The 65,220-nt window shown below is 42.1% G+C and overlaps 3 protein-coding genes across 6 annotated transcripts in view; 2 read left to right on the top strand and 1 right to left on the bottom strand.

The window, feature by feature from the left end:
• Positions 1 to 22,109: 22,109 nt before the first annotated feature.
• ndufa9a (NADH:ubiquinone oxidoreductase subunit A9a) lies at positions 22,110 to 36,722 on the top strand. Its single transcript, XM_062546669.1, has 11 exons — positions 22,110 to 22,251; positions 22,802 to 22,972; positions 23,231 to 23,328; positions 27,485 to 27,576; positions 30,425 to 30,566; positions 31,811 to 31,913; positions 32,226 to 32,296; positions 33,042 to 33,118; positions 33,201 to 33,296; positions 36,239 to 36,305; positions 36,444 to 36,722. The coding sequence occupies exons 1-11, from the start codon at positions 22,200 to 22,202 to the stop codon at positions 36,612 to 36,614; spliced, it is 1,140 nt and encodes a 379-aa protein (XP_062402653.1). The 5' UTR covers positions 22,110 to 22,199; the 3' UTR covers positions 36,615 to 36,722.
• A 1,763-nt stretch (positions 36,723 to 38,485) lies between these two features.
• ribc2 (RIB43A domain with coiled-coils 2) lies at positions 38,486 to 52,860 on the top strand. 4 transcript variants are annotated; one of them, XM_062546665.1, is made up of 8 exons: positions 38,486 to 38,586; positions 38,697 to 38,813; positions 47,020 to 47,101; positions 47,872 to 48,183; positions 48,286 to 48,404; positions 51,843 to 52,022; positions 52,147 to 52,313; positions 52,724 to 52,860. In XM_062546665.1, exons 1-8 carry the CDS (start codon positions 38,524 to 38,526, stop codon positions 52,800 to 52,802), a joined length of 1,119 nt encoding a protein of 372 aa, XP_062402649.1. In that variant the 5' UTR covers positions 38,486 to 38,523; the 3' UTR covers positions 52,803 to 52,860. The 4 variants fall into 4 exon arrangements, with proteins under 4 accessions (XP_062402649.1, XP_062402648.1, XP_062402650.1 ...); XM_062546664.1 differs by having other exon boundaries at positions 51,843 to 52,070; XM_062546666.1 differs by lacking the exon at positions 38,486 to 38,586 and adding an exon at positions 38,588 to 38,606 and having other exon boundaries at positions 51,843 to 52,070.
• Positions 52,861 to 56,710: 3,850 nt separating this feature from the next.
• Positions 56,711 to 65,220, bottom strand: part of ada2a (adenosine deaminase 2a) — a 26,238-nt gene continuing 17,728 nt past the window's right edge. The window contains exons 9-10 of the mRNA XM_062546663.1: positions 65,043 to 65,220; positions 56,711 to 59,637 (exon numbers count right to left, since the gene is read on the bottom strand). The exon at positions 65,043 to 65,220 is cut by the window's right edge and continues 25 nt beyond it. Of these exons, the coding sequence (XP_062402647.1) occupies positions 59,547 to 59,637; positions 65,043 to 65,220 (269 nt within the window). The 3' untranslated portion in view covers positions 56,711 to 59,546. The remainder of the gene's footprint in view (positions 59,638 to 65,042) is intronic.

Here is a 65,220-nt window from a genome sequence, read left to right as displayed (position 1 = left end):
CAATTAGAACCACTCTTCCAGTGATAGCTTAGCCTACTGTGCAGCCTCAAACTGAGCTTGACGACGTAGATGGGACGTGAGCAACCTGTCTGAAATTTGTAACTCTTCTGGTAGCTGCATCGAGAGAAATCTGAATGAAGTGTCTGTAAATAAATAAACTGTGAATATAGCTCGTTACCCCTACTTCATTATTTAATTTTGTTGTGGATAAAAGTTCATATGAGTTCAGTTGACACATTCTGAAGTACTGCCAATCCATCAAAACGTTGCTCAAACATTGTGTTCCAATGCTTTCAAGGACTCTTTATGGGCTTCTCCCTTGACTGTATGCCTCCATATCCCCCCACATACTTCCCCCGATTCACTGCGAGCTTCTTCTGGCTATACAAACATTTCTCTACGACAGAAAGTTGCAAAGACATGACATAATTGTTAGCTTCCGTTGATAGCTTACTATACTGTGCAGCCTCAAACTGAGCTTGACGACGAAGATGGGATGTGAGCAACCTGTCTGAAATGTGTAACTCTTCTTGTAGCCGCACCGAGAGAAATCTGTAGATCTGTAAATAAATAAACTGATTGAAATTTTTTCATTGCCTGTATAATTAGCCCCCCCCCCCCCCCCCCCCCCTGTGAATATAGTAAGTAAGTAAGTTTAATTTGTATAGCACATTTCATGCCAAAGTGCTTCACAGGTAAAAATACACAGATTAACACAATTCAACATATATTTGTTATACCTCGTTACCCCTACTTTATTATTTAACTACATGATGTATATGTTTCTTAAAATATCCTAGTTGTTTGTGGATAAATGTTCATATGAATTCACTGTGTCACGATCTGGCCCAGGATCTTTAGATCCTGGCCATGTGTTGGACTTGTGCTGGACTTGTGTTCTGTAGTATTTGTGTTTTGCCATGCCAGAGCCCCTTTAGGGAGAGCCGGTCCACTTCCTATTAACTCCATTGTACCGGATTGTTCATGCAATCTGTTGAAATTCCGCTAGGGGCGTTGCCGAGCAAGTGATAAATGAATTGTGGTCTATGGGGCTAAGCGGCTAGAACTCGTTTTTTTCACAGTTGACAACTTCATTTCTTAATGTACATTGTCGTAGTAGCTACCTGAGTATAGGTTTTCCACTGGAAATGAAATAAAAAGTCACTCATGTCCTTTCTGCTTTTCATAGGATGGGCCGTTTTCCCTGTAACATGCTAGCATTTAGCTCATGGATGCTCGCGACAATCGCGACCGATTACGACCGTCGTGAAGCTGAACCTTCTTTTAGGTCTATGGCCGTAAAGTGGTTCGCTTGTGTCACGTGACATGAAAACTTTGAACGGGTTTTTAGGAATAACAACACATATTGAAAATTGTATTGGTCAGCTGATTGTCAAGTCAAGTTATCCTGCATCGCATGCATTAATGCAATTTTAGGAGAAAAAATTATATAACGAGAAATGTGGTACTGGGGGGTTCAGCTCCATTGCTACCCATTCATTCATCACTTGCTCGCGATCGCCCTCTAGCTGCAGTACCATGCGGAAGTATTTCGCTAGTGGTCCTTCTCCCCTTATTAGACATTCTCTGGCCATGCTTTCACATGTCTCCTTTTGTGCTTTGATTTACTTCCTGTGTCATGTAACATGTAATAATAATAATAATATAATAATATCTTGGATTTATATAGCGCCTTTCATAATACCCAAGGTCGCTTAACAAATGAGAGGGGGGGGGGGGGGGGGGTGTTAGGGGTCAAAGGACTTTGTGAAGAGAAATGTTTTGAGGTGCTTTTTGAACATGGACAGGGACGGGGCAGAGCGGACATGGAGTGGTAGGGTATTCCAGAGTGTGGGAGCATTGACAGAAAAAGCCCTGTCCCCAAAAGTGGGAATGGCCAGCAGGTCCTTGTCAGAGGACCGCAGGGAGCGTGACTGAGTGTAGGGGTGGAGGAGATCAGTGAGGTATTGAGGTGAGAGTCCATGGAGAGATTTGTAGGTGAGCAGGAGGATCTTGTAGGCGATGCGTGACTTAACTGGCAACCAATGAAGCTGTTGGAGAACGGGAGTGATGTGCTGCCAAGGCTTTGTGTCGGTTAAAACCCTGGCAGCTGAGTTCTGAACATACTGGAGTCTGCTAAGGGCCTTGGTGGGCAGTCCAGACAGAACACCATTGCAGTAGTCCAGGCGGGAGGTTATGAAGGCATGGATGAGTGTCTCGGTTACTGAGGGTGTGAGTGAGGACCGAAGTCGTGAGATGCTTCTGAGGTGGTAGAAAGCAGACTTGGTGACGTTGTTAATGTGAGACCGGAAGGAGAGAGTGGAGTCAAGGATAACACCCAGGTTGCGCACCTCAGATGATGGGGAAATGGAGCAGCCATCCACGACCAGGGCCAGGTCTCCAATTGTGGTCCTTTGTTTACCCTTGTCTTGTGCCCTTGTCTCCACCCCTCACCTGAGCCTTGTTCCCTAGTTATTGCTTTGTCCATTACCACCTGTGCCTTGTTAGTCTTGTTAAGTTCTGTGTATTTAAACTCTGTCTTGTGTTCTCGTCTTTGCTGAATTATTTCGTCTGTATTGTCTGTCTAGTCAAGTGCTCTGAAGCATTCCTGGGTTTTCTAGTTGAGTCTACCTTGTTAGGATTTTGTCAGGTCAGTCCGGTTCTTCTAAGCTAAGTTTTTCAAGTATCTTCATGGGATTTATGAATTGATGTCTGCATGTTCTCTTGTGGATTTTGTCAGGAGTGATTTGGATTTTGGAACCTTGCCTCTGTTTTCTTTGTTGCTGAACCTGGACTGTTTTCTGATCACTGAGTTCGCCAACTGAACTGTTGCCCGAGAATAAATTCTCAAACCTTATATCCCACTCTCATCTCTGTGTCTGCATTTGGGTCCCACTTTCATAATCTGGCCTTACTGGTCGTGACACTATGGGCTTCAGATATAAAGTAATTTGCTGTCAAAGTGACACCAAAATGAATGGGGGTAAATGGAATGCTAGTTGCAGTTGAATGCTTAGCCTCAGAGCTTTCCAGATGTTCGCTTATCCCCTTGCTTCCTGCTGGTATCCCTTTATTACGACACACTTCCTGGACTCATCTCTCGTTCGTCTCTCATCTATGAAAGACCCCCTCCCTCTCTCGTAACAACTGTACAAACTGACTTCTCCTGCGAGATCATTTGACATGGTGACCCTGTCTCACTGGAGGAAGTCGGACAGCATTTTTAACCAACATGCAATGTGTTCAACCCAGCATGCATCACATCAAGTCAGATCTGCCATAGACATAGGCTGTGTCCAGAAGTCAAGCGTGCACGCTGGATAGTACCTTCTTTCCAGTATAGCGTCTTAAGGCTGGCTTACATTGCACGATTTTGGTCTGTTTTAACAGTCGGCGACTAAATTTCCAAAATCGGGCGGAAATCTTGGGAGTTGTACTGAAATCGCAGCGCGCTCCCGTCATCTAAATCGTTTAGTGTAAGGTGCCAATCTTAGCGGTTTTAAGTCCGTCGGAGGCAGTCTTTTTCTAGTTTTGCCGTTACGACAATATCAAACATGTTTGATATTATCGGAAGTCTTTTCAGTCGTGGCTCATGCAAATAGTGACGTGAACATTAAAAACCAATAGTAACCTTGCGCGAACATGAAACAGGAAGGGGCAAAATAGGCGACAGCTGTAGCCTTTATGATTATTTGTTATTTCATTTCTTATTTATTAGTCGGTTGTTCTACGTGACAGAACAGCTCTATATCTGTTAGTGATGTCACACATCAAACAATGCTGCAGAAACGCGAAAAAAATACTTTGATATGAGTAGGCTATCATGTGATTTCCTGTGAATGATGACGTGTAGCCTATTGCACGATGGAAATAATTTGAAGGAATCTAGCAGCAGTCTTGTAAATAGTGACCCACAGTCTTTGCAAAATCCTAATCTGAGACTGGCCTGTGACTAGACTGTGACTAAAACCTCAATGAATTGTCTTTAGATGTGAGAGGGTCTGAGACTGTAGTTTTTCAAAAATCTTTTCCAAATCTTTGCAAAGTCTGGCAATGTAAGGTAGGCTTTAGTTAGCTTGCTCCTCAGTATGCGTCCCTACCTACATTTGGACAGCACTAACTAGTTGGCGTCACCTGACTCGGGGAGGGGGGTGTGTTGACGATTTGCATGACGTGTGGAGCTTGACCTGCGCTGCGCAATGGATTATGGGATATCGGAGGGCAAAAAAGATGCATCGATGCACGCTTGGAAATCACGCCAAACGAAGTACCCAACTAGTGAGAGCGCTTGACTTTCGGACAGTCTATTCTGACGTAACTTCCGGAAAATGCACACTGCCCAGCGTGCGTACTGATGTTTCAGACACAGCCATAGAACGCTAGACAGAGCAACCGACGTTCTGGCCAATAGAAGCGAACGAGACGCGAGGCCGCCATCTTGGAGTGGTGATTAATTCCACTCCGTGTAATCGCTTTGGCTGGAGAAATTAATTGTCAGACCATTTTAATAATAATGCCTCACTACATATTTTTTTGTCTTATGCAAAGCTATGCTATAAATGACACACGATTATTTGGTTTTTAGAGCAAAATGTTGCAAATTGTGTGATTAAAACCTGCGTTTTGAACCACTGTACCATACATCACTCACCTTAATATACTAAATTGCCCAAGGGATTTCACCGGGGCACCCTCTTAAATCTTAAAGAGGTACCCCTAGTCTACTAGATTCTGGAAAAAAAAAAAAAAAATTAACAGACAAAACCAGGTTCACCTAAATTATGGCATTTGGCTGCCGGACTATTATAAGGGGGGAGAGGAGAAAGAAGGGAAGGAATCCTATTGAATCCTGGTTGAGACAAATGCAGAGAGCAGATTTATTTTGGATATGGATAATAGGCTTTGTTCATTAGCTGCAATCCTTTGTTTGTTGTTTTATTATGGTTATAGTGATTTAGCAGATGCCTTTGTCCAAAGCGACATACAAATAAATAACACCACAAATTAAACAGTGAATAATTACAAAAATAGGGAGAGTAACAATATTATCAATAAAACTGTATAAAACAGTTGAAATATTATCATTCACACTACACTGTTATAGGCCTATATTCCATTCAGCTTGCCAGAAACCTATTGCAAGGTCATGCACTGCCTGGCTGTTGGATTAAACATAAAAAGGTCATAGTGAATACAGCACACCAGATTGTAATACATTTTTTTATTAAATCACCCAAACTTTCAAGGGTTTACGGTACAAATTGCTGTTACAACACTGAAAAGATTATTACACACACACACACACACAGCAGAGGAGCAGTTGGACGCTGGGACGCTGGACTGCAGCAGCAGAGGAGCAGGTGGACGCTGGACAATCAACAGCAGAGGAGCAGGTGGACGCTGGACAATCAACAGCAGAGGAGCAGGTGGACGCTGGACTGTAGAGGAGCAGGTGGAGGCTGGACTGCGGAGGAGCAGGTGGTATTAAAAAAAAAAAAAGTAAACTAAATTAAAACCCCTGAAAGAGGACTGTTTTGCACAGTTTCTTTCTTGTGCTTCCTCTTTGAAGTTCCAGAGTGGCGAGCTTTGCAACGTGGTGCAGTCTTATCCTATGAAACACAGACACCACCAATGATATCAAGTCGGAATGGTGGTTGTCTATTCCAAACTGTGTCTCCTCAATGTGCTCCCCCAGCATAAATACATCCTCTGTTCCAATTTCACCTCGGACGGTGTGTAGGACTGCTGACACCGTAGGAGCTTGAGTTTGCATTAATGAAGCTTGGCGGATCACCCTTTTTGCAGCTCTCACCACCTTACAACAACAACAATAATAATAATAATAACAATATACATTAATATGTATGTAGTGATTTACACTGTGCTTAAAGACACTACAGAACAGAGAACATAACAAAAGCAACTTCAGTATTTAAGGACTAACAGATAAATAACAAGATATTGAAATCAAACCTTCACTGTGCCTAGTGATGGAATCACTAGTCCGCCTTTGTTCTTCAGGGTGAGAAGATGGAAGTTTTTATCAAATGAAGCTGGCAAAGCATCTCTGACCAAGCTCCAACGGCACACATCACAGGACAGCATACAAAGAATCTGCCTGACAACAAATCCTGAAATGTAGACGAGAGCATTTTCCACCAGTCCACCAAACCGAGCTGTGGTCAGACACCAGGGCCGGAATGTTAGCAAATGGACATGGGTGCTCTTCAACAGTTTCAACAGAGGACATCTCCACTGCAGACAGGGACACGGTGTTATCTAGGGCTGCCACATTGCCTGTCTCACTAGGCGACACACCACAGCGAACCATGAGACGACGGAAGATGGCCTTGAACTGCCGTGCCATGGAAAACAGGCACACAGTACATACATATTCACAAGACATAACAAAGACATTCATTAGGTACACTTTAACAATGTGTTGCAATGTAAAGAACATCAACCCTACCTGACGCTCTGATCGAATTAAATAAGAGCTCCAGGTGATCCTGGCTGAACCTGTACGTTAATACATATCGCTGAACCTGGAGCAGTTCAGGAATCAACAGAATGAGTGTGTCGATGTTGATGACAAATCCTATCACTGACAAGTACCTGCAAATGTAAAAACAAAAAAAGTTATATTGTTTTGATCATGGTGAGACAAGGCAAGGTGCTTTCAGTTATTGAATTTTCCATTACATCGATCTATCAGTAATGTAATAACCTATTCTTGTAGACAATGGAACAATAACTTGGAAGAATGTTCCAACCTACCAATACCTACCATTTTTGACACCTACATGTACTTGTACGAATATATGTAGGACCTGAAACACACGGAATACAAGATAATTCCAACAGAAACAAAATTGAAGCAGTTAGGAGCATCTTAGGAACTTGATGCTTAACAGAACAACAGAGCATCTTAGGAACTCGATGCAGAAGGGACTAGAGTGCACTTAACAAACACTATTTTAATTGACCTCTTTGACCGGTAAAGGGGGGCTCCATCCTTTGTCACCAAGGTGAGCAGGTACTCCCTAGCTCTAATGAAAAATGCTTTTCGCTCCATCCAATTTAAAGCACCCAAGGGAGCTTTGTATCCTTTGGCTCGAGGATTGCGTCCATTCATTGTGTCGAACAGCCTGTCAACAATCTATAAAGACACTCGTGTAAACAATAAGGAATCAGGTATTTCTAAACTGTAAGCTCAACATGTAAGGGATAACAGCTAATTGGGTGTGCTGTTATGGAGAATGGTTGCTATTGGCCGATGGAAGCAAAATCGATGTTTTCACCTGCCGTGTCTCGCCTTAAAATAGAAAACAAGAAAAGAAACAGGTACATGGTCCTGTAATCACTAATTGTATTACCTCAATGAATTCTGCGGTTGCCTCACAGTCTTTAAACTGAGAGTAGCAAAGATCCCTCATAGTGCGGAGAGCCACTGCCACGGAGCGACTCAGTTTGTGCAGCCAGGTTCACCCTCATCTTGTGGTTCTCAAAGTAGACATGCTTGTCTGTTATTTTATTGGCAGCATGCAGTCCTGACTCTTTTTGCAAATCATTGAGACGATTGATGTACCTCCAATGGATCTGTCGTTTTTGCACCACAAAAACGTTGGCCAGCTGTCAGTAGCGCGCAGTGATAGGAATCGAGAAAAATAGTGCAGTGATAACGAGGTTTGAATTTTTCCTGGACAATGTTTTTGTGGTGCAAATATATCACTCTTTTGAACACGTATGGTTTTGAGAAGAAAAACACTTTACTTTCGTGACCCCAGAAACTTGCCAGACTACTTTCTTCAGCATCAAAAACCGGCTGGATCTCGGCTCACAGGACGCTGTCGGGGGGTAAGTCATTGCTGATGCACAACGTTGCTGACAGGGAACCCATATAACTTCGTGTCTTAAAACCCGAACTATCCCTTTAAAGTTAAATATAAAATCATCTTTTGGAAATTTATCTTAATGCCTTAAATGAAACAATGAGTAACTATTCAACCTTTAAGGACATTCATTTTCTTTTTGAATGAATAATGTATTGTAAATAAATAAATGTTTTCCTTAAAATACAGGGGGTCATAAGTATTGGAACGCCCATGTTAAATTCCCATAGGGGATTTTTATTTTTATTTTTAAAGGCCAGTGGATCCAGGACACTATGCACCCTGATAAAGTCCCCTTGGCCTTTGGAATTCAAATAACCCATGTCAACATTATACCCTTAACATACTAAGAGTAAAGCATGCTTTAATTCATTTTAATTTCAATTTAATTTCGCTTATAGAGCGCCAAAACATTACACATGTCTCATGGCGCTTTACAGAGTGTTAGACATTCAAAGAGAGCCCATGAGTAACAGGGGCAAGGAAAAACTCCCTAGAATTGGAGATACATATAGGAAGAAACCTCAGACAGATCCACGACTCAAGGGCCCAACCCATCTGCCTTGGGTCAGTTACAGTACAGTCATTTGTAGTTTGAAAGTTACAATGACAATGAAAGTTAAAATAGTCCAGTGTAGGGAATAAATTGTCCATTAGTAATCCATTAGTTATTTCGGAAAGTGATGGGTCGCTGGGATGCGTGGGCCAAAGATTCGGGCAGGGAACCACAGCAGGCGATGGTAGGGCAGTCATAGGGATGGCGAAGGCAATGGTGATGGTAGGGCAGTCAGAGGAATGTGACTTCAGGTGTGATGAGGGACAGGCACAGAGATGGTTGATGGCTGGTAATGGTTTACCTCACAGGTGAGGTATAGGGGAAAGGGAAGAGAAACAGAGTGTGTTAGTATTACTGTAAGTCATGATGGTTGGTATTAATAAGTATATCAGTGGCGGTTGCTGCTCATTGGAATAGGGGAAGCTCTGATAAAAATGGTCAACTATTCAATTAATATTATTGCTGCTATATTGTTATTTGAGGGGGAAATATATCCTAAAACAGAATAGACCAGAACAGTAGCCTAGATGAATCCGGCGCTGGATTCGTCAGATAGCCTACGTAGGGTTCTGAGACATTGCAGCTGGCTTGGTTAGATTAGAACTAAGCTTACATTTTACCAGTTCACTTTGGGGGGTTAAATATGCTATTTGGTAGCCTACTAGAGTTATAGGACGTGACTATTCTACGTTCATATGCCTTGCTGTTTTATTTGGAATCTCCCATGGTGGGGAAGGCTATCAAATAGCTTATAAAATTCAAGTAAACATTATCAATTTAGCCAAGCAACACAGTAATTATAGCGAGCTAGCCTACAACTTAGCCTAAATACACAACTGAAACAAATGCAAATCACGAACTCTGTAACTCCACATTACGGTTTTATTGATAGGATATGCTGTGTACACATGCAATAGAATTAAAAATTTGAGCCTTGCCTCTCGAGTTCACCTGCCAACCCTGTAAGGTTCCGTAACTTTCACGCATCCCTGAACTTGAAACCAGAGCCCGTCTCTGTTGAAACTTCCTGTGCAATCGCGAAATATGCTTGTCAATCAAAAAAAATGACGGTTCCTCCAATCATCATACAGAAGCTCGGCATCCGAGCCAGCCCACTGTCCCATTCACCCCCAGAGAGGCCGGGCTTCCCTGGATATGACGATTTTGCGGCGTTTATCCAATATTCATCTAGCTTTTCCTGCACTGAGACCAGCCCACTCCGTAGTGCCATCGAAGTCCAGTGAGGCCGAGCCTCTATGGGGATTTTAATGGATCGATTTAATGGATTTTAATGGATCGATTTTCCGTGATATTTTAGAGGAGGCTGAGCCTCCCCTGCACTCAATGAGCAATCGCCTCTGAAGTATATCAATGGTGATATAAATGATTATACTACAGAGGGTTTACAAAACGCTTTTACACACCTCTTTTGTGGGGACAGGTGCGTCGAAATAGGCTACCTAGTTAAACCCGAAGAGAGAATCCCGCACATCGTCCACCACGCATGCAAACATCCACCCACCCACCACGCACGCAACATCCACCCACCCACAATGCCCCCCCCCCCCAGGCGAACCCACACACCACATCTGAACCGCGCGCCCAAGCAGCATGGCCGAGCATGGCCAGCCAGAGTCCGCCCACAGGTGGCGCCACCCATCCACAAATAACCCCCCACCACCATCCGCGAGCAGAGAGAACGGGGCCCGCGCCAGCCCCACCCCATCCACAACACCGCACGAACACACACCAACGGCCCGACCTGATCCGACCCACCGCCCAGGCCCCCCGGAAGCAGCACCCCCAGAGCAAAAGTCCAAAATGCTTCATGTCTTTGGACGTGTCATCCTGTCATCCTGTTAACAGGGTAGGGAGGCGTAGGGAGGCGATGTAGCCTAATGTAATTAAAATCGTTAAAATCATTGGACATTGGTGTAATGTAATTAAAATCGTTAAAATCATTGGACTTCCACTCTAGAAACACCACCCCAAGACGGCCTGGACCGCGAGCCCAATCCAAATACAATGCCGCAACATAGCCCTCCCCTCCGCCATCCACTCCCAGCATTCCCACCTCCCCCGTCCCCCCATCCCACAAAACGCACAACCGTGCACATCTGATCAGACCGCATGCCCCAGCCAGACCGCCAATATACGCCCATGCAGAGTCACTGCCGAATGGAGCCGACACGAACCCCCCCTGCCCCCCCCCCCCCCCCCATCTACAGACGGCGATGGGAGGCCCCCCGCGGACGAGCGACGCCCCCCGCGAGCGGACCCCGACCCGCCCAGAGCACCCAGCCACACCACCCGGGCGCGCAGCCCAGACACGATGCGCAAACATTTTTGTCATTTATTAGCTGTTAGCTAATTAGCTGATTTCATTCTCATTGAGCTCAATGCAATTCAAACCAGCTAATTAGCCAACAGCTAATAACTGACATTAAAGCATGCTTTACTCTTAGTATGTTAAGGGTATAGTGTTGACATGGGGTTATTTGAATTCCATTTATTTATTTACAATACATTATTCATTCACAAAGAAAATGAATGTCCTTAAAGGTTGAATAGTTACTCATTGTTTCATTTAAGGCATTAAGATAACTTTCCAAAAGATGATTTTATATTTAACTTTAAGCATGCGTTCTAATACTTTTGGAGGGCACTGTACATATTTGACGATAAAATAGTTACATATATTCGAATGCCAATAGCCTTATGATGATACACCTGCTTTTTGGAGGTGAACAGGAAAGCTGAAAAGGGATGGAATAACTCCATCCCGTAGTCTGACAATCTGACCTGTCCTATCAAAATCAGCCTGCTTAAAGTGCTGACTACAGAGAATAGAATGAGTAGTTGCAGTGAACCCTTCTCTCCTCAACACCACTTCCCATTTCTTTTTCAAGGCGTAAAAGTGTCAGACGTAGTTTTGGTCAGTGCTGGTTACATACATTTACAGCGCCCTCCACAATTATTGGCACCCCTGGTTAAGATGTGTTCTTTAGCTTCTAATAAATTCATTTTTTTTGCTAATACAAGTGCATTTATTTAGAAGGAAAAAAATCCCACATTAAGAAATAATTATTTTACATCAAATCATGTGTGCCACAATTATTGGCACCTCTAACAATTCCTAGGAAATAAATGTAATTAAAGTATTTCTGTCATTTCTGTCATTTCTACAGTAGTTTACAAAGTCAATCGCCATCGCTTGCGGCTATATTTATTACAGTGCATGCAAATGCACTGTTCTGTTCTTCCAAAGTCTTCTGCTTCTTCTTCTTCTTCTTCTTCTTCTAACGCACGCAATTCAGCTTCAACCGCTTAACGTAGAAACTCCATTCAAACTATGTCGCGTAGGTCTTACTTACGCGATGTGGGCTTTGTATTTTTCAACTTTGTAACTTTTATACTTTTTAAACTATTAGTTAAAAACTATTAAAATTTCCCCCATAGACTTAACATTGCTCAATATGACATCACGGCAGCAATTAGAATGTTACCCCAGCTGGTCAGCCACCTGGGCACCAACTGTCAGTTTCTCTCAGGCTTTAGGCAGGGATCACATTAGCCGGCGGCAAGCGGCAGCGGCAACGCAACGCAACGCTCAGACCATAATAATCCAAAACATTCTATATGTTACTAAGTTCAATCTTTGTTGCTATGTCCTTAGATGAATCTGATTGGTTAAAATACCTAAACATTCCAAAACTGATTGTGACGAGCCGAGCGTTGTGCTTCAAAGTTGAACCAAGTTCAACTCACAGTTTGCTCAACGCTAGCGTTACGCCAGCGTTGTCACCATTCCGCTACCGAACCATAGAGAACAATAGGAAACCTGCCGCTTGCCGCTGGCTAATGTGATCCCCACCTTAAGCATACAATCTCTCTGAAGACTACACATATCCTGTTAAACTGTTTCCTCTGTCCACAACTGTTTCAAAATAAAAGTCCTCATTGCAATAATAAACTATTAAATCATTTAACCATTATAACTACTCAACTATTTAACTGTTCAACCATTCCAACTGTCAGTTATCTTCAACTACGCCTCCAGTCAACCTCCATGTACCTAGCAACCAACATAGCAACCATTCAAATTAAACGTTTATGACTGTTTCCATAGCAACCAACATGATTATACCAAAGATCCTTAAGGCGTAGCAAGATACGTCGTCGTAGTTCAGGTCTATGGGCGCAAAACGGGGATCACTTCCTCTGCATAAAGGGGGTGTGTCATGCGTGTCATTGACGTAGTCATGGGTTTCATCAGGTCCATTTCCACAGGTGTATAAAATCAAGCACTCGATTATCAATGCAATTGCTATCAGTTGCTTGATGATGTTCCAAAATAATCTTGCTGCTCTTTCAAGCCTTCTACATGTATTAATTCTAATATGGAAAATAACACACACAAAGCATGTACACTTTCAATGAATTAAAATAAAAACATCAATGGAATAATGGAAATACATGTATGTCGCTGCTCTCATTAAGTTACCCCAGCGCCATCTGATCGTCGTTAGCACAAATCAGGATTTGGTTCAGCTGGCTGGCTAATGTGTTGTCAAGGCAGAGTGTACGTAGCAACCGGCCAACATCAGCAGTAAACAAGAGGGGCACACCTGATATAAAGTCGATTTTCTCCAGACTGGAATGCTCAAAAATGCTAAAAATGTACCTGAAGTGGTCAGAAGGGGTTGAGGGTCATGAAACCGTGCCCAAAAATCACATTCCTTACTCTAGAGAATGGAGATCTTCGCATATACATTAAATTCTGATCTATGTCCATAGACTTCAATGGAACAGTTGCTGCCTCTGCTCTGCATAAAGGGGGATTTTGACCCCCCCCTCTTGCGATTCGGGTTCCAGGAAGTGGCTTCTCATGAAGTATCTTGCTCCGCCCTTAATGATCTTTGATACTGCAACTTCTTTATTCCTGATAGTGGCAACCATGGATACCTGTGAAGGAAAACATTATTATCATTGTTGTATGTGTGCTTGCAAGTTGCTGTAGACCTAAATTGACCCTTGACCGCCGACACCTAAAACTGCAGACACAGAATGTTCTTGTCTAGTTCATACCAAGAACAGTTCAGTGTGCAGATTTTAAGTTCAAAGAGGAACCAACTGCCAAAAGGTGTCTGGTAAACAACTGTTGTAACCACACTGGTTGTATAACTGATGAGCCACACTCCGCTGAATAAAAAGACTTGCGCTGTGAGGAGAAAGTCAGAGACTGCTTTGCAGAGAGGAGAATTCTCCTTTCTGGGCACTCTCTCCTCTCGGCCAAGAGTAAACGTGCTACGTGTTGTGGTTCTTGTGTCTTACTATCGGGAAGATTTTCTTGACATTACTTGGTCCTTCGAAGCCGGATGCCAACATACCCAAGACTGGGACTGATCGTCGAAAGTTGAAGACTGTGCACACAGCCTGCGGTCTAGGACTGTGGAAGAAAGCCCTGTACGGTGAATTCCGTGCTGGCCAGCCGACGACGACCAGCCCCTGGACTGGATTGACGGCATCCGAACAACAGAGCAGAACCATAACAGCGTGAGTATAGGCCTAATAGTCTGGGACTATTTCTAAAAGGGAATCGCATTAAGTTGCTGTTCTCTTATACAGCTGTTAAAGATAAACTTTCCGGAGGGCCTGAAGTCCCACCATATAGTTTATCTAAAAAAGGGGGGCCTGAAGTTCCGCCTGAGCTGGGGGGCCTGAAGTTCCGCCTTAGCTATCAGCTGTTACAGATAAACTTTCCAGGGGGTTCGAGTCCCGCCTGAGGTAAAGGGGTTAGAGGCCCGCCTGAGCTATCAAGTAGGGGGTTAGAGTCCGCCTATATTGATAAAAAAGGGAAAGAAGGAGCGTGACTGAGAAATAAGGGGGTTAGAGGCCCGCCTTAGAAAAAGGGGGTTAGAGTCCCACCTTAAAAAATAGGGGGTTAGAGGCCCGCCTGAGCTATCAAATAGGGGGTTAGAGGCCGCCTATATTGATAAAAAAGGGAAAGAAGGAGTGTGACTGAGAAATAAGGGGGTTAGAGGCCCGCCTTAGAAAAAGGGGGTTAGAGTCCCACCTTAAAAACAATAGGGGGTTAGAGGCCCGCCTGAGCTATCAAGTAGGGGGTTAGAGTCCGCCTATATTGATAAAAAAGGGAAAGAAATGTGTGTGAAGGGATTGTCTGTGAGTTAAAACGAACAATAGAGCCTGTGAGAGATAAAACACCCAGGGGAAGCCGGACTATGGTCTAGAAGCTTGCTTCCCAGGCTTGTTGTTTGCCCTAAGAGGACGACACAGAACAACCCCTTATTTGTAAACAATGGGGGTCACAGGCATTGGTCTCGTGTCTGCCCCACCAAAGATGAGAAAGAACAGAGATACGATAAGAGATCAGTATTGCCTAGTAAGTGGAGAAGGAGAAGAGCTAGAAATGTGTGAGGAATTTCTAGACTAGAGCTGATGTGTGTTTAAATGACAAACCAGAGAAAGTGATAGCCTCATATCCCCTGACAAATTAAGAATTGATTTGAGATGCAAACTTCTGCCTGGGCCAGACCCAGAATATGACAAACTAGTGCATAGATTAGAACCTACCAAAGTGACTCCAACTTATTTGTGTTGGTTGGACAGAGAATTTTTTTTTTGTCTAGCAGTTCTGCCACAGCCCGCGCAGAGACTGATGTGTTGGGAACTGAAACCCCACATGCAGCTGTCCACTAACCCAAGTGTGAAACAGTCACGTTAAACTTGGTAACACAAATACAAGCAGCAATTTTGAGTCATGGGCAGAGCCATGTCTCAACAGGAGGGATGTGTGCACTAATAGATAAACATTATACCACGTATGGATGTACAAACTACTCACAAAGTTTTTGTCACCAGTGCATCATTTGTATTAAACACAATTCACATGCGAGACTAAAAAGAGGACAATTAATTAAAACACTGTCTTCAAAAGAATGTGTAGACACGAATACTGCTCCCTCTCTTTCTGTCTCTCCACAGGATCCTAAAGTGAAGGAGACTATGGGTGCGTTTCATGCAGCGTTTATACGTCCTCCCTCGCTCCTCGATGCCTCGATCCTCACTGATCTACATAAAGAATGATGGGGGGAAACAATGGGATAGTCTATCCAGTGTTAGTTACAGATCAGTGGGAACGCCCCTCGAGGATCGAGCATCGAGGATCGAGGAGGCATAATGAGAGGCACCCTGTGTGTTCATCAAAGTCATAAAAAAAGTGCTGGGCTGACCCGCGTTGGGAAGGGCCCCACCAAGTCATCCTATCTACACCCACTGCAGTGAAGGTGGAGGGCCGGACCGCTTGGACACACCCCTCTCACTGTTCGGGACCTTCCAGCTGCGGAGTCAACTGCTGAGGAGGGGAAGTCCGACTTCAAAGGGGATTAGAGGTTTAGAATCTAATCGTCTCAACGTTGGTGAAAATGTTCCATCCTCTAAAGCTTAGTGACGATGCCTGGAGGTAACGGACTTTTAGTATTGAGGTTGGTCCTTTGGAGTGGCTATCACCCTCACCTTGCTGAGACTTTGGTTACAAGGACTGAACGGAGACTTTTTCCTGAAAAGGAGCAAATTTATCATGTGGCCCAACATCTTGTAGAAGTTTAGATTATTTGAGGACTAGCCCTCATCGCATATAGCCCATCAAAATTTAGATGTAAATTTATCCTCTTGCTTGTGTAAACAAGTGCCGCTGCTATGGCAGGGTAATGGAAGATTTTTTTTTCCTTTAACGGTTTTCTCCTCAAAATAAAATCAATCATGACTGTGAGGTTTTCCGTTAAGGTTTTCGCTTCCATCAAAAGGTTTGAAACTTGCTATTCAACTTGGTAACAATTACTACATGCTTTGATTTTATGTGTGAGGTTGGAATAAGGGTGTGTTTGGTCTGAAGACAATATATGCATGTACATGTCCACTGCTTGAATAAGGTACAATGATAAACAGGAGGGAAATGTGAAGGAAAACATTATTATCATTGTTGTATGTGTGCTTGCAAGTTGCTGTAGACCTAAATTGACCCTTGACCGCCGACACCTAAAACTGCAGACACAGAATGTTCTTGTCTAGTTCATACCAAGAACAGTTCAGTGTGCAGATTTTAAGTTCAAAGAGGAACCAACTGCCAAAAGGTGTCTGGTAAACAACTGTTGTAACCACACTGGTTGTATAACTGATGAGCCACACTCCGCTGAATAAAAAGACTTGCGCTGTGAGGAGAAAGTCAGAGACTGCTTTGCAGAGAGGAGAATTCTCCTTTCTGGGCACTCTCTCCTCTCGGCCAAGAGTAAACGTGCTACGTGTTGTGGTTCTTGTGTCTTACTATCGGGAAGATTTTCCTGACAATACCCTAGCAAAAAATGTTTCAAAATAAAAGTCCTCACTAGCAAGTTAGCTAGTTAGCATGGTTAGCATTGTTAACATAGTTAGCATTGTTAGCATAGTTAGCATTTTTAGCATAACTGCTAGAAATCATCAGCTAAGTTAGCTAATCAACCTGGTTAGCATTGTTAACATGGTTAGCAAAGTTAGCATTTCTACCATAACTGTTAGAAATCATTAGCTAAGCAAAATATTTTTCCCCATTGACTTTTCATAGACCTCTGAAGTTCGCCTAAAAAGGATCCAAACCCATATAAGGAGTTCCGGGAGTTAATTGAAGCCAACTGCCTATGGCAAGCTTTTTTGTAGGCGAACTTCAGAGGTCTATCGCACTGCACTGCTGTGACATCACATGCTGATTAAGCTGATTTGCACCTGTATCAAGAGCCAGCTGCTCAAGGCCCTATCAAGTTTAATTGACAGCCAGTTAAATTGAACCTGCATTATGCTCTCTGCTCAGCTCTCTCTGTCTACCCATTCACTCATCCACACACACACACACACACACACACACACACACCTGACTGCAGCACTTCATACAGTATATACCACACTTCTCCATGCACTCCACAACATTCTCACCTTAATCTAACTCCCCCACCCCTCCTTACATCCATTTACATCCACTCACACACACACACACACACACACGCGCACGCACACTCATGCACGCACACTCAGAGGTGGAAAAGTCAAGCTTCAGAGAGTAAAAGTCCAATCACGTATTGGTTCTATCTGTGCACTTAACACAGGTGATATCACCAATTAGCTGCTCTGCCTGGCTGAAGAGTTGTACTAATTAGAATCAGCTGGTTGGTTGGACATTTCCACCTCTGCACACACAGCTCCTTAAGCCACATACATACAACACACTGCCTTGTCCTGTCCTGCACCTTCCTCTGTCCACAACTGTTTGTAAATTAAAGTTTGTTTCACATTTTATCTTATGTCTTGCTTTTGCATGTACTGGTAATTTCCTCGAAATGACGTTTTCTAGTTATTATTATTCCCGTGGAATCCTCTTACAGGTCATGTTTGGCCTTTTTTCACCAATTTGGCTTGAAATTTGGCAGTTATATGTGGAATTAGTAACGCTACTCAGAGACAGAGCTCTGGCCATGGGTGTGGCTCAGGGACTCTATAGCGCCACCTAGCGTGTTGTCTGTTGTGGTTGACACATACATTCACGGAAATGGCCCAGATTTGGTGGGCATATGTGTTGTATGAATCTATACAAGTTTTACATTTAAACAATATAGTAAATCTTAGAAGAATTTGAGATATGATTATGATTATGATTTTTGCACATCATGTATTTTGAAACACTTCTCCTAGACGGTTTATCAAAATCATGTCATTTCAGCAGTAAAATGATCTTGAGGGGTTGCCCAAGAGGAATTGCGACCAGATTTTTGAATTTCAAAAGTATATTGAAATGGCGAAGGTTTGAATTATGGCGACTTATTGAAGAAACAGGAAGTTCGTGTTATAGGCAGAAAAAAGGTAATAATTTGGATGTAATTTGGCAGCTACATGTGGAATTGCTACCCATAATCAGAGACAGAGCTTTGGCCTAAGGTGTGGCTTCGGGACTCTATAGCGCCACCTAGCAGCGTGTTGTCTGTTGTGGTTGACACAAACATTCACGAAAATGAAACAAATCTGGTGGGCTTGTGTGTTATTGCTCTGGCCCAGGGTGTGGCTTAGGGACTCTATAGCGCTACCTAGCACATTGTCTGATGTGGTTGATGCATACATTCACGAAAATGAACCAAATTTGGTGGTTTTGTGTGTTATTGCTGCCGCTACTGAAAGATAGAGCTCTGGCCTAGGGTGTGGCATAAGGACTCTACAGCGCCACCTAGTGTGTTGTTTGTTGTGGTTGACATGTACATTCACGAAAATGAACCAAATTTGGCGGGATTGTGTGTTATTGCTATCGCTAGTCAGAGACAGATCTCAGGCCTAGGGTGTGGCTTAGGGACTCTATAGTGCCAAGTAGCGTGTTGTCTGTTGTGATTGACTGAGGCTGCAAGCGGCAGTGGCGGGCCCAAGCACCTGTGTCCGCGACCTGAATTTGGTGGACTTGTGTGTTGCTACCTCTACCTGAATTTGGTGGACTTGTGTGTTGCTACCTCTAGTCAGAGACAGAGCTCTGGCCTAGGGTGTGACTTAGGGACTCTATAGCGCCACCTAGCACATTGTCTGTTGTGGTTGACACATACATTCACAAAAATGAACACAATGAAAACCGTTAATATTTACAAATGAATATGGGCGCAGCCATCTTGGAATCTGTCTCGGAAACTTCCTTCGGTCTCCTCTGAGTTCGACGAGCAGACGAGGTCGCCTTCCGAGGAAAGGGGGCGTGCTCGTGCGTGTCACTAGGCAACGTCCTCGGATCTCGTCCACGGAAGATTAATCGAACGCACTATAAGAGACAGAGATCTGGCCTAGGGTGTGGCTTAGGGACACTATAGCGCCACCTAGCGCAGTGGCGTAACTATAGTAGGTGCAGCCGGTGCAGTCGCACCAGGGCCCGTGACCTCCCGGGGCCCGTCGCTACCCCCGTCCTGCCTTTTTTTTTCTTTTAGAACTTCACCATTAAGAATCAAACTATCAAATAGAAACGGCTAAATCAAATTTACCATCTTTCCTTGTCGTCATACTGTTTCGCCAGCTTATCTTTCTTTCTACTGAGATACAGCAAGGATATCTGGTTGCTACAGTAGGCTTAGCGATTTGTTGCGATTTTTTGAATGGATAGTGCGGCTGCACATTTCAGTCATCGCTCAGTCATCGAGCGGCTGCAAGAAGCGGCAGGAGCGTAAAGAGCAAGGGGAAGGGTGGCCAAACTACTACTAACATCTATTTTTCAACTTGCCAAAATGCTGGTGGTAGATTATTTACGACAGTGTAACATCCACATTCGGGGAAGTGTGTAGCTAATTGCTCTCATGTTTCTGACATTGCGTGTGACTGTGACAACAGCTGAGCGATCTTTTTCCAAACTCAAACTTATTAAGACTTACCTGAGGAGCAGCATGGGGAACTAGAGGCTCAGTGGGTTAGCTATCCTGTCCATTGAAAATACGAGAGATACATTAAATATTGGGAACATCGTTGACGATTTTGCACAACCAAAGGTCTCACGGCCTAATTCATGCATATTGGGGATTGTATGCATATTAATGATTTTATTTGGTTTCTGCACGGTTAAATAAGGCTAAATTAAGTTTCGTTTCTGCGCAGTGCGAGTTTATAAGCAAGCAATCTACGCTTACAGTTTCAGCAGAGGGTTGAAAAAGTTTCAGCGCATTGGGTGTTCCCATAATTCCATGCAAGTTGATGTTAATGCAGTAGGCTAATATTAGATTACACTGGCCTGCAGACTATTAATAAAATACATTTTTTATGTTTTCAGAATGGATCATGTAGTCGTGTGATTTTTATTTGAAATTGTATCTGTAACTACTAAACTACTTCGGTGCCTCAGGTCCTTTGCATAGTCACCCTTAATGTGTATTGCATGTATCAGAGTTAAGACTTCCTGGGCTACCGTTTTTCGTCATTTTCATGCAGGGGCCCGGACACAATTCTCGCACCGGGGCCCGCACCTGCCTTGTTACGCCACTGACCTAGCGCATTGTCTGTTGTGATTGACACGTACATTCACCAAAATGAACCAAATTTGATGGGCATGTGTGTTATTGCTATCTCTAGTCAGAGACAGAGCTCTGGCCTAGGGTGTGGCTTAGGGACTCTATAGCGCCACCTAGCGTGTTGTCTGTTGTGTTTACACATACATTCACGAAAATTAACCAAATTTGGTGGGCATGTGTGTTGCTCATGCACATGCCCACCAATACGCACTTGTTGCTTTTTTAGATTCCGAAATGTCACAGGTCCGCACCGCAGGTGCTCGGGCCCGCCATCGCCGCACTTTATTTATTTATTATTATCATTATTATTATTATTATTATTATTATTATCATTATCATTATTATTACAGTTTTTTTCAATCGCTAACAAGCGTTTGTCCATTCATTTGACACATTTTCAAAACTCTAAACACAGACTCACACCTACAAAACACAATTGGCCAAATGGATCATTTTAGTCTCAAAAACACATTCCATGTTGCTACACCACATTTTGTTATATATACACTAACTCGTCATTTCTCTGCACACACTAACTTTACCAAAACACTGGAAATCTGACTAAAAATGAAATCATTCTGTCAAAGAATAAAACTTGTTTTCACTTCACAAGATACATGCAGTCAGTCAGAGTACACTAGGTTTCAAAATACTGGCTATTGTTGACATTACAAAAACTTAATAGACTTTCATGTTTCAGTTTTACAGGTATTTGCATGCAAAACATGCAATCCACCGTTTTTGCACTAAATTTCTTGGTTGGGAACTGTATATCCACATGTAATGTTCACATTCAAAAGCATTCCAATAAAAAGCAAATAAAATGTTTCTTTTACTATTTACACAGAAAAAGAAAAAGTTGTACCGTATTGCTTACAGTGAACAAAATATCCATGAAACACACAAGAGCATTCTGAACAAAAAACAACAGCAAAAAGCCCAGATTATAAGGGGGAACAAGAAAAAAAACACAAAATTACTGTATCATCAACATTGCATCTGATATTTACATGTATTCTCACCAGCCTTTCTGTAGTGAAAGGCCTAGGTTGATTACAATGATAGTGACACAAATCTTATACTGTTCTTGCAGCCCTTGGAATGCCACCACTCAGTGGCGTGCGGTGAGGTCTGTGGCATAGGCAGTGGCCATTCACATGTAAATCCCATCCGTAGGCCTACACTCGCAAATATGACTACATTTTCATGGTAATACTCCTCCTACTTAGTCATTTCACAGAATCAGAGGCGTCACTAGGTGTGCAATTTTTTATTTAATTTTTCACCCTACGGGAATCCGGGGGTTTCTCCCCCGGGAAATTTTGAAAATTGGGCTGTTAAAGATGCCGTTTCAACGTAGTTTGAGAAGGAAAAGGAAGAAAATTCGTTTAGGTCCTCCTCATCATATTTTAATAATAAATAGCCTAAAGCTAAAGCTAATTTCCCTCACTAGACCTACTGGTAGGCTATTTATGGGGGATTGAGAGGGGGGGAAATCGTTTTAACTGAGACCCAGTTAAGTTTTCTGCCCGTGACATGATGAGTGCGTTGTTGGCTTCTTTAGACTGCTGCAAACGTGAGACTGATCCAAACTCCAGTTCATATGGTGGCGGTATTGCACCATAAAAGCTTTAGCAACCATAAAGCAAGAGGCATAAGAGGACTGGGTTGACATTCTACAAAAACATGGCGGCCTTCGTAGTTGCAAGCCGTCCGAATGTCCTTCCAAGGATATCTGGTAAGGATATGCGAACGTCTGTTTTAGCAACCTAATTGTTGTCTCTAAATATAAGTACACACACTTATGACATGTGATACAAACGAAAAATTTACTTTTTGTAATGACCTCTTTGCCCGACGACCAAATTGCTTTGCTAACAGTTAACTTAGCTAACATTAGCAGAGTAACCTGAGCTTCCAGTGGCGACCAGTTCTTTCGCTGATTAGCCAGTTTGATCCGTCGGAAGCTGTTCTGTTGTCGTGAGAAACGTTAACGTTATGTATGTAAATAGTCAAGGTGGAGATATTCAATCAATCTGTCGTGGCCTCAGATGAACTTGGACGAGAGTCTGGCTGCTAATCTTAGTGTGTGTTGAGTTATGCCTCCAATGATTAGGCTAACGTTACCTTCAATCAAACACTGTCATTTAAAATGTATACAGCAGGAGTGGTAGTTAACACAGTCGTAATGCACGAATCCCTACAGTTTTGGCCAGATATGTATCATGTTCCGAAATGCATATAGATTATGGAAAAAACAACAACAATTGTCTGTGTCTCTTTGACAGCCGCTTGCTCCTCTGTGGTGCTACCGGCGACACCTGTAACCGTGCAAAACCGGAAGATTCATCATGCTGTCATTCCCCGGGGGAAAGGAGGTCGCTCATCTTCAAGTGGCATTGCTGCTACAGTGTTTGGAGCTACTGGATTCCTTGGCCGATATGTCGTGAATAGACTTGGTGGGTTTTGTGGCTGGCATCAATAATCACAGCCTGTAGTCCTCATTATTAACTGTGTGCAAGCTGTGGCATGTGCCATGTTTAGTTTCATGTGATCAAATACAATTAAACAAAATTGGTCAGGTAGGCTTGCTGATACTGATGTGCTGTTCAGGAAAATTTTGATTTCTTAATGATGTGTTACCAAGTTGATGGCATGTAAAGGATTGTGCTGTGTTGCTTTGTCTGTGTGAACTGGAATTGTTTCTCTCTTTAAAGGACGCATAGGTTCACAGGTAGTGGTTCCTCATCGCTGTGACCAGTATGATCTGATGTATCTGAGGCCTATGGGTGACCTTGGTCAAATCATCTTCATGGTAAACAAAGAATGCATTCAACTATAGAAAATATGCCTTATTCAACACAAGTACACACTAATAGCCAGGGTCAACTCGGACCAAACCTGTTTGATGAAGCCAGACGGAATTTGAATTTGCCCTACAAGTCCGTATAGAAAGGATCCCACTGACACCCATTTACAAACTTCCCAGTTTTACTACTTCCAGTTGGCTAACCAACAGCGAAATCAAATTTGAATTGGTACATTAAACTCTTACTAAATCGTTTCAGAAGTGCAGCAAACACCTCATTTGTGTAAACTAAGGTTTTAAATGCAGTTGTTTACTCAATTCAAAAGAAAATGGGCATTTGGTGATTGGGAAACAGACCAAAACAGACCAAAAGTCATATGCCGATAGCCTGACGAGCCAGACCCACATCAAGATGTAGGGTCTGGACTCTCACCGTAGACAGGGCTCAAGTCGGAGCGGTGGGATAAACAGTTGTCTTTCAAATTCCCTCCCCGCAATAGGATAATGCTAAACGAATCATCTTCTTGTTTTCAAGTAGCAGGATGCGTAACCTTCCATCTCCACGCTAAACGAATCATCTTCTTGTTTTCAAATAACAGGATGCGTTGCCGTCGCAACTTCTGTGGGGTATCCTACGAAGCAAGTTAGACATATCTAGGTTATCTAGACATATCGATGCTGCACAAAGCCTTAACTCGGGTATTAAGTTAAGTGATCCTACGACAGCAGGTATGTGATAAATTTGTCAAACTAGGCTTTCAGCTCAGATCTGTGCGCGTTCTCGTGGTTGGGGTGATTTTGAGCAATCGGGAAACGTGGAGATGCACAAGACAGCCTAGGTTTAACAACGATTACTTCCGCATTTATGAGCGGTAGCGAAATCTAGGGTGGTCTTTTGAAGCGCCTTCGCGTTTCAAAATGTTTGAAGAGGCGGAGCTGCTCCAGTAGATTCTCACACGTGAGATGACTTCGTTTTTCAAGATAATTGATTGGTCAGTAGTCAGTAGGATTAGTCAGAGGGCGGTGATTTTTCACGATTTGAGCTATAAGTTAGCACATAACCTGCTCCCGACCAGGTTTGGTTGCGAGCATAAGATACCATGGTGATACAGCGACGCTAAAACAAATCCACTTTCGTATGACAGCATACCCTGGCTTTGAGCGCAACATACCTCGCTAAGCCACTAATCGAGCTTCGTAGGATACCCCACTGGTCGCATGTCAGTCACCATTATGTTGAGCCCACCCACCGATTCTATACACGCTGTGATTGGCCCGCTGGTTTTTCGAGTGGTCAGCTCCCTGGCTCTATGGATCGTGCCTAGACTGCCCCGCCAGCCAAATTACATTTGCTGCCGCTAGGGCCGTCTAGATTTCTAGGCTAATATGCCGATATATTTAGGATGAATATCGATATACAATATATATCCTGATATTTTTCCCGCAAAGTAGCTGGTAGAACAAAGCACCCTTAAAATCTGATTTAAGGCCCCCTTAAAATAAGATCTGTTACACAAACACCTTTAGTATTTTCCTTAACATTTTCCCTCATGTATTTAAGGTTTTCTCCTTATTATCTTAAGAAATCCCTTAAACCGTTGCACAAATGTCCAGCAGCCTAAAGGAAAATCCATATTATTATCTGAGTCAATGCTGATAAATGAAGTTAATTAACCACTTTTGACAATTGAATATAAATAAATCTTCTGCTAATATAATTACTCTTCAATCAAATCGGCCTATCAGAAGTTTTGTAGTTTATTTACAGTAGGCCTAGTGTTAACATAGCTTACTCAAGTCGTCCTAACTGATAGCCAACCATTATGAGCTGTGGTTTGGTTCACCAGGCAACAGGTAACAAAAAATGTTTTGGTGCACAAATGAGAACAGCAATGCTCTTTGGATGACGGCCGCAGGATAATATCTAACTAGCTAGCTAGTATAGTTTAATTAATGTCTCAGGATTTACTTGAATGTATAAATGTCACCGAAAATGATCACAGTAAAATCATTAAGCTTTAGGCTATTGTGTTTGGTGGATTAATTTCTAATGGCATAACTTATTAGCAAGCTAGTTAGTTACAAGTATGTTGAACGTACCAGTTGAATTATTTATTGCTAACATCTACTGCTACTGATAGGTGCATTAGATGTACAGTATAGTTAACATCGTGAAATTAAAGTCACTGCTCAGGTGCGCCGTGTTTGGCTGTGTCACCCGTCAAACTGGTCGAAGTTTATAGTCAGATTTGTCGTGCTATTCGCTATACTATTTTATAGACAATATTTGCTCACAGCTTGATATTATTTTGGACAGTCAGTCCCACATTTCACCCTCAGAAAAGCATGCACATATTAGCAAACTAACAATCTCTGTGGAAACTGTAGAATTTGCTGTGCCAGAAAATCCCTTTCAATGCAAATGTAAATAACTTACAACAAATTGAACAAATTTCCTTACCTAAGGATACCATTTAAGACATTTTGTGCAACACCCTTAAATAAATTCCTTACATAAGCCTTATGGTTGATACTTAAGGGACACAATTTAAGGTGCCTTGTGCAACCCCGCTCTGTGTTTGAAAGAGGAGGGGCGGGCGCGGGGAGCAGTGTACAGAGCTCCGGCCAGCGGCTTGCCTGGAGCAATCAAAGCGCAAATTTGAACTATATCGGTATATACGATATGGTCTAATTCCATATCTCATTTTAAAAAATATCGATATATCTTAAATATTGCCCAGCCCTAATCTATACTTTCTGCCGGGGGGCATCAGCTCGTACTCATTGTTTAAAACATATGTCGTGTCAGCAGAAATTGAGAGGCCCTGCCTCCTAACAGTCTCTTCAAAAATTTCTTGCAGAGAGCATGGGGACTGTGTACCCATTATTTTTCCCGCCCTCTTAACAAGAGCCTGCAGTTGAGTTCTGCCTTTTACAGTTACGTTCCCAAACCATGTTGTAATGCCATAACGGATGACCGATTCAATAGTTGCCCTATAAAACAAGAGCATGACGCCTTCATCGACGCCCTGCACCTCTGTGCGGTACTCTCCAGTGTCGGACTGAGCCAACAGAAGACTCAGTAAAACTGTGTCATCTGAGAACTTTATGATGTAATTATTACTATATTGGCTCTTACAATTATTTGTATATAATGTAAAGAGAATGGGAGAACTTAAGCACCCTTGAGGAGCCCCTGTATTTCTTTCCTGTATGTGAGACAGGGTGGAATTAACTTTCACTTGTTGCTGCCTACCAGTAAGGAATGCAAAGTACCACCTGATTAAGAATGGGTTAACCTCCATCTGATCCAATGTTTTTAAGAGGGTGTGGGGGAGGATCGTATTAAAGTGATATTCCGCCATTTTTGGAAATGAGCTCATTTTCCACCTCCCCTCGAGCAAAACAAACCTGCTTAGAAATGCACCACGTTTTATTTTGTCTCACCATACTTGGTCGTGTGACTACTCGTGTAACTCTATTTTAATAGGGGAAAACATGGAGGTGTTTAGTCGCTTCTACTGTAACTTCATCTCTGTTTGGATCCTAATGAATGCATTGGGCTAGCTAAGTGCTATCAAAGTTGTGCCGCGCGCCAGAGCCAGTGAGTGCACACATTGAAGCGTGAGAGGTATGTATCAACTCGTCTTAATTAAGGGAATAACATAGTTTAATATGAAAAAACGGTGAGGTGTTCCTTTAAAGTGGCAAAGTCACCAAAAAGATATCCCAAATTCCCTCTGCAAATGCACTTGATTTTATTTTGTCAGCGAAAAGAAACAATATTTTGATCCTGACCTAATCCAATGCTTGAATGTGACCCCAGAAATTTCTACATGTATACATCGCAAATATATTTAGAGCTAGGACAACAAAAATATGTCGACGCAAAATGTGCATGCAGATGGCGGTGCCGAAGAGTAGTAGAAGTAGGAGAAGTGGCTCCTCAGTTTCCGAACGGCACACACTCGTTCCTCTAAATAAAAGCAGCCGTTTTTAAAGGTTTTCCCCTGCACACCACCACCTGCATACTGACTCGGCTCGCATAAACACACTGATATATAGTTAATATGTGTTAAGTCTGAGACAAGGCTTCTTCATTTAAATTAAATCATTTTTATGGTCAAAAATTGCTCTTCAGTGACCACTTGCTACTTTTCAGGAGTGGGATTCCCGCAACAAGGAGTCCATCAAACAGGCGATCGCTCATTCAAATGTGGTGATTAACCTAGTGGGAGAAGAGTGGGAGACAAGGTTTGTGCTAGCTTCCACCATTGTCATAAAAGCCTACATAATTCTGCTGTTCACATCCTAGAGCACAGTTTTGAGGCTATCCCCGCATTCACACTGTCCACGTCTGTCGACGGATCTCGGAGGTTGTGTCTGCCGTATGTGTATTTGCATACACGGGATCTGATTGGCTGACGGATCTGTCGCTGCCTGAAAAGTTGAACATTTCTCAACTTTGTTGATGGAGGCAACGAAGCTGAAGCAACGGACGGAGCCACAATGCATTTCGAGTCCGCCCCATGCAAAGTGAATGAGATCCGTCGACGGACGGAGACAGTGTGAACGCGGGGTATGTGAGGACATTTGAAATCTGTGAGAGTTAACTAAATTAATTCAAAGGTAGCCTATTACGTTGGTGCAGATAGTATGAGAGTCTAGACAACTATTTTGTTTGATCAATTCTGTGTAGATCATAGGGCTACTCTAGAGTAGTCCTATGATCTACACAAAATGAAATAGTTGAACACAGCTACACAGGTAACCATTTCTGCATAATTTCATGGAGTGCTGAAATGTATTTTGACCAATTCTGAGTTATGAAACTCCTTATCTATGCTAATCTAATCTAATATAAACGAAATATAACATCAACTCTCAGAATTTGATGGCTTCCTTCATAGATGAGAAGGAGAACACATTTCATCCAACCTTGTCACTTTTCATAAACGGCCCAAACGTACAGTAAGCAATTCAGTACAGGCCGTGAAAAATCATGGAAATGTCAATCAAGGTCATTGAAAAGTAAAAGGTTTTGAATTGTTTTAGACTAGTGCAGTGCCCGTGCAAACAATGTTTTCCAAGAAACTTGTTGCCTAATGAAGTTGATGCAGGTAGATCATGTTAGATTGGTGATGTAGAATCAGGCCCGTGCAATTAGTAGAGCTTTTTACTCTCTTTGCAAAGTAAAAAAAGTGAAGGGGAAAGGCGTTTTAGTTGCAGCTAATGGCAAAGACACATTACACACCCGTGCGTTTTTGCTGTTGTTGGGAAATGATAGCCTAAAGCTAACCGCATGACAATGGCCATGCCAGTGCTATGAACTCGGAAGTGATGTTTGAATGAATGTTATGCCCATAGCCTATGTCCAGATACAGTCAAGAGCGGCTGTTTTAAATGCAAATGCTACCGACGTGTTTAGAATGCTACCGAGTACCGACGTGTGTGTCGGCATATTGTTGCAAGATCAGCAACCTGATCGGGCAACAGAAGCGCTAGGCAACCGCGGTTGTTGACGAGTAGCCTATGCAACGTTATGTGACTTTAACAGCCTGCTTACCAACATGGGTGCATGTGTGTCGGACTCAGCATGTTTATCCAACATGAACAATCTTGAAACGGTCTGTTGTTTACGTGAGACATCGTAATTTTCATGAACGGCAACACGTGAGTTTGTCAGCAAAATGGGCTTCTTTGTTTCTATGCTGGAGTAAGAGCGAATGAGGGGGAGTGGCTAGTGCGGAGAGCGGTAGAATTGTGGGATTGTGGTAGAGTTGTATTTTGTTTAATTTAACGATATCTTTGTATTTTTTTGTCCAGAAACGACCAAACTTTGAACTGCACTCACGCATGTCATTAGCAAGACCTGTGTCAAATTTTAGGTCAGTCGGAGTGGTTCAAGAGTTATGCGTGGCACAGACAGACAGACAGGGCGAATCCCAATGTCAGCCCTAAAGACTAGGACTAATGCTGTGTTCCAGACCTCATCCAAAAGAGTGGGAGGTGGGACGTACCCTACCTGAGAAGCGTACCACGAAAACAGATAGAATTCCATTGTTTTCAATGGAGCAACGGGCACTGGAAACGTCTGCCGGGCAGCAGCCGCACAGAGATAGAAAACTATTCTAAAATCCTGCGCAGCAAGCCCAGACCGCCGAACACCGCTTCTGGTGGGCGCCGGGCTTAATCCTCCGACTTAATTTTATTGAGGTCGGGGCAGGTCGAGCTCCTACGAGTTTGCGAGTAGGAGGTCCCACTTCTACAGGCGTTCCAGTGCACCTTTCGTAGTTGGAGGTAGGATACATCCCACGTCCCACTAGTTTAAATGCTGTCTGGAATGCACCATAAGGACTCACAGACTTAATTGATTTCAGGTGCTAAGTGAGTGAGTGTGTGAGGCCACATGGGCTCAGATAGGTATTTTGGGATTGGGACAGTACTTCACGAGATCACATGTACCTTGGCGATGTTTACTAACAAAGACATTGCTAACATTTGCACCATGCACGTGTGTGTCGTGCGTGCTGTTGTTTACCTTCATTTCCGGATTTTTCTATGATCTCCGCGGTAAACGTCACAACACTTTGAACTGTGGGTAATTCCCTTAGGTTAAGTCTGTACCGATGCAGACTCACGGAAAGGGCTCGGTAAGTGTGTACTCAAATCCTCATGCCCGTTGTAATTCGACATTGGGACAGTCCTAAACCCTTACGAATTTCGCGAGAACGCGCACCAAAGTCCGTGAGTCCGGACATTGGGATTGGGCCACAGAGTGACACACAGACAGACGTTCCGTGCATTTAATAGATAGATTTTATGTTATAGCGTTTTGTCTTAATACGAGATCAATTTAGATAATTTTTAATTTAATTTAAGTTTGAGCCAAGGATTCTCATTGAGCTGTTTCACCTTATCAACATCACTATTATCTGTCTTGCTTTCCTGGAGATTAACATAGTTAATATTTGAAAATCACAACTGATGAGTCTAGTGTTGGGTCCAAAATGGGCATGCAGTCTGCTTTTGAAATTATTTAACTTAAACTCTCTGCTCTCTGTCATTGGAATTAAATTCTGTTATGTATTTTTCTTTGAAGAAATTTTAGGTTTGAAGATGTCTTTGTGACAATCCCTCAGCAGATTGCTAAAGCCACCCGTGAAGCTGGAATCCCTAAACTAGTCCATGTGTCGCATCTAAATGCAGATATTCGTAGCCCATCCAAATACCTCAGGAATAAGGTATGTTTTTGTTTGTTTTTTGTTTGCTTTTTTAATAATTGATTTGCCTTTCAGTTAGTATATCCCAGCAGGACATCTCACTTTATTTCTACTTGTACAGTTTTATGCCCCTGTGGAAATGACATTTTATTGTTGCAACTAGAAATGTAACCTGCCGAATATACTGTACAACAGGATTTTTTTTGTTCAAAATATGTCTGAAAAGGTGGGGTCATCTATGATATTCAGGGCCTTTTGAATCAAGTTAGCAGTCCTTCACAACAGTACCATGAGCCTGAACGATGGAGAGAACAAGAAAGAGATCATCTTGAACAAAGTGGTTCATTAATCAAAGTAGATCATTGTTTGCTCCTTCAGTCCCTATGGATTAGGAAACGTATTTTCCAGGAGGAGAAGCCTCTCGGCTAGCCTACATTTAAAGTTGCAAACTTAGAAGACCTGTGGGGAAACTAAACACTCCGACTAGCATGACTAACTTATATTGGCCGGGTTTCCCAGATTCTTTAAGAAGCACTTAAGTGCTAAGAACTTCTTAGGAGCGCTCCAAGAACGTTCTTGGAGCGCTCCTAAGAAGTTCTTAGCACTTAAGAAGTTCTTAGCACTTAAGAGCTTCTTAACGAATCTGGGAAACCCGGCCATTAGCTGTCCAGCTATCAACCTATGGTTTCAACAAGTGCTACTTTGACAGGTGAAGCAGAGTCAACAAAAGATAACTAATGAAAAGATGTAGGAGAGTAGAAAGATAAAAGTTGCTAATATGTGCTACAGAGAGGCAACTGTGCAGATACAAGCAGAAATGTAGGCAAGCCTATAGATGAGATGACATGAGTAGAGTTCTAAAGAAAGGGACATTTTTCATGAATAAAAATGAATAATCGTTAATCACCATTACAATTTTGACTATAATAGTCGTGATTATTGTATTGTGTGTTTTAATACTGTTTTCCTCTGTGCATTTCCTATGGCAAAACAGCTCATAATATTTGTTGCAGCTACGTTCATGTCATCTATCACCAATTATGTGATTACTGAGCAACTGCAGCCACTTTTGGCCAGAAAGAAGGACTCTGCACTCAATCCCTTTCAAAAAGAATCCTTTAGCTTACACTTTAGCACAACACTAACATTAACAATATACTTTTTAGAAATCTTACCATGTCTTACCAGGGAACATTCTCAGAGCAGTCATTTCTCCATTTCTGATGTTATTTTGTCACCTTTTCTGATTGATGTATTACCTACAGGCAGTTGGAGAGATAGCCGTGAGGGATGAGTTCCCCGATGCCATCATTATGAAGCCAGCTGAGCTGTTTGGAAGAGAAGATCGGTTCTTCAATCATTTTGCTAGTATGTTCATACTCTTTCAGCAAGGGTGTATATTTTTGGAGTTACTGGTTACAAGTTAATGTAAAACTGAGGATTTTGTTATTTCAGTGAACAATGGGTCTACAGTTTTTTGGGGGTTTTTTTCCCCTCACCGTCAAATCAGGAGCCATTGTAGAGGATTGTCTGAATTGTTTAAATCAAGTTCCTTGTTCAGACTTTTTCATTTTATTGGTCCTTTTTACATTTTCTTTTTAAGGTTGATGAATGTGTAAGTGGTCATTTTATGCTTGTTGTTTATTTGCATTTTCATTTGTTCATGTATTTAATTTCAAGACATGCGCTGGTTTGGGAAAGCTGTGCCCCTTATTTCCATGGGAAAGAAGACTGAAAAGCAGCCTGTTCATGTGAGTATCTTGGGAGATGGGGAGAGATAAAGTGCATCACTTTTGTCTAGAAAGAATGGCAGAGATGCGGATTACATAGTCCATACACTACTGTTCAAAAAGTTGGGATCAGCCAGACAATTTCATGTTTTCCATGAAAACTCACAATTTTATTAATCAAATGAGTTGCGAAATCAATCGAACATATAGTCAAGACATTGACGTGGTTGGAAATAATGATTTATTTATTTATTTATTTTTAATAATAATAATTTTGCCCAAACTTCGCCTAAGAGTTCTTCATTTGCAGCAATTGCAGCCTTGCAGACCTTTGGCATTTTAGCTGTCAATTTGTTGAGGTAATCTGAAGAAATTTCACCCCACGCCTCCTGAAACACCTCCCACAAGTTGGATAGGCTTGATGGGGACTTCTTACGTACCACACGGTCAAGCTGATCCCACAACAGCTCAATTGGGTTGAGATCTGGTGACTGCACTGGCTACTCCATTACAGACAGAATACCAACTGACTGCTTCTTCCCTAAATAGTACTGTCATAGTTTGGAGGTGTGATGTGGGTCATTGTCCTGAAATCGGCTGTCCACAGTGTATGGTCAGGCCTGCGAGGGCGGTTAAAACCATACCACCAAAGTTGTCAAAAAAGTGGCTTGAATCTGCCTTTGGCATGTGTAACCCTATTGGGTTCACATTTTGTCACCATTTTTAGACCTCTGTTCAGTACACATTTCTTTCCCTATTACTGAAGGTGGTGGATGTTGCCAAGGCTATAGTGAATGCCATCAAAGACCCTGATGCCAGTGGGAAAACGTATGCCCTAACTGGGTAAGAACAAATAACAATAATGTTTTGCTTGTTCGTTTGCCTGTAGCTGCCCCTTGGGCAATTCATTATTTTCTTTTTGCAGACCCAACAGGTATCTGCTGCATGATCTGGTCGAATACGCTTATGCAGTTGCCCATCGTCCTTTTGTTGCGTACCCCATTCCTCGTCCAATCTATCAGTGAGTATCAAGATTAATTAATTACCTCTGCCAAGGGTTATGTTTCTGGTGTGGTTTGTCTGTTTTTCTGGTTGTGCGCAGGATTGCGCAACATTTAAGCTGAGACCTGAGTGGAAAGGTATAGAAAAGGCCATGGACAAAGCAATTATAACTGGTTCACAGCCATATTACACCCATTCTAAAATATGTATAGGTCTATCTACTCATTTCTTGTCGCTAAGAAATCGCTACATAAATTAGCAGACGTGGGAGGGAGCTTTTTACCTTGGCGGCTTGGACCAATGATCGCAACATTTCGAAAACGATTCCGCATAGGATGTTCTTGTGTTTCCTCACACAGCAGCCCTTTCTCCCATCTCCTTTCTCCTTGTTTACACTGCCTCTGGTTGCAAATGGACATATTTAGGGCATGAGCTGGAGGACTGAGGACTGAGGAGAGGTTGCATGCAAATAGAGGTTAGGGATCCAGCCATGAACTCAGAACCCCAATGTGAGGACGCTCAAGAAATGTCATGACCTTTGACCTGAAGGAGGAAGTTGAATTGAATTTACAATTGAGTTTAAAAATCATGCGCAGACGCTATTGCATCTTGAGGTGTTTCCAGAGCCGCATTTAAAACGTGTCTGATCAGCAACGGATGTGTGAATGTAGCCCCTATGCGTTTAATAAACATCCGTGGAAGCTAATCCACAAAGACGCAACGTGAACAGAACGTGCACGCCAAGTATAGACTCCCTGTTATGAGCGCAGATAGATGCGTCTGAGATGTCAGGTGGAACAGTGATCCTGGCGAGGAGAGATGCCGAGGGATTTTACAGGTGGGCTAGTTGAAACTTTCAACTTCTATTAGAAAAAGACGCTGAGATTAGTGTAGCAAGGTAGCATAGGTTGTTTTATTCTAATGTTATGAAAGTTAGCGAAATTAGACAAAAATGTAGACATAACGAGTTCTTTTGATGAAGAATACGTGCAGTTTGAACCATCTAGATCGGCAAAAGGTGAAGCAAATAGGCAGACACACGTAACTAATTGAGTTATGTGTGTGACTTGCGACAAGTTTCAGTTACACCCGGATCATTATGTACGAGCTCGTAAGCCATGCGTAACGTAAATTTACATTTGATTGTCGAGTTACAGGACCCTGATCAGTAGCCTAGTCTGTGCCTACAGGTAGCCTACAGTTTAACATGTAACATGAAGACAGTTCACATCACTTTATTGGTTGGTTAAACACACTAGCACAATATATACCACGATCTGTAGTAGCCTAGGCTGCATATTAAAACGTTTAAAAACAATTTTATAAATTAAAGTCCATCTACCCTATTTTATATAATAATATTTGTTTGAAATAGTGTGTGTCTCAAGCAAGTTTATTGATTACCTGGTTTGGTCCAACAAATATTCAGACTTATCCTTATTCTGATAGTCGAAGTGTCCTATGAAATCATCAGAAATGTGTAATAACTTCAAGCACATGAGAAAGAGAGAGATAAAGAAAGAAAGCGGGTCCCTCACACTTTGGAAGATTTTTTTCCCATGTTTTTCTTTTTGCTATGAGTGCTTGCAACCATATGCCTGATGTAAAAGCATCCAGTTGCCAGGCAACTCCAGCCGGATTGACTGCTTGGCCCCTTCAATGCTGCTTGCAGCTATATTTTTGTTTACTGTTGCTTTAATAACGTGATAGTTTATAGTTATAATAAGTTATTATGATAAAGTAATAACAAGGTTATTTCTTAATTTAATGCTACAATGGTTCATTCTAAAACATTATAGCATAACTCTTGCACGAGAGCAATGTCAAACCTGGAGTTGTGGCAACTGCAACGTTTGCGTTAGATTTTTTAAGGGTAACCCCACAACCGGCAGCTCACAACTATAAGATGGCCACACTCACAGGCAGTCTGATGAAAGCTGTATAATTTGTCTTCAATTTACAAACTGGCTACTATCTCACTGATCAACATGAATGCCAAGTGAAGAGCAAAATGACTTTTATTTTAACTTTAATTGCACATTATGACTAAGTCTTTCTGACATTCTAGAAAAAGCGGCAAAACTTAACACCTATTGCCGATTCGTAATTGCAGCGTCATAATAGGCTGTACTTTACACTCTCAAATGATACCATAATGCTCATCTGCTGTTTAAGATGTGCCTTCACAGGTTATTAAAAACAAAAGTCAAAGGTCAAAACAGTAGGCTAAACATTTTTCAAATTCCTTACAAAACACTTAGACAACTAAATATAATCATTAAGTCTATGATTAGCTAATGTTAGTCGTTGGAAATGACAACCCATTCATGTGCCAAATACAGACACTCACTCAACTCATTACATTCTCACTAAGCGAAAATGAATGGTATTTTTGAAGGCGTTGTAGGGCTGTAGACTCTGATCAAGCTGGACGTGGACCTATAATTTATGGTAGTCTCCTGCACAAAACCATAGATTTGACTTGAGTTTGGGTCAGGTGTGCCAACATACGATTTACAATCACCTCCATGGCTTTGTAAATTACTGTAATCTGCTGTTACTGTAACTGCAAAACTATGTAACCTTTAATGGAGGTCTGTGCTCTCATTCTAGTTGTTGTTATTATGTGTGTTGCTAAATGGTTTTGTTTATAAAAAATAATTCATCTTTAATAAAGTACTTGTTGTTAAAGAGACCCTATGCAACTTTCTGCATGAGACGATCGCTCTTTGTTTACATCTGGAAATCTGAGACGAAGAACCACGCTTGCAATTTATATATTTAAATATAGCCTATACATGTATAAATATACACGCTAAAGCTGTCGGGGAAGCTCTGCAGAGAAAATGCAAGCATAAAACGAGCGAAAACGAAAAACAAAACCAGAGATGAAATCGCCAATCCTGCATAGTTCCTCTTTAATTGTTCATTGAATATTTGTTTATTTATTTTTGTATTCAGTTTCATTGCCAGCTTCTTTGCGAAAACCCCTTTCGAACCTTGGACAACTCCTGACAAAATCGACAGGGTATGTGCAAAATCCCTAGTATTTTTATAATGACCATAAAAGAAATTGAACAGGAGTAGCCATCCTTAAGTGCCACAGGCTTTTGTGTAGGGTCTGATGTTGGAAAGCTAAACGTGTTTTTTGTATTTCCCTCACCAGTTCCACACAACAGACATGAAGTTCCCAGGACTACCTGGCTTGGAAGATCTTGGCATCACACCCTCAACTGTAGAACAGAAGGCCATTGAGATCCTGCGTCGTCATCGTCGCCAACGCCATCTGGAAGCTGAACTGGATGAAACTAAACCAGCCAAAACTGTTAACATCTGACCTCTTCAATATGGCAATGTCTAACTTGTCTGTGTTGCTGATGTGGTATCTTTATTTTAAAAAATCCTTCTGTATATAAATAATAAAAGCCCAATCAAAGGAAAACTACTTTAAAAGTATGTTCCACATTATTAAGCAAGTCACAGGTTTCAGGCAATGTGGGAGAGAAAAGGGATCTCTGCTGCTGAAAAGCATGAAATTGTGCACTACCTTGGACAAGGTATGACATCATTGCATATTTCCTGAAAACTTATGCTTGATCATGGTACTGTGAAGAAATCTGTTGCTGATTCATAGCACAGGCAGATTGGTACAGACAAAGGCATAATAAGGAAGGTTTCTGCTAGACAAATTCGTAGGATTAAGAGACCAACAAATTCGACAAATTCGTAGGATTAAGAGAGCAACTGCTAAAAATGCCATTGCAAAGCAGCAAACAGGTACTTGGAGCTGCTGGTGCCTCTGGAGTCCTGCGAACCTCAGGTGCAGGATCCTCAAGAATTTTGCAAGTGTGCATGAACCCACTATCGGCCACTCCTAAACAATGCTCACAAGCAGAAACAGTTGCAGTGGACTCAGGAATACATAAAGACTCATTTTCAAAGAGGTTTGAGTGCCGTGCAACCCTAGAATGTCCAGATGGATGGAGTAATGGATGGTTGGTGAATGGCCACCATGTGCCAGCAAGGCTGAGACATCAGCAAGGAGGTGGTGGAGTCATGTTTTGGGCCGGAATCATGGGAGAGAGCTGGTAGGTCCCTTTAGGGTCTCTGATGGTGTGAAAATGAGTAGAGTTTCTGACCACTTTCTTCCATGATACAAAAAGAAGAACCGTGCCTTCCGTAGCAAAATCATGTATGCATGACAAAATGCTGCAAAGAATACCTCTGGGTCATTGGCTGCTATGGGCAGGAAAAGGGGAGAATCTCATGGTGTGGCCCCCATCTTCCCCTGACCTCAACCCTATTGAGAACCTTTGGAGCATCATCAAGCAAAAGATCTATGAGGGTGGGAGGCAGTTCACATCCAAGCAGCAGCTCTGGGAGGCTATTCTGCAAAGACATTAAAGCATAAACTCTCCAAGAACTGGGAGGGGAGGGGAAACAGGTATCAGAATAAGCAATAATTGACTGTGCCTCTCATATTTTCAAGGATGCTGTTTGTTTGTTTTTTCTCTTGGTTTCCATCTGGCTGACGAGGTCCCCTCCAATGTATAACAAAGATTGCAAGAAAATAAATCATAAAAAAATTATCACAAAAACTCAAGTTCAATGGATGCATGAATTGCGAAAGTGGTGTCAATGGGTCCTATGATAACATGGAACTTGTCCTGTTAAGATGTTTTTGATTGAAATAACTTTTGATTTCATTTACATCACCTCTGCAATGCTGCAAATTCAACAAATTACCATTTTTAGTTCTTTACAACCTATAAAATGTCTTGAAACTGTGTTGTGCATAATAATTTGGAACAGTGCATTTTGAGTTTTTTTATTGTAAAATATGGCTATCATTGGGAGGTTTGTTCAATAACATTTTGATTCTCTTACAGTTCATGACTTTAAAATTAGACTGGCTTTTGCATCAACTATTTAGGAAAATCTGAGAAAAATGTGATTTGAATAATAATTTGGAAACGCGGTGTAGGCTACTGTAGGCTACATTGTAATGATTATTTATGTTTGACAATATTATAACTTCTGAATAGTAACATTTCAAAATGTATATGTTCCTGTGACAAATGAGCAAATAATCTTGAACCTAAATTTACAGCCTAATTATTTTATGCCATAATTTACGTTTGCATACACCTTGTGTAGGCCATAGATATAGAGCCATTAGACATATAGATAGAACCCTAGAGGGTTAAAGCGGATGTAGCTCCGCGAGCTCTGTTCTAGAATCTTTGATGACAACCATGGAGTACGTCTCTAAGCAACCGTTGTGTTTACTTCCTAAATTACCACAACAGGTGAGAGCATCTAGAGACTGGTGAGAGGTTGAATCAAATTAATGTGAACTTTTACCGTTACGAATCAAAACGTCGATTTAACGCTGAATATTCTATTACCCATCACTTAGGGGGATTTTTACAGGATGATTGAGTCGACATTAAACCGCTCATCAGCAGCGTGCCTTGACAACACGGACCTATATCGCCAAAAGAGGGTTTTCTGCGCTAAAGAGCGTACTATTGGAGTAAGTTTTTAGATCATGAATATCCAATGAAAGACGAGTCAATGTGCGCCGGCCGTCTGTTTGTTGGAGTTGGAGTTTGACATGTCCAGTCGGGTCTGGTGGAGTTGCCTAGAATGTCATGAAGGATCAACACACTAATCACGTGGAAGCGCGGAACTTTTCACATGACAGCCTATTTGCGGCTAGACCTACTCGTAGGCTACTTGAGAGAAAGTTAAATGAAAAAATGTTAAATGAAAACATGAAAATGAATCACATTCGCTGCACTCAGCGCTTCCTCCATCTCCACACCCTCATGGTAGCCTAAAGGGGTAGGCCCACATATTTCACAAGGTTCACGCCCAGATAGCAAAATAATATGGCCCAAATGTGTATGATATGCCAATTTGTAAAGCTTTGGAATGATTTACTGTAACAAGGGGACGTTTGCTTCAATTTCTCATATGATAATGATGTGACAGTTTATTGCAAGCTTAAGTGTCTCAAGCTCTGCCTTCGTCCCCAGCTAGACAGGATAGCAAAGACTGAAAGTCCAATGCAGAAATATTTGTTTGTAACGTTGTCTACATCCGACTTGGTTGTCAGACATGTCAGTATTTTAAATGTTTGCTAACTAGGCTACATCGCGTTTGATAGTCACATTTTTAACCCCTGGAAAAAAAAAATAGTTTGTGCGGTCTGAAAAATATGAGCGGTCTGAAAAATCTGTTGCGCGGCCACTTCGACTGGCCTGCGCATCCGCGCACGCGCGCAGCTTAGAGGGAACATTGGTGGTAAATAGCTTGTGGATAGGTACTATCCCTAAAGCGTGATGTTTTGCCTGTGATGCTCCTGAACCTTCTCCCTGATGGTAAGGGTGTGAATAGATGGTGTGCTTGATGGGAGAGGTCAGAGATGATGTTTTTGGCTTTCCTGGAAATTCTGGTGATGTAATGTGAAGCGATGGTAGGCAGGCTACAGCCAATGATTTTAGCACTACCCTCTCAAGCCGCTGTTTGTCCTGGCTGGTGGCACTACCATACCAGACCAAGATGGAGAAGGTGAGTACACTTTCAATGGTAGCCCGATAGAAGTAGATCATGCCTGCTTGACTGACCCCAAATTTCCTCAGCTGACGGAGGAAGTGTAATCTCTGATGGGCTTTTGAAATAATGAGACTGGTGTTTGGGTTCCATGATAGGGACTGATGGATATTGGTGCCTGTAGTAATGTGATGTTGCACTGTTTTAATTCAGGCATTTTAGATAGGCCCACCAGGGGTCCTCGGGGTCAAGTATAAATAGATAGCAGGTATGCTGCCAGTGTATATGAGTGATGCAGCAAGTGTTCAATAAAGTGGAACCTGCGAAGTTGACTACGAGTCACTTTATTACATTGGCGACGAGGATGACTACAGTTTAAGAGTTATAATGGCAACATACGGAAAACTCGGAGAGTATGACCCGGAGGCTGATGACTGGCAACAGTATGAGGAACGGCTGGCATTTTACTTTGCTGCAAATGAAATCACCGACGCCGGACAAAAGCGGGCCATCTTCCTGAGTGCATGTGGAGGGAAAACTTACGCCACACTGAGAGACTTGTGTCAACCTGGTAAGCCGGGAGATAAATCCCTGACAGATTTACTGAAACTGTTGACTGACCATTATGCACCGAAACGCAGCATTATCGTGGAGAGATTTAAGTTCCATTCAAAAGTTAGAGATCACGGTCTGTCAGTCGCTGCGTTTGTAGCGGAACTTAGGAGACTTTCTGAGCACTGTGCTTTCGGGACATCTTTGAATGACATGCTAAGAGATAGACTGGTGTGTGGTATAAATGACGACCGCATCCAACGCCGGTTGCTTTCAGAACCAGATGACAAACTGACATGGGAGAGGGCACTGGAATTAGCGACAGCCATGGAAACCGCCATGAAAGATGTAGCACAGTTGCAGCAGAAAACAGTGGGCCAAGAGGAGGCGGTGCACCAAGTGCAGCCACCGGTCTCGGACCAGAAGATGCATGTCATGTGTTTTAGATGCGGAGGAACGCACGCAGCGGCGGACTGCCGTTTTGCAGAGGCAGTGTGCCATAATTGCCGCAAGAAAGGACATTTGGCTAGAAAATGCCGCAGTGCAAGACAGCCCAAACAGAACAGATTTAGCACACGAGGGGCAGCACACATGTTAGAAAACGAAGATGAACAGCCGGAATACACACACATGCTGCACAATTTGAGAGAGAACAAAGTCGAGCCATACAGAGAACAACTTTCCGTGAATGGGCATGACGTCACATTTGAAATTGACACGGGGGCAGGCTTGACGATAGTGAATGAGAGAACATACAGGCAGATAGGGTGTGGAAGACTTCATCCTGCAAAAATAAAACTGTACACCTACACGAAAGAGAAGGTGGATGTGCTAGGAAAGATGCATGCAAATGTCATTTACAAAGGACAGACGAAGCAGCTACCTTTATTGGTGGTTAGAGGGGAGGGCCCAAATCTATTGGGTAGAGATTGGCTCAAGGCAGTGAGACTAGACTGGACAGCCATATTCAAACTCCAAGAAGGACAGCAGCAAGAGTTAGAGACTCTGCTGTCACAACACCAGGATTTGTTTAAAAGTGAATTAGGCACACTAGTGGGGGCTACCGCTAAAATCTATGTAGACCCAGAGGCCAAGCCTCGTTACTTTAAGGCTAGGCCCTTGCCATATGCGCTCAAAGAAAAAGTTGAAACTGAGCTGACCAGGCTACAGAAAGAAGGGATCTTAGAGCCTGTTAGTTTTGCTGAGTGGGCAGCCCCAATAGTCCCCATAGTCAAACCAGACAAAAGCATAAGGATATGCGGTGACTACAAAGTTACAGTGAATCCAGTGTCAAAGCTGGATAACTACCCAATTCCAAAGACGGAAGACTTGCTGGCAGTGCTGGGAGGAGGGCACAAGTTCACTAAACTGGACATGTCTCAGGCTTACCAGCAGCTACCACTGGAGGAAAATTCCAAGACATTCACAACAATAAACACACATCGTGGACTGTATCAGTACACCAGGCTGCCCTATGGGGTGTCCTCAGCCCCAGGCATTTTTCAGCGCACCATGGACAATTTACTACAGGGGCTTCCTCAGGTGGTGGTGCGAGTAGACGACATACTTGTGACGGGGAAGGACGATGCCAGCCATCTACAGAATTTAGGGACGGTACTGTCCAGACTGAATGCAGCAGGACTCCGCCTTAAGCGAGAAAAATGCATTTTCATGGCGCCAGAGGTGGTGTATCTGGGCTACCGAATAAATCATGCAGGGATTCAACCAGTGGCAGACAAAGTTGAGGCCATTGCAAATGCAGCTGCACCAACAAACCAGACACAGCTGAAGTCATTCCTGGGGATGCTGAACTATTATCATCGCTTCTTGCCGAATGTAGCCACTGTGCTGGAGCCCCTGCATGAACTCCTCAGAAAAGGAGTGCCATGGAAATGGGAGAAACGTCATGAGAGTGCCTTTGACGCAGCGAAAAAGTGCCTCCAGTCTGAACAACTGTTAATGCATTTTGATGACACAAAACCCCTCTACCTGGCCTGTGATGCATCCCCATATGGCGTGGGAGCAGTGTTATCCCACCGGCTCCAAGACGGCGCAGATAGACCCATAGGATACATGTCACGGTCCTTGTCATCGGCAGAACGTGGTTACTCTCAGCTGGAAAAGGAGGCTCTGGCTATAATATTTGGCCTAAAAAAATTCCACCAGTACCTATATGGAAAACATTGTACCATAGTCACAGACCACAAACCACTCCTGGGTCTCTTTGGAGAGCTTAAAGGCATCCCACAGCAGGCGGCTGCCAGAATGCAAAGGTGGGCATTGATGCTCGCGGCCTATGAATACACCTTGGAGTATAAGGAGGGCTCCAGACATGGGAATGCCGATGCCTTGAGCAGACTTCCTCTGCCAAGCCGTCCCAAGGCCACGCCCCAGGAGGAGGAGGTGGTGATGCTTATGGAACACATGAATGGCACACCAGTGCAAGTCAAGCAGATCCGCGACTGGACCCGGAGAGACCGCATACTGTCAAGAATACAGCAGTGGATGAGGCAAGGTTCTTGGCCCGTCACCTGCACAGATCCTGAGCTCCAGCCCTACGTAAGACGGCAGCATGAACTGAGCATGGAGGATGGGTGTATACTGTGGGGTAGCAGGGTGATAATACCCCCTCAAGGAAGAGAGACCATGATAGAAGAACTACATGAGGCCCATCCAGGAGCCTCAAGGATCAAAATGCTAGCTCGGAGCTATGTGTGGTGGCCGAACATGGACGCTGAGCTGGAAGCAGCAGTGCGTAAATGTCACGTTTGTCAAATCAACCAAGCCTCTCCAGCTGCAGCGCCCTTACATCCGTGGGAGTGGCCCGCACAACCATGGATGAGACTGCATGTGGATTTTTGTGGGCCAGTTTCAGGAAAAATGTTCCTGATTGTCATTGATGCTTACTCAAAGTGGATTGAAGCTCATCCAATGCAGGCTATAACATCCACCGCTACCATAGAAAAGTTGCGAAGCATATTCGCCACTCATGGAATACCAGCTGTCCTGGTCAGCGACAATGGGCCTAGTCTAGTCAGTGCCGAATTCAAACAATTCCTTACCAAGAATGGCATAAAGCATGTCACCACAGCACCTTATCATCCATCTTCAAATGGCTGCGCAGAGCGTGCAGTGCGGGTGTTCAAGGAAGGAATCAGGAAGATGGGGGAGGGGAGTCTGGAGACAAAAGTGTCAAGGTTGCTGTTTAAGTATCGATCAACCCCTCAGACCACAACTGGGGCCACACCAGCTGAGCTCCTCATGAATAGGAGACTCAGGAGTGTTCTTGATTTAGTTTGCCCTGCACTTGGAGACAAAGTGGGACAGAAACAGGCCATGCAGAAAGAATATCATGACAAGCATGCCCGAGACAGAGCATTCACAGAATCAGACCAAGTTTATGTGAGAGGATATTCGGGTCAGAAGTGGATTCCTGCAACGCTCATCGAGAGGACAGGGCCAGTTTCATGGAGGGTGAAAACACAAGATGGAAAAGTGGCCAGGCGACATCAGGACCAGATCCGTCCTCGTTACGATCAGGACAGAGTGGAAGCCACCTTTCAAGAGGAAAGCGTACCAGAAAACCTGGCTCCTCCCGAACTGTCCGATCCAGAGCCGGAGCCAGAGCCGCTGGCACTGGAGACAGGTGGCCCAGGGCCGCCTGAACCTTCTCTTGAGGAGGAACCACGTTTCCCAGTCAGACTTAGGCAGGCACCCACTTATCTCAAGGACTACGTCCTTCCAGGGGCACAATAATCCCCGTGGGTGCCTCGAGGAGGGCAGTCTACCCCTACCTCTTAGTTCAGTCTTTGTTCATGTGTTGTTTTGAAAAAAAAAGAAGAAGAAAAAATTCAACAAACATTTTTGGGACTTTGGACTTTGGGGGGAGGGAATGTAGTAATGTGATGTTGCACTGTTTTAATTCAGGCATTTTAGATAGGCCCACCAGGGGTCCTCGGGGTCAAGTATAAATAGATAGCAGGTATGCTGCCAGTGTATATGAGTGATGCAGCAAGTGTTCAATAAAGTGGAACCTGCGAAGTTGACTACGAGTCACTTTATTACAGTGCCTAAGAAACAAAAGGAGGGGACCCTCTCCATTATCTGGCCATCAATGGAGATGGGAAGGTGCTGGTCTGCCTTTTTCCTATAACTATGAGTTCTTTGGTTTTGGTTGTATTAAGAATTAGATTAGGTCTGCACACCACTGCACCAGCTTTTCTACCTCACACCGATAGGAAGATTCCTCCCGTATGAGGCCTATAACAGTGGTATCGTTTGCCAATTTAAGCAGTTTGACAGATGCAGAATTTGATAAAGAGAGAATATCAGTGGTGATAAGACACCCTTGTGGGACACCAGTGTTCAGAACCCTGGGTGATGATGACACATTGTTCTGGATTTTAACACACTGTGTCCTGCAAGACAGAAAGTTAAGTAACCACTGACAGAGTGAGGGATTAGCTCCCAGGAGGAGACAGGAGAGAATTGTACAGTTTGACAGGCAGTATTGGTGTTGAAAGCAGAACTAAAATCAATGAACAGTACACGGGCATAGGTGGACTTAGAATCAAGATGTTGTAGAATGAAATGTGTGCAGAGTGAGACTGCATCGTCCACTCCCCTATTTGCCTTGTAGGCAAATTGATGAGGGTCTAGCGTGGTATGTGACAGGTACTTACAGACTAGACGTTCAAAGATTTTCATGACAACAGAGTGCAACAGGCCTATAATCAATCAATCAATCAATCAAATTGAGACAGGTAATGTTAGTTTTCTTGGGCACTGGGATGATCAGAGCTGATTTAAAACATGCAGGTGCCATTGTACTTTTAAGGGACCAGTTGAAGATGTAAGTGAGAATAGATGCAAGCTCGTTTGTACAGTTCCTTAGTGTAGCTGGTGTCACACCATCAGGCCCGGCAGCTTTGTTGGTGCTCTGTTGCCACAGCAGTCTCCGGACATCATGCTCTGTAATGGAAGTGGGAGAGTGCCCCACCCCCAGCAGGTGAGGGAGAGTGCTCGCCTGAGCACTGTTGTTCTCAAAAGGCAAAAAAAGTCATTAAGCCGCTCTGGCAGGGAGGGCTCACAGTCAAGAATATGTTGTTTTGTCTTGAAGTCGGTGATCGCCTGTAGGCCCTGCCAGACTCCCTTGATGTTGGGATCTTGAAGTTTGCTTTCAAGTTTGTTTGACTCTGTAGTTGGCTTTAGCTGTGTCTATTGCCTTCTGGAGTTTGTATTTGAGAAGTTTGTATTGCTCTTTGTCCCCACTTTTAAAAGCGTCATTTTTCTCCTTGCAGAGGCGCTTAAACTTCCTTGTTGAACCAAGGCTTGTTGTTACTGTAGATGGTAACAGTCTTAGTGGGGATACACAAAGACTCACAGAAACAGATGTACGACATTATGCAGTCGGTACCTAATGTTACTGTAGCTACAGTGGGCTTAACCTTGGTTAAAGATGTTAAACATAGCGTTCAAATACAGTACATTGTTGACTTGGAAATCCTTATTCATTTGTTCCATGTTTAGTTGGTGTTGTGGTCTACCGCCTAACTTTATCCAGAGCAGATGCTTATCTCTGTTGAAATTTGGCTTGGGAAAGGGTAAAAAATACACACCGTCGCCCAGCCTCTCGGGACACACTGTGCTGGAGTTGCATGTACCCCATGCACACCGTTTGACCATTTAAAACTTAAAATGTCAAGTATAAAATATAAAAACGAAAGAAAGCTGACTAACTGCAATCCATTTGAATTTGAATGGACGTGGATGCCGAGAATGTCCGAGTGTATTGTTAGCTATGCGCACTGTGATTGGTTCGTCGTATTCTGGGGCGTGGTTTAGCCATAGGTCAATTGGGCCTCTGAATAAAGCCTGATACGCCTCCTGTATGGAGGAGTAGCACTGGTCCAATGTTTTGTCCAGCCTGGTGGAGATGTGGATCTGAGGCTTGTATCTGGGGAGAGCTTTCTGCATGGAGACGTGGTTGAAGTCACCAAGCACCAGAACAACCGAGTCTGGGTTGGAGTTTTCCATGGAGTGAACATGGTCAGCTAATTGTTGTGAGGCTGAGGCTGCCGCCGCGCTCAGAGGGATGTAGGTTGCACAGTATGATGGAGGAGATTAACCCTTGGCGAGTAGAAGGGGATACACTTCACTGCAAGATTCTCCAGATCAGGTGAGCAGCCGGCCGATAGAGTTTTGGTGTTTGTACACCAATTCTGGTTGATATAGATACCAACACCGCCGCTGTGCTGCTTCCGCGAATCACTGGTACAGTCCGCCTGTTGGAACGTAAAGCCCTCCTGTTGTAACACCGCGTCTGGGATGTTTGCATTCAGCCAGGTTTCTGTCAGGCAAATGGCAGCACAGTCTCTGAAATCCTGGAGAGAGAGAGGATGAGGGAGGTGAGCTCGTCCTTCTTGTTTGCTAACGAGCGAATATTGGATAAAATGAGGCCCGATTTTCATAAATGAGGTACTGTTGTGATGCTTATGCCGATCTGCACCTGATCAAGTCCACTCTTGCAGTTCCTCGGAGATGCTATTCTAGTTGTATCTACCCAATCATCCCATGATTCTTAGCCTATTCTCTTATGGCTAAATATTAATTTTTACACATGATTATTATAGATTGATGAAGATGCCCTTGGTTATCAAGTGAAGGAAAGAAGACATAGACATGACAAGGAGGCAAACATGTCCAAACTATTGGGTGAGATCACATGTATTCTTTAGTTAACAAAATGATGCTGAAGAATTGTATATGTTCATACTGTATCTAAGTGCACATAGGCCTAGCATTTTATGCGAAGCCGTTTGGGTACCCTTGATAGTAATTATTCTTTCAATTTATAATCTGCTGGGTTTTCAAAACTTCATTCACTCATTTAGCCTACATTATAGACACCGTAATATTTCAGTTCAGAGATCAAATGTATGATTCAACAAACAATGCAATGTAGCCTAAGCCTAAATCGTAACACTAGGGCTTATTCGCAAACACACCACGGCCATATTGTCGACATAACATCCTGCAGTGCATAGATTTGATCTGTCATTATTGTCAGCTGTCAAGTCACTTGAGTGGGCTAAAGGTCGGCGAACTTCTTGTATTTGTTCCAATAACGACATTGTCTAACACCGTCTAAACAACCCAGTTTAAACAAAAACCTGGCTAACGTGCTGCTAACTGGCCTATTTGAAATAGACTCAATGTGAACTTTTCTTTTGTCTTACGGTGTGTTCAGAACTACTGACAAGTTTTTAAAAAATATATAGGCTTAAAAACATACCTCTACATAGTATTTCTGAGCTGTCAAAGAGGTAGAAGTATCATCACCACCATGCATCTTATCACTAATTAATCAACTAACCACCTTCCTAACATCAAATGGGTATTTTGATCACTTCCGGTCTGGTTTTCTGGCCGATCACAGCACTGAAATAGTTCTCACTCAATTTCTTCCTGTCTCATGTCCTTAGAGGCAGATATGATGCGCACAGACCATGCTGTCTGTGTCCTGGAGCACAAGCTGAAAAGAGAGGAGCGCTCTCTTAAGGGCTCAATTGTACATTTCCGCCAACATTTTCAGCAGCCTGTCAACAGGCGTGAATTTGACTTGAATGACACAGACATGTTAAAGAAACAAGATGGAGTTCAGATGTTGCCAGGGCTTGTTGGTGAAGATCCAGACAAAAGAGAAAGGCTAAAGAAGCAACAGTTACAAATTAAGCAGTGGTGTTTACAACAGCAGGCTGATTTGAAAAGTACAAGAGACCAACTGCAGAATTCAGGTAAGATGTCGTTTGTTATCTAGTTGTAGTCTGACTGTACCATTGAATAGATTACTGTTGAAGATGTTGACATTATCTTTCTGACTGTTCTTTGGAGCACAGATAAACTGTATGATGAAAGCATAGTGGCATCAGAGAGCAAAGCTATTGAGATGCAGAAGTTGCAGGAAGGATACAAGAGGTCTCTTGCCATTGCCACAAAAAATGCCAACCTGACTATGGTGAGAGGACTTTTCAAGATAAGGGAGATTGTTCTTATTATGGTGGTGGGTGGATCAAGGACAATATATTGTAACGGGACAAATCTGAATCTTTGTTTAATTTAAGACAATAAAATTGTCTCTGGGGTGCCAGGCAGTGTTTGCTGCCAATTCAAATCTAGCCACAGTTACAGCGAACTATCACACAAAGGAAACAACACAAACGTTTTATAAATTTCAAATAATATATTGTGATAGTTTACATACAACAACTATATTAATACACCTAACTAATCAATGCAAAACTAATACATATTTACACAACAAAAAAGGAAGAGTCCGAAAGGTCTGTATGGAAAGTGAGTTGTAGAAGAGGTTGAATTAGTCGTGTACTGATGGAAAGGGAATGTGAACTCGGAGATGAGCGTAGCGTTACCAGCGGAGACTATAGCCAGGGGAACTGCAGAGTCGGCCTACGACTGAAACCAGGGATCTTGAACAACACCCCGACAAGGGAACCTTGTCATGCTGCTGATCCATTCCGTCGTGCGCAACACACGCGTGAGCCGGTCCTTTTCTTCAGGTTCCGCGCTGCTTCGGTAATTCCTCCAAAGGATTAATCCATAAAGGTACGATCCAGAGGAATCCCGTATCTACCTCCAGTGTGAATCTTCTCTGTTTAAAAGCTCCCGCCACGTCTCACATGCCCTCGGCAACCACTCTCTCCGATAGAGCTTCCGTGATTAGTTCTCTCCCCCGCAGGTTTGGCCAAGCAGCTAATTTATCGTCAGCTGACTGCGTGACGTCAACACCAATTACGTTTAACAAAAAAAATTTGTTTCGTCCCTGGGGGTCACTCCACCCCCGCGCTGCCCCCGCCCGAAGCCCAAAAATTGCAGTTTTTCCTACACAACTATACCTGAACCGTGGCACCGCGGATGACAAAATGTTTATGGTATGTTGGTCTCAAGAGCTCGCATCAACTTAGCTTATAACCAGTCATTTGTGATTTTTTTATTTTATTTATTTATTTATTTATTTATTTAAGAGAGGGACAATGTACATTAATCAACATGTCCTAATGGAACATGTAAATGCACCAGATTTAGTCAAAGACTATTTTCCATCTGCAGTCCCTGGTAGGTTGATGTTTAAAAGAAGAGACAGATAAAGAAAAAGACATAAAATAGGCATACAGACATACAATTACAAGTAATACAAGCACTACATACTGACATAGCCAAAAAAAACCAGACTAGGATGACAGATGTAGCAACATACCAGCATAAAAGAATGGGAAGGAAAAATAAAAGACAGAAAACATAAAATAGATTAAACACAGAGCTTACACAGCAGTTAGACAGCTCACAATTGCAGACAAAAATATGGTGAAACCACATTACTTGTGGGTGCATATTTGTTTGTCCAGTAGCCATTGTTTTATGGATTTAGTGAATTGGTTTATGCTTGTGCAGCTCCTAAACTGTATAGGTACTGTATGGTATTCCAAGTGTGTGCAGCTCGGTAAGAGAAGGCTGACTGGGCAAAAGTTGTTTTTCTGTATGGTATTTTGCAGTCCCCTCTAGTAAAGGATCTTGTGCTTGTGTTTAGATTTTGCTTGATGAACTCATTGAGTGGAGGTGGGGCTAAGCCATGAAAGATCTTATAGACTAGCACTAAATCAGCAAGCTTAATCATGTTTTCCCAGTTGAGGAAATCATATTTTGCTAAAACATTACAATGATGATAAGCATTTGATTTCTTATCCGGTGTTTTCAAAGCCTGCTTATAAAGCTTTTCTACTGGTTGTAGAGTTGTTCTTGATGCCTGTGTCCAGCTGGTAAGACAGTAATTTATATGTGACAGTATCATAGAATGCATATACAATTTAGATGCTTCAGTTGTTAAATTATTCCTTATGTATCTAAAATTGTTAAGATTGAGAAATAAATAAATTAAAAAATCCATGGGGGGCTATAAAATAAATGGATTTATGTGTACATTCAGGACTGTATACCCATCGGCCTGTAGATGGTGGTATTAACCCTCTGGAGTCTAAATCCCCCCCTGGGGATTTGAAAAACAGTTCCAAACATCTCAATCTCTACTAGTTTTTTTCCTAGAAACATATAAGTGACACAATTAGAAACCTTTAATCAACTAGTTTTCAAATATATATGTTTTAAAAGAGAATGGTTGCTCTGGGTGCAACAAACATGCAGGAACACACACACACACACACACACACACACACATAAATACACACACACACACACACACGCATACCTACACACACACGCACCACTACATACACACATGTACATAAAACATTACACAAACACATGCACAAACACGCCCACACGCATGCACGCATGCACCCTTACACACACACACACACACACACACACACACACCTCTCTCTCACACACACACACACACACACACACACACACACAGAGAGAGATGCACACACACACACACACACATCTTTGAGTACGTTTTGTGAGACCACCGGAGCTGAGAAGTGAGTGTGTGTGTGATGTACTAGCCTGTGTCTGTGGGTGCGTTTCTGTGTGCCCATCTGTGTGTTTGCATGTGTGTACATGTGTGTATGTGCATGTTCTGTGTGTATTCTGTGTGTGTTCTCTTTCTTTCTCTGTGTCTGTGTGTGTTCTGTGTTATCTGTGTGTATTCTGTGTGTGTTCTCTCTTTCTCTCTCTCTGGGTGTGCCTGTGTGTGTGTGTGTGTGTGTGTGTGTGTGTGTGTGTGTGTGTTTGTGTGCTTGTGTGTGCCTGTGTGTGTGTGTGTGTGTGTGTGTGTGTGTGTGTGTGTGTGTGTGTGTGTGTGCACACGCGCGCATGTATGAGTGTGAGTGAGTGAGTGAGTGTGTGTGTGTGTGTGTGTGTGTGTGTGTCTTATCTGTTATTGGAGTGACAGTGATGGCAGAGAACACAGTGAACATATACACAGAGACACATAAAACACACACACAAGCAGACACACACTCATAGACAGAGAAGCACTCATACACAAAAGCAAGCGCACACATGCACACACTCAATTACATACATAAAAGTTGCAGTAGGGATGGAGTAGGTGATGGAAACAAAAGCGTGATTGATATTTGCAGAGAGAAATATAGGATTAATACCACAGGCAGGTCTTACAGGTTAGATTTCATTCTATACAGTATGTTTCCTCTGTATTGACTGTAACATTGTATAATTACTTTTTGAATTGGATAATTCTGCTTTTTGATCCTGAACTGAACCTTCTGTTCACTTTTCCTGCGAGGTTCCCCATGCTGTTAACCGATATTTGCTGATATATGGCCAGTGTGAAGTAATGTTGCTGCCCCTCTGTTGTCCTCATAGAATTGTAGCTTTTAAGAAATCACGTCATATATTCATATATTTTTTATTTTATTTTTTAAAATCATATTATCATATCCTTCCTCAGGCTTTGGAGATCAAAGAAAGAGAGTTACAAGAGAAATGTCAGGAGGAAGACAACAACAGAATAGACATCCAAAACCAGCTCCAAGGGGACTTGCTATGTGACAACCCTAACCAGAGCATTAGTGTGCTCAGGACTCCTCATGTTCGGCATGACTTCTATAAGGGCATGACATCCAAACAAGTAAAACACATCACTGATTATCAACAGCAGCAAGTACAGGAGAAAAGGGTATGGTCTGCTATTAACATATAATATTGGGGAAGGATCCATGCAATTCTGATAAGTTGATTCCATCTCTTTGTAGAGGATACATGCCCAGCAACGGCAAGATCAGATTCAGGAGGAATATCTGTGTTTGGCCTCGGCTCGCACTGCGCTGCTTCAGGAGAGACAACAAATAAGTTTCAATAAGCAGCAGCGGAAGGCTCTTGACAACACCAATGCTCAGCTTGCTGAGGTCCGCCGTGCTCGGTAAGTTTTCAGTCTTTCAGTCATCCCATTTGTATGGTTGATTGTGGTAAAAAACGTTAAATACCAGGCTACACAATCAACAGTAAGCAGAGGTCCCATCTTTAATTATGTTCGGGGACTGTAATCATGACCTCGGACATGCTACACACATTACAAGGTTCCAGCAGCAAATCCAAAGTTCTCAGGGGCTAAAAAACTTCTGATAATATCAAACATGTTTGATACTGTCGTAACAGCACAAGTAGAAAAAGACTGACTCCGACTGGCACCTTACAGTAAACAATGTAGCGTGCCACGACTCCAGTGCAACTTACATGTTTCTATAGGAAATTTAGTCGCTGACTGTGAAATGACTCAACAATTGTACAATGTAAAGCCGGCTTTATATTGTTGTCTTTTTTCAAATCCAGGGAGAAATGGCTTGAAAAGGAGTTCACCAATGGCCCTACTGAAGGTTACTTCGCTCAATTCAATACAAGCAGCAGATAAAATCTGCATACATAGTTTTACAAATAAAGCACATTAAATGATTAAAGCAAATGAAAGAATCAACTGACTGACTAATGAAACTAATGAAAACTCAGATTCAGTGAAATGAATGAAGTTTCTTTCATCTTCACAATAAAGCAACATAAGTTTGTTTACCTGGAACTAACAACCTTTTCAAATTCTTTTTAAATAAAATGATCTATTTTTTTTATCTTGATGCCACACTGACTTACCAATTAGCTCTAGCTCTCTTTTTTAGAAGTAGTATGCACAATTTTTGACTATACATTACTTGATAGCCTAACTAATTAAAGAGAAACTATATGCAGGATTGGCGATTTCATCTCCTGTTTCGCTTTCGCTGTTGTTTTCGCTTGTTTTATGCTTGCACATTTCTCTGCAGAGCTTCCCCTACAGCTTTATCGTGTATATTTATATATATATATAGGCTATATATATATATTTATCTCCCTCAACAATGGAATTCTCTTCTCTGATTGGCTGATGGGGTGGCCATTAACTTCGTATAACCTGCTACCTTTGAAGTAGTTCCCGTATCACACTTGAATATTAATTCGCCAAACTCGTTACGAAGTTTAAATGAACTGTCACGTTGCATCCAAGCTGAAATACAGACGTGCAGAACCATAGTAACCTTGTAGCATATGACGGAGGTGGATTGTAGCTAGTTGGATGCCATGTAGGCTATAAAAGTAGCGATCTTTCAAAGTTAAAGTTAATCAGAATCCTGGGATATGCCCGCTTGACAACGGGAGAGATAGAACTAACGACTGGCTTTTGGCCGTAGCAACCAGCCATTTAGAACTAACGACTGGCTTTTGGCCATAGCAACCATCCATTTAGAACTAGTAACGGCAGTTTTGTCCTGCAAGTAGAAAGTTGATATGTGGCGGAAAGTAGTCCCACAGTCAAGACAGTTTTAGCGATGTTTACGGACGCAACGGTGGAATAAAACTATATTCTAAATATACAGGTTATGAATACAAACGGGAGATAAGCGGGATAACGGCCTTCGAGGTCGACCGGTTCGATGGAAATAATGGCACGGCGGAGGTAACTCCGTCTCCGTGCTTCGCACGTCGCCGGAGTTCTAGACCTCCACCTAGCCATTATTTCCATCGAACCGGTCACCTCGTCGGCCGTTATCCCTTACGTATAAATTGCAAACGTGGTTCTTCTCGTTCTTCTCGTTCCTCACGCGTCTCAGACTTCCAGATGTAAACAAGGAGCGATCACTCCCCTGACAAACTGCAAGGCTGCAATAGCGGATAGGGACACTAGGGGCGGGAGGAAATATTACTGTTTTCGATCAAAACTGGTCAGTCAAGCAAAACAACGATTTCTAAGCGATTTTATGACTATGAAAGTATTGCATATGACTACCAGTACCAGGACCAGGCTCTAGAGTTTTTGGATGACATCACCGGAAACGGAACATTTTCAATTTTAGATAACCGGTTAACAATTCATATTTCATAATGTAATTCAATTACATTTTCCGTACCTAATATTTTTGGAAACCTGTGACTCTTTTACTCTACCATATGAAAGACAAATATTGTACTTTTGCATGAGCATGAGGAGAGCGAAATATGACCTCAGTTATCGGTTCCAAATTCTATCAACTACTATAGTGATTAATAGGAGGATGTTTCTTCATACTGTAGAACAAACCTGTTAGCAACTGAGATTTGAGAAGTAGTCTGGTGTTAACAGGCTATCCTCCATGTATCCTCCAACACATCCCCTTTTAACTGTCCCAGCACCACTCCACTCAAGACATCACACATGCCTGCCTTTAGGATTTCCCTGCCCCTCACACACACACACACACACACACACACACACACACACACACACACACACACACACACACACACTTACAGGCTCCCTCTACTAGCATGACCTCAGAAAGTTGGGTTGGCCCCCCTTGGCCGTGGATCTGCCCAAGGTTTCTTCCTGGACTAGGGAGTTTTTCCTTGTCCCTGTTGCTCCTGGGTGTCCCTTGATGTTCCCTTGGAATTTATGTGTACATTTAGTGGCTGTACACCAATCGGCCTGTAGATGGTGCTTTTGAGCGAAGGGTTGCTGGTTGAGGATGATACTGTCACATGGGCGGCGCCAGGGGGCAGCTAGGGGGTGCTGCAGCTCCCCCTGGATTGGCCATAGCACCCCCGTAGCACCCCCAAGAAATTAATGGTTTATATCTCATTTTAAAATATGTAAGCGCACCAAGACACATGTCATTTTCTGTGAAGACAGACGCATGAATACACTGGACACGTAACCAGTCTATAGAGCTTTAACAGCGCGTGTTGTCAGATCTTTCTGTAACACTTGTTGTAACGCTATAGGCCTAGACTACTTACAGGCAATTTTTTTTTTATCATCATTATTTTGGCCTATAGCCTAAACTAAACTGTGGGTCATTAAGAAAACATAATGAAAGTTTTGTTGTAACTTAGTGTAACCGATACATCAGCAACTTTCATTGTATACGACCAATCACTTCTCGTGGCTGCCTCCACTTTCCCTGTCCTCACGGCTGCAACTTCTGCACTCGTTTGTGCTTTTTAACGGCATGTTTATCAGATCCCGGAGCTGCCTGAGCCTCCATGTCAACAATGAATGAAAATTAGCTTACTATCAATTCGACCGAGTATGCTACACACATTGTTTTCTAAAGATACAGGCAATGAGCAGCCAACCACCTTCAATGAATAGTTTTTAATGTATCTGTCTATAGTCACTAGGCTACTCAAGACTCTGCTATAGTAGACTATAATCTTTGGGACAATTAGGGCAGGATTTGAGATTCGGGACAACTCGACGAGGAGATTGCTGATCAGTGGATAATTTGTGGCACAGTGGAAATATGGTATGGAACCACGAATAAAAAGAAAAAGAAAGTAGGCCTAAACATTTTCCAGACAATAAATAATTTCTTAATTAGGTGTTATCATATAAAGAAGCAAATTAGGGGGGAGTGATGTGAGCGCTTATTCAATGTGTGTGTGCGTCTGCGCAAGTAAACTGAACCACTGGAGATAACATGGATAGAAGCAACAAACAGCGTTATTTAAAACATCTATCGGATCATCTATCGGATTCTTGCTGTCCAGCATAGAAACGGTCTTGGCCAAATGAACGTCGTAGCAAATAACCTGATGACACCACCTCTAAACATTTATTTCGCTCTCGTTGGTGTGAACGCAGGGGCTGTTGCTCAAACAAATGAATGAGGGCAATGATCTGCATCTCCGTTCACCAAAAGTATGTTTTGTTAATCCGTTCACACAAAACATAATTTCTGAAAGGTTCTCTCCAGTAGGCCTATTAACGTGCTATATTTCTAGTAAGTAAGTAAGTAATGTTTATTTGTATAGCGCATTTTAACGTGCACAAGTGCAACCCAAAGCGCTTCACACACAAGACTGATACCAGAGAATAGACGGGCTCTGCTGATACATAAGACAGTGCCGAAACGGAGCGGCGTAGTCGCCATGCGTTCCCGTGACAAGACAAACAAACAAAATTACAAATAAAAACAAGACAAAAATGCCGGACGGAGCGGCGTAATCGCCAGCGTTCCCGTGACACCAAGACATACAAGACAGACAAACAAAAAAAATCAAATAAAAAATAAAAGCAAACAAAATCAGAAAAGTCCACGCCAACTTAGCCCAATTGACTGCATCAGTAGACGACCGAGAAAAGTCCCAGGGCAATGATGACACACAGCCCTGATCAGACCAACCCGGAGGAATTCAAAATCGCTAAGTAAGGTAAGGTAAGGCAATGTTTATTTATATTGTAACAAACTCGATGCGAGTTGTCATCAAAATTTTCTAAGTTCATGAAACGCACGTGCAAAATTATCTTTCAAAGTGAGTATTTATTTGTGTGAGTGAATTTGTGATATGGGAGAAAGAGAGAGAGAGAGATAGCAGCCCAATCGGGCAGAGTCTTTTAGTCCACACACTGCGTAGGCCTAAGCAGCGAACTCCAAACCAAAAACCCCGCGCACAGCCGTGCGCTTTCCAACAAAAAAGCAAAACTTTCAACAGTCCATAAAATCCAAAAAAGCAGGTAATCCGTACATTCGGTGAAAAAAACAAGTAGGCCTAGACAATTTCTCGGAAATCCCGCCAGCAAAAAATAGAGAGAAAAAAGGAGCGATCTCACCTCTTTGTAATTCAGTTCATTTGCGAAAGTCCGACAGTAGATTCCATAGCAAAACGGGCGTAATGATGAAGAGTAATCCATACAAAAATAGCACAATACTTGACATTCATTAATTCGGACTTGTTAAAGAAATTCTGAAGGATATCAGACCATTGCGTTACCGGCATTCGTCTACCTCCATTCATTCCTCTTTCCGCGTCTCATTCAAAACGGAGCATGTGATATAAAGGGTCTATGGCCATAGGACAGAGAGTGAGAAGGTGGGTGCGTGCGACGGTGACAAGGTGAGTGACAGTGAAAGACCCTATAGACTTCCTAGGCTCATGCTCACTCTATATTTACGCCCATATATTCTTTAAAGGGAGAATGTACCAAAACGGATCAGCGCCTGGCCAGGCTTTCTATGTGTTCATTTACATAGACATTTGTAATATTTAAGAAATAGGCTATAAATAAGCCTACTTCGCTCAAATGTAAACATAACTAACTTATTCATTAATTCAAGTTAATTTGAAAAGCACTTTATGTGGCTGAGGCTACAATATAGAGCATTTCACGTGCACTGAGTGCAACCCAAAGCGCTTTACACACAACACTGATACAAATAGTGACGAACGGAATGGCGTAGTCGCCAGCGTACCCGTGACGACATGAAACAAACAAATTTACAAAATAACATCATGAGACAAGACAAAAAATGATTGACTAAGTGGCGTAACGGCCAGCGTACCCGTGACAACAACACAACAAACAATTTCACAAAATAACAAGACACAGACAAAAGATACCGGACGGTGGCGTAATCGCCAGCGTACCCGTGACACCTAAACACACAAGACAGACAAACAAATAAACAAATGTCAAATAAATAATAAAACAAACAAAAACAGAAAAGTCCACGTGTATGTGAGACTAAGTGTAGGCCTATGTATATTTCAGTTCTGTAAACTTTAAACTTTTTGAGATATTAGCAAAATATTTTTCCCCATTGACTTTTCATAGACCTCTGAAGTTCGCCTACAAAAAGGATCCAAAGCTGCCATCTTTGCCCATATGAGGGATCGGGAGTTAATTGAAGCCAACTGCCTATGGCAAGCTTTTTTGTGGGCGAACTTCAGAGGTCTATCACACTGCACTGCTGTGAAATCACAGAGGATGCTGATTAAGCTAATTTGCACCTGTGTCAAGAGCCAGCTGCTCAAGGCCCTATCAAGTTTAATTGACAGCCAGTTAAATTGAACCTGCATTACTGCTCTCTCATCAGCTCAGCTCTCTCTGTCAAACCATTCACTCATCCACACACGCACACCTGACTGCAGCACTTCATATATACCACATTTCTCCATGCACTCCACAACACTCTCACCTTAACCTAACTCCCCCACTTCACTGCATCATAGAAAGCCACACTCCTTACAGACAACATCCACTCACACACACACACACGCTCACTCACACTCAGAGGTGAAAAAGTCAAGCTTTAGAGAGTAAAAGTCCAATCACGTATTGGTTCTATCTGTGCACTTAACACAGGTGATCTCACCAACTAGCTGCTCTACCTGGCTAAAGAGTTGTACTAATTAGAATCGGCTAATACTAATTAGCTGGTTTTCCACCTCTGCACACACTGCCCCTTAAGCCTACCTTACACTGACAGACTTTGACAAGATTCGGGGAAGATTATTGAAAGATTGTAGTCCTTTAACTAATGCCCCTCATTCAAGCTTTACTCAAAAGACTAAATCTACTCTGTCTCAAGCTTAAAGCATACAATCGGACGTTTGTTTCACATTTTTATCTTAATGTACGTATGTCTTGCTTTTGCATGCACTGGTAATTTCCTCGAAATTACGTTTTCTAGTTTTGTCCTGTTGTGCGTTGCTGACCAAATGTAAGTGACATTTACATTAACTGTTGTTTAATAAGAGTACAATGTCTTAAAACATATTAGCTTAATTGCCGCGAATGTGTGGAATGTTTAGCAATTAGTCAGTCATATATCTCGTGATTCACACATCGTGTTAATGCTATAATTTCATAGTTAACATGTTACAATATCGTATATTCATGCAAGCTTAGCTGTTGGCACTTTATATCTGTAATGCCATTTGTAATTACGGATGGCAGACTGTTACAATGTATAGCCATGTAAGTCACGTTGTTTTAGGCTTTTCCACGTGCTACTTTATACTCCCACTTCGTGGTGTTATTACTGACATTGAACCTGTTCATTATGTATATTTAGCATGTCTTGATTGCACAGTTAGAATGCGATGCTGATTGTATTCTGTATTTATTATTTTCTAGAAACCACAACTTGACACAACACAATATGACAAACTCAACACAACTTAACAAATTATAATTTGTTTGTCAACATACCAGTCACATACTTTTGGATTGTGGAATAAATGGTCAATAACATCTCCCTGGAAGATTTGCATTCTTTCTGACCGAAGAATTAGACCAGCAGTTGTATGACCCGCAACATATTTCATTATTTCCTACACACACAGCCGGTTATAGGAAAAAAAAAACTTATGGTAAATTCTCCATCACAAATTTGTCCCACTTTTTTTGCCATATGGACAATGCTTCCTCTTTTTGCTGAGGGGATAAGGAACTGTACCTGAAAGAGAAAAAGTTGGGATTATTCAATAGCATTTTCTCCTTACACCGTGTCCTAACTGCAAGCGACGCGACCGAATGCGTACGACAAAATCAGTTCCATCGCTGTATTTTCAATTGGAATTTTTTATTTGATTTGATTTATTTGACCAACTCATATTTAAAATAAAAGAACATGATACAGATCATAGACCGCACCATCTCTTTCAACAAGAAAGTCAGGATTACACAAAAAAGCCCTGAGGCTTATTTCCATTGTGGTCCCACCAAGAAAGCAAGAGAGACAGATGGCAACAGATCTTAATCAGTCAAGAATGGTGGTGTGACATTAGACCCCCCCCCCCCCCTCCCCAACAAAATAATTAATAACAATAAATAGATTAAATAAATTCCATGAATAAAAACTACAGACAATTGCAAATAGCAGACAACTACTGTCAATAGCAGGACCTAAGACCTATTCTGATTTATCCCTCAGCCATTTTCTTATTAACATTTAAAACTCTCCAGATTTCTTATCGACTTAATATGACTTGGCAATCCATTCCACAGACTAGAAGCTACACACAAAAAAGAAGCTTTCCCTATATTACTTTTTACTCTAGGAAGTACGAAGTCTGTGGACCTGCCCCTAGTGGAGTAGTGATGCACATCTCTCACTCTGTTAAAATAGTTCATTAAGTATCTAGGTACATCTCCAAAAACAATCCTATGGGCCACACTCAGCTCAATCTGAGATACTCTATCATCTACCCTTAACCATCCAACATTTCTAAAGTGTGGGGAGTCCAGATGTGTTCTTGGATGTAGATTCAATATAATTCTTATCATTTTATTCTGTGATGTTTGTAGCCTATGCTTGAAGTACTTAGTGAGCCCATTATACCAAGAACAGCAGGCATAGTCAAAGTGGGGCTGAATTATGGCTCCTGCAAGAGTCACCAAGGCTCTTGAATCAAGAAACTTAGCAATTCTTGCCAAAAAACGTGTTCTTTGATTTACTTTAGAAATCACTTTTTGAGCTTGTTCACCTCCAGATAAACAACTATCCAAAACACAACCAAGATAACTGACTGATTTCTTAGCAGTGATTTCAGTGTCCCCTACTGACACCTGGAATCCTGAGTGCTTATTCAGTTTCATCCTTGACCCAAACAAGATAGATTCAGTTTTGCCTAGATGAAGAGACAATCTATTGACTGACAGCCACTTGCTGACATTCAAAAGTTCTGTGCTTAGAATTGATTCAACAATGTGTTTGTCTTTATGAGAGTACAGCAATGCAGAATCATCAGCAAATGAAAACAGTTCACAGGAATACACACTCTTCAAATCATTTATATATAAAAGAAACAAAAGTGGACCCAAAACGCTCCCTTGAGGAACCCCACATGTAATTGATTGTGATTGGGAGATTGTACCCCCCACTTCTACCACTTTTTTCCTATCATTCAAATATGAAGCAAACCATTTAAGTGCTAAACTATTCAATCCAATAGCCCTCAATGTTTTTAGTAATATAAAATGATCAACTGTATCAAACGCCTTTTGTAAATCCAGCAGGACCATACCACAGAGTTTACCCCCATCAACCTCCTTTCTAATAAAATCAATTAAATACAGTAGGCATGAGTCGGTTGAATGGGATTTACGAAATCCCGATTGAAATTCATTTAATAAATTGTGGGATTTCAAGTAATTATCAACCTGTTCAAAGATAATTCTTTCTATTATCTTAGATAATGTGCATAAGATAGAGACAGGTCTATAGTTACTAGGGTCCAGTTTATTACCTTTTTTATAAAGTGGAATTACTCTTGCCATCTTCAGGTCTTTGGGGAAATATCCTTGTTCAATAGACATATTAATAATGTGGGTAATGCATGGGGTAATGCTCTCTGACGCATCTTTCAAGAATCTCGCAGAGATGTTGTCAAGACCTGTGGCTTTAGTACTATCCAATTTTTTTTGTTTTTCAAGTACTACTGCCTCTGACACGTTAATCCTGACTGAATGCGATGCGACCGAATGCGCCAGGTTGCTTTGCTACTCGACTTCTTCAACCCTGTTTATCGATTATGCTAACCGTTAGCATTTCTATGGGATTTCTCATAGACATTAGCCATAAGCTAACGCATTAGTTTCTATTCTGTAACTTGGAATGATTGCCTACGTGACTGCACTCAAACAAAACATTGAAGGAAATAACTGAAATGTAGGCCTACTCTGTTGTTCTGCTTAGTTTTACAGTAAAAGATTGAAAAGAATTTCAGCATCAGAGTTTCCCTTGGGAAATTGGTTAGCCCTATATATCCTATTCTAATGTAGCTGGTTAGACTTCATCATTAGCCTACCACACACACAAGAGGGGGCAAAATTACAAATGTGTCATAGAGTGACAATGCATTGGTTGATTTGGTTAAAAAGTCACAGGCTGGTAATTGATTACCATAGTAATGTTGCTACTCAGAAATAATGAGCTGTAAAGTAACTCAGACTTAAAAAAAAAAAAAAGATTTTTTAAGGATATTGACTTATTATCGTTATCGTCAAAATCACAAAAAATATCGAGATATTATTTGTTGCCCATATCACCCACCCCTATAGGCCTAAATAAAAAATAATTTTGACATTATACCAGGCTAGGCTTTTAACAAGTATTATGGAAATATCTGACTACACGCACTGTTAAAGGTTTTACCAAAAAAGTGTGTGTACAATAAGCTTTACATTTGTATTTGTTTTGATTACATTGTGTAAGTTGAGATTTACACTAAATCATTTATTTAACTGCTACTGTATAAACAAAATGCTGATGTTTGCAGAAAAAATGCTATGGCACTTGTGTTCATATGGCAGCACATTTGAAATGAAAATGTGCTATATATTACTTTTGAATTCATTATTGAGTTTTGCGTATAATAATGTGATTAATCATGCGATTAATCGTGATTAAAATTTTTAATCGTTGCTCAGCCCTATTTATACACATTATTTGAACCCAGTCAGAATAGCTACGTGGTTACATATTTGTCAGTCAACTTTGAGGGCTTCACTCAAAACATTCTGAAGTCACGGCAAAATGGCTGACGATGCCTCTGTGGTAAAGCGTGAACACAACTGGAAGAAGAATTCAGGTAATGTACTAAGCTGCATAAGCATAAACCTCTAGTCCTGTACAAGAGCCTATAGTGAACCATAGGCCTATTGATATTTATGCTGATTGAAGAGGTTGCTTGAAGGTTGTTGATATTTAAGTTCCATGCCTTTAAAAAAGGGTGGGTTTTGAACATTCTAATACAAGATTCCATTCCGCAACAATTAAAGGTTCTAAAATTCTATGTAGAATTCAATGAACCCAGATATTCTTTAGAATGTTAATTTTCCAACATTCCTGTCACACCGGTGTGACGGTACACTCTTAAGGGTTAAATAGGCTACTTTTCCACTAAAAACTTTAGCTCAATATTATGTGCAAGACTGATGTTTGCCAAGCATGCCAAAGTGTTAATCTCTTAGTATAGCCTACTATCATCATACATTTTCGCATACACAGGCTACTGCTACTATCCAGAAATATGTTTTGAATGACATATGGGGCGCACGGAGGTGAACGGCTGGACAAACGCGAAATGACAAGGTGCTAAACAATTTAGACCTGTAGACAGGCTGTGGTTAAAATGGTGAAAACCAGTAGGCCTAGGCTAGTCTGCCACAGTTTCAAGCACAGACTAGTGTACACGCGCAGAAATTAAAAGTCAATAGGCCTAGGCCATCAGCATCATGAGATTGCGGTCATTATCGGAAAATCCTGACATGTCAAACTGGACGCGAACGCGAGGCAAAGCCAACAACAACAAAAAAACAACAACTTCATAAATGATGTCTTTTTAAGTCCTCTTGTGGCTGGGTTGTCTCAGGGTTGTGTCATCAAGGGAGGCGGGAAACTAGAGCGATTTAAGCACAACAGACTTTATTTTCGCAGAGAGAACGCATCATACTATAAATACATTAATTACAAAACCGTACGACACTGAAATTTGCCCTTGAAAATAATTACAAATATATATGCCTAGGCCTGATTCATGAATGTTGCGTTTGCCAAAGAGAAAGTAGCCTAATCATCGCCTATGGCTATTCTAAGCCATCAAATGTGTCAATATAATATGCTACATTACAGCAAATAGGCTGCACATGTACAGGAAAGGTGTTATGTCCGAGATAGTCCATCAATTCAACTATTCAACTTTCTAATGCACCGCCGATTTATTGCTGCGTGATGCTATGCCGCCTGAAAAACTTGCGTACACGAGTTGAGACTAGACGTGAGATTTGAGCGTAGCCACGAACACATTCACATTGATAAATGCCATACTTTGCGTGGAAACAAGCGTACGCCTGTTTTACGCCTGTTTTTGGTCGTACGCACGTTTCATAAATGAGGGCCAGTATCCCCCAGCGACTACCACGATAGGACATAAATATTCCCTGTGTAAAAGACGAAGATATTCAAATTTGAGAACCTTGTATAACTTTGAGGTCTTAAACACATCATTTGATATATTTGCCATCCTTTTCATTTTCAAGGCATTAGAAAAGTATTATTCTTTTTGTAGTATGGGAATTAAAATATAGCTATTCCATTCAATCAAAGTATATCAGAGCAGTAAAATCTATTATTTATTGTAAATGTTTATTTTGGTATCCCCAAAACACCTGTAACAACATGCATTTAATCTGTGAATGGTACTTGGTACAACATTGGTACTAACACACTAGATGTCCATATGCTTAGCTATTTTCATATGGATTTCTGTGGTCCTACTAGCTACCCCACATACTGTATCATTTCAGCTGCATGAAAATGACTCCTTGTTTTATCCTTGTTATTGTCATGGTCATTTGTTGTGGAGGCTACCAATTTTGAACTAAAGACAACATTAATAAATGTATGTAGTTCAACATTAAATAGTGACTGATACCAAATAATAAAAAATAACTGTTTTTAAAAACCTTCAATATCACACTTACAGCACACCTTTCAGAAACCTTTTAGAAAGTCAAGAGACATTTAGTACGGTCTTGTAATGGTTTAAACATGGTTATTATGAGTTCTTCCATCCTAGAAAAAATGGGAAGGCTAGGGAAAATATTTGTCAAGATATCAATGCCCAAACATGGATTGGGTTTATCAGGCTGTAAAAAATAATTTCGAGGTCTGGAAAATATATGAAGACTACGGATACGGAATACGGAAATATTAAACAGGCTTTGGTTTAAGGACCCATTGATGTAGACAAGGTTTGACTTTGAACAAAATCTGAGATGATGCAGCAAAAAATGATCTGATTTGACATGGAATGACCCATATACACCGCAGGACAAGATTCAGAACTGTAGTCTCACCTGATGGAGTTTATTGCAAGTTCTTTCAGTGTGCCTGCACCAGATGTCAGTCCAGCAATGCCCACAAATGCCTCATAAAAATCATATGAGAGACCACTTGCACCGAATATGGCTGGGTCATCTGAACTAATCACGAGGGGGTGACCCTCAGACATCAAAACTGCAGCAGGATGGTCAC

The sequence above is a fragment of the Sardina pilchardus genome, chromosome 10 (genome assembly GCF_963854185.1).
Source record: "Sardina pilchardus chromosome 10, fSarPil1.1, whole genome shotgun sequence".
In the NCBI taxonomy this organism is placed as follows: domain Eukaryota; kingdom Metazoa; phylum Chordata; class Actinopteri; order Clupeiformes; family Clupeidae; genus Sardina; species Sardina pilchardus.
This window is presented reverse-complemented; position numbering and strand designations above follow the sequence as displayed.

Bases quoted from the DNA above. Each gene is read 5' to 3' on its own strand.
- ndufa9a (XM_062546669.1), top strand. From the start codon at position 22,200: ATGGCGGCCTTCGTAGTTGCAAGCCGTCCGAATGTCCTTCCAAGGATA. The intron at 31,914-32,225 runs GTATGTTCATAC...TTTAATTTCAAG, and splicing joins GTTCTTCAATCATTTTGCTA to ACATGCGCTGGTTTGGGAAA. The intron at 36,306-36,443 runs GTATGTGCAAAA...TTCCCTCACCAG, and splicing joins CTCCTGACAAAATCGACAGG to TTCCACACAACAGACATGAA.
- ribc2 (XM_062546664.1), top strand. From the start codon at position 38,524: ATGACAACCATGGAGTACGTCTCTAAGCAACCGTTGTGTTTACTTCCT. The intron at 38,587-38,696 runs GTGAGAGCATCT...CCCATCACTTAG, and splicing joins TTCCTAAATTACCACAACAG to GGGGATTTTTACAGGATGAT. The intron at 52,071-52,146 runs GTATGGTCTGCT...ATCTCTTTGTAG, and splicing joins AGCAAGTACAGGAGAAAAGG to AGGATACATGCCCAGCAACG.